Here is a 70078-nt window from a genome sequence, read left to right as displayed (position 1 = left end):
ACGCTTGGGATGAGAGTCAGGCAAGACAGAAGAGATAGGATTGGGATGAGAGTCAGGCAGGACAGGAGAGAGAGGCTTGGGACGAGAGTCAGGTAGGACAAGGTAGAGAGGCTTCTGACGAGAGTCAGGCAGGACAGGAGAGAGATGCTTGGGACGACGGTCAGGAGGGGTAGGAGAGAGAGGCTTGGGAAGAGAGTCAGACAGGACAAGAGAGAGAGGGTTAGGACGAGAGTCAGGCATGACAAGAGATAGAGGCCTGGGACGAGTGTCAGGCAGGACAGGAGAGAGAAGCTTCGGACGAGAGTCAGGCAGGACAGGAAAGAGAGGCTTGTGACGAGAGTCAGCCAGGACCGGAGGGAGAGTCTTGGGACGAGGGTCAGGCAGGACAGGAGAGAGAGGCTTGGGAAAAGAGTCAGGCAGGAGAGGAGAGAGAGGCTTGGGACGAGAGTCAAGCTCGACAGGAGAGATAGGCGTGGAACGAGAGTCTGGCAGGAGTGGAGAGACGTTTGAGATGACAGTCAGGCAGGACAGGAGACTTGGGACGAGAGTCAGGCTGTACAGGAGAGAGAGTCTGGTAACAAGAGTCAGGCAAGACGGGAGAGAGAGGCTTGGGACGAGAGTCAGGCAGGAGAGGAGAAAAAAGTTTGGAACGAGAATCAGTCAGGACAGGATAGATAGACTTGGGACGAGTGTCAGGCAGGAGAGGAGAGAGAGTCTAGGGACGAGACTCAGGCAGGACAAGAGAGAGAGGCATGGGAGGAGAGTCAGGCACGACAGGAGAGCGATTCTTGGGACGAGAATCAGGCAGGATAGGAGAGAGAGGCTTGGGACCGAGTCAGGCAGGATAGGAGAGAGAGGCTTGGGACGAGAATCAGGCAGTACAAGTGAGAGAGAGGCTTGGGACGAGAGTCAGGCAGTACAGGAGAGAGACGCTGGGGACGAGAGTCAGGCAGGACGGGAGAGAAAGGCTTTGGTCGAGAGTCAGGCAGGACAGGAGAGAGAGCCTTGGAACGAGAGTCATGCGGGACAGGAGAGACAGGACTGGGATTAAAGTCAGAAAGGACAGGAGAGAGAGGCTTGGGACGAGAGTCAGGCTCGACAGGAGAGAGTATTGGGACGAGAGTCAGGCAAGGTAGGAGAGAGGGGCTTGGGACGACATTCAGGCAGGACAGGAGAGAGAGGCTTTCGACGAGAATCATGCAGGGTATGAGAGCGATGCTTGGGACGAGAGTTAGGCAAGACAGGAGGGAGAGTCTTTCGAGGAGAGTCAGGCAGGACAGGAGAGAGAGGCTTAGTGTGAGAGTCAGATGGGACCGGAGAGAGAGTCTTCGGACGAGAGTCAGGCAGGACAGGAGATAGAGGCTGGGGACGAGAGTCATACAGGACAGGAGAGACAGGGATGAGGAGAGAGTCAAGCGGGACACGAGAGAGAGGCTTTAGACGACAGTCAGGCTGGGCAGGAGAGAGAGGCTTGGGACGAGAGTCAAGCAGGACAGCGGAGAGAGGCATGGGACGAGAGTCAGGCAGGACAGGAGAGAGAGGGTTGACGAGAGAGTCATGCAGGACAGGAGAGAGAGGCTTGGGACGACGGTCACGCAGGGAAGGAGAGAGAGGCTTGGGACGAGAGACAAGAAGGACAGGAGAGAGAGGCTCTGGATGTGAGTCAGGCAGGGCAGAAGAGAGAGGCTTGGGACGTGAGTCAGGAAAGACAGGAGAGAGAAGCTTGATGAGAGAGTCAGGCAGGACAGGAGAGAGAGGCTTAGGACGACGGTCTGGCAGGTTAGGAGAGAGAGGCTTGAGAAGAGAGTCAGACAGGACAGGAGAGAGAGGGTTAGGACGAGAGTCAGACAAGACAAGAGATAGAGGCTCGGGACGAGTGTCAGGCAGGACAGGAGAGGAAGCTTCGGACAAGAGTCAGGCAGGACAGGAAAGAGATGCTTGTGACGAGAGTCAGGCAGGACCGGAGAGAAAGCCTTGGGACGAGAGTCAGGCAGGACAGGAGAGAAAGGCTTGGGACAAGAGTCAAGCAGGACAGGAGAGAGATGCTTAGGACGAGAGTCAAGCAGGGCAGCGGAGAGATGCTTGGGACGAGAGTCAGGCAGGACAAGAGAGAGAGGCTTGACGAGAGAGTCATGCAGTACAGGCGAGAGAGGCTTGGGACGACGATCACGCAGGGAAGGAGAGAGAGGCTTGGGAAGAGAGTCAGGCAGGACAGGAGAGAGAGGTTTGGAAATAGAGTCAGGCAGTTTGAGAGAGAGAGGCTTGGGATGAGAGTTGGTCAAGACTGGAGAGAGAGCTTAGGACGAGAGTAAAAGTGAGTAGGAGAGAGGGGCTTGGGACGAAAGACAAGCAGGGCAGGAGAGAGCTGCTTGGGACCAGAGTCAGGCAAGACAGAACAGAGAGGCTTGCGACGAGATTCAGGCCGGACGGGAGAGAGAGGCATGGGACAAGAGAGACAGGCTTGGGAGGAGAGTCAGGCAGGACAGGAGAGAGAGGCTTGGGACGAGAGTCTGGCAGGAGTGGAGAGAGACGTTTGAGATGACAGTCAGGCAGGACAGGAGGCTTGGGACGAGAGTCAGGCTGGATAGGAGAGTCTGTTAATGAGAGTCAGGCAAGACAGGAGAGAGAGGCTTGGGACGAGAGTCAGGCAGGAGAGGAGAGAAAAGCTTGGAACGAGAATCAGGCAGGACAGGATAGATAGACTTGGGACAAGAGTCAGGCAGGACAGGAAAGAGAGGCTAGGGACGAGAGTTATTCAGGACAAAAGAGGGAGGCATGGGAGGAGAGTCAGGCAGGACAGGAGAGTGATGCTTGGGACGAGAATCAGGCAGGACAGGTGAGAGAGGCTTTGGACCGAGTCAGGCACGATAGGAGAGAGAGGCTTGGGACGAGAATCAGGCAGTACAAGTGAGAGAGAGGCTTGGGACGAGAGTCAGGCAGTACAGGAGAGAGACGCTGGGGACGAGAGTCAGGCAGGACAGGAGGGAAAGGCTTTGGTCGAGAGTCAGGCAGGACAGGAGAGAGAACCTTGGAACGAGAGTCATGCAGGACAGGAGAGAGAGGACTGGGATTAAAGTCAGAAAGGACAGGAGAGAGAGGCTTGGGACGAGAGTCAGGCTCGACAAGAGAGAGTATCTGGACGAGAGTCAGGTAGGGTAGGAGAGAGGGGCTTGGGACGACATTCAGACAGGAGAGGAGAGAGAGGCTTTGGACGAGAATCATGCAGGGTAGGAGAGAGAGGCTTGGGACGAGAGTCAGGCAAGACATGAGGGAGTGTTTTGGGAGGAGATACAGGCAGGACAGGATAGAGAGGCTTCGGATGAGAGTCAGGCGGGACAGGAGAGAGTCTTCGGACGAGAGTCAGGCAGGACAGGAGAGAGAGGCTGGGGACGAGAGTCAGGCAGGACAGGAGAGGGAGGCTTGACGAGAGAGTCATGTCGGACAGGAGAGAGAGGCTTGGGAAGAGAGTCAAGCTCGACAGGAGAGAGAGGCTTGGGGCGAGAGTCAGGCAGGACAAGAGAGAGAGGCTTGGGAGGAGAGTCAGGCAGGACAGGAGAGAGAGGCTTGGGACGAGAGTCTGTCAGGAGTGGAGAGAGACGTTTGAGATGACAGTCAGGCAGGACAGGAGGCTTGGGACGAGAGTCAGGCTGGACAGGAGAAAGAGTCTGGTAACGAGAGTCAGGCAAGACAGGAGAGAGAGGCTTGGGACGAGAGTCAGGCAGGACAAGAGAGAGAGGCTTGGGACGAGAGTCAGGCAGGACAGGAGAGAGAGGCTAGGGACGAGAGTCAAGCAGGACAAGAGAGAGAGGCATGGGAGGAGAGTCAGGCAGGACAGGAGAGTGATGCTTGGGACGAGAATCAGGGAGGACAGGAGAGAGAGGCTGGAGACGAGAGTCAGCCAGGACAAGAGTGGGAGGTTTGTGACGATAGTCAGGCAAGACAGGAGTGAGAAGCTTAGGACGACAGTCAGGCATGACAAGAGAGAGAGGCTTTGGTCGAGAGTCAGGCAGAACAGGAGAGAGAGGCATGGGACGAGAGTCAGGCAGGACAGGAGAGAGAGGCTTGGGACGAGAGTCAGGGAGGACATAAGATAGAGGCCTGGGACGAGTGTCAGGCAAGATAGGAGAGAAAAGCTTTGGACGAGAGTCAACCAGGACAGGAGAGAGAGGCTTGGGACGAGAGTCAGGTAGGACAGGAGAGAGAGGCTTGGGACGATATTCAGGCAGGACAGGAGAAAGAGACTTGGAACAAAAGTCAAGTAGGATAGGAGAGAGAGTCTTGAGGAGAGAGTCAGGCACGTCAGGAGAGAGAGGCTTGGGACGAGAGTCAGGCAAGAGAGGAGATAGACGCTTAGGACGAGAGTCAAGCAGGACAGGAGAGAGAGGCTTCGGACGACAGTCAGGCAGGACAGGAGAGAGAGGCTTTGGACGATAGTCAGGAGGGGTAAGAGAGAAGGGCTTGGAACGAGAGTCAGGCAATTAGGAGAAAGAGGTTTGGCACGAGAGTCAGTCAGGACAGGAGAGAGAGGACTGGGACGAGAGTCAGGCAGGAGAGAAGAGAGAGGCTTGGGACCAGAGTCAAGCTCGACAGGAGAGAGGCTTGGGACGAGAGTCAGGCAGGGTAGGAGAGAAGCGCTTGGGACGAGAGTAAGGCAGGACAGAAAAGAGGGGCTTAGGACGAGAATCATGCACGGTAGGAGACAGGGGCTTCGGACGATATTCAGGCAGTACAGGAGAGATTGACTTGGGACGAGAGTCAGGCAGTACAGGAGAGGGAGGCTTTGGACGAGAGTCAGGCAGGGTAGGAGAGAGAGGCTTTGGACGAGAGTCAGGCAGGACAGGAGAGAGGGGCTTAGGACGAGAGTCAGGCAAGACAGGAGAGAGAGGCTTGGGACGATAGTCAGGCAGGACAGGAGAGAGAGGCTTGTGATGAGAGTCAGGCAGTACGGGGGAGAGAGGCATGGGACGAGAGGCAGCCAGGACAGGAGAGAGAGGCTTGAGACGAGAGTCACGCAGAACAGGGGAGAGAGGCTTGGACGAGAGTCAGGCAGTGTGAGAGAGAGAGGCTTCGGATGAGAGTCAGACCGGACTGGAGAGAGATCTTAACGCGAGAGTTAGGCTGGATAGGTGAGAAGGGCTTGGGACGGAAGACAGGCAGAGCAGGAGAGAGAGGCTTGGGACGAGACTGATGCAGGACAGAACAGAGAGGCTTGGGACGAGAGTCAGGCAGGACGGGAGAGAGAGGCATGGAACGAGAGTCAGGGAGGACAGGAGAGAGAGGCTTGGGACGATAGTCAGGCAGGAGAGGAGAGAGAGGCTTGGGACGAGAGTCAGGCAGGACAGGAGAGAGAGGCTTGGGATGAGAGTCAGGCAAGACAGAAGAGAGAGGCATGGGATGAGAGTCAGGCAGGAAAGGAGAGAGAGGCTTGGGACGAGAGTCAGGTAGGCTAAGGTAGAGAGGCTTGGGACGAAAGTGAGGCAGGACAGGAGAGAGATTCTTGGGACGACGGTCAGGTAGGGTAGGAGAGAGAGGCTTGGGAAGTGAGTCAGACAGGACAGGAGAGAGAGGGTTAGGACGAGAGTCAGACAAGACAAGAGATAGAGGCTCTGGACGAGTGTCAGGCAGGACAGGAGAGGAAAGCTTCGGACAAGAGTCAAGCAGGACATGAAAGAGATGCTTGTGACGAGAGTCAGGCAGGACCGGAGAGAGAGGCTTGGGACGAGAGTCAGGCAGGACAGGAGAAATAGGCTTGGGACAACAGTCAAGCAGGACAGGAGAGAGATGCTTGGGACGAGAGTCAAGCAGGGCAGCGGAGAGATGCTTGGGACGAGAGTCAGGCAGGACAAGAGAGAGAGGCTTGACGAGAGAGTCATGCAGTTCAGGCGAGAGAGGCTTGGGACGACGATCACGCAGGGAAGGAGAGAGAGGCTTGGAACAGATGGAGAGAGAGGCTTAACGAAGTAATAGTAGGAGAGAGGGCTTGGGGATGAGATGTCAGGCAAGACAGAAAAGATAGGCATGGGATGAGAGTCAGGCAGGACAGGAGAGAGAAGCTTGGGACGATAGTCAGGCAGGACAGGAGAGAGAGGCTTGTGATGAGAGTCAGGCATTACGGGAGAGAGAGGCATGGCACGAGAGAGAGGCTTGAGACGAGAGTCACGCAGAACAGGGGAGAGAGGTTTGGGAAGAGAGTCAGGCAGTGTGAGAGAGAGAGGCTTCGGATGAGAGTCAGACAGGACTAGAGAGAGAGCTTAAGACGAGAGTAAGGCTGGGTAGGTGAGAAGGGGTTGGGACGGAAGGCAGGCAGAGCAGGAGGGAGAGGCTTGGGACGAGAGTCATTCAGGACAGGAGAGAGAGGCTTGGGACGATATTCAGGCAGGACATGAGAGAGAGGCTTGGGACGATATTTAGGCAGGACAGGAGAAAGAGACTTGTGACGAAAGTCAGGTAGGATAGGAGAGAGAGTCTTGAGGAGAGAGTCAGGCACGTCAGGAGAGAGAGGCTTGGGACGAGAGTCAGGCAGGACCGGAGAGAGAGACTTCGGACGAGAGTCAGGCAAGAGAGGAGATAGACGATTAGGACGAGAGTCAAGCAGGACAGGAGAGAGAGGCTTGGGACGATAGTCAGGAAGGGTAAGAGAGAAGGGCTTGGAACGAGAGTCAGGCAATTAGGAGAAAGAGGTTTGGCACGAGAGTCAGTCAGGACAGGAGAGAGAGGACTAGGACGAGAATCATGCAGGGTAGGAGAGAGAGGCTTGGGACGAGAGTCAAGCTCGACAGGAGAGAGGCTTGGGACGAGAGTCAGGCAGGGTAGGAGAGAGGCGCTTGGGACGAGAGTAAGGCAGGACAGAAAAGAGGGGATTAGGACAAGAATCGTGCAGGGTAGGAGAGAGGGGCTTCGGACGATATTCAGGCAGTACAGGAGAGATTAGCTTGGGACGAGAGTCAGGCAGTACAGGAGAGGGAGGCTTTGGACGAGAGTCAGGCAGGGTAGGAGAGAGAGGCTTTGGACGAGAGTCAGGCAGGACAGGAGAGAGGGGCTTAGGACGAGAGTCAGGCAAGTCAGGAGAGAGAGGCTTGGGACGATAGTCAGGCAGGACAGGAGAGAGAGGCTTGTGATGAGAGTCAGGCAGTACGGGAGAGAGAGGCATGGGACGAGAGGCAGCCAGGACAGGAGAGAGAGGCTTGAGACGAGAGTCACGCAGAACAGGGGAGAGACTTGGGACGAGAGTCACGCAGAACAGGGGAGAGACTTGGGACGAGAGTCAGGCCGTGTGAGAGAGAGAGGCTTCGGATGAGAGTCAGACCGGACTGGAGAGAGAGCTTAAGACGAGAGTAAGGATGGGTAGGTGAGAAGGGGTTGGGACGGAAGACAGGCAGAGCAGGAGAGAGAGGCTTGGGACGAGACTGATGCAGGACAGAACAGAGAGGCTTGGGACGAGAGTCAGGCAGGACGGGAGAGAGAGGCATGGGACGAGAGTCAGGCAGGGTGGGAGAGAGGCGCTTGGGACGATAGTCAGGCAGGAAAGGAGAGAGAGGCTTGGGACGAGACTGATGCAGGACAGAACAGAGAGGCTTGGGACGAGAGTCAGGCAGGACGGGAGAGAGAGGCATGGAACGAGAGTCAGGCAGGGTAGGAGAGAGGCGCTTGGGACGATAGTCAGGCAGGAAAGGAGAGAGAGGCTTGGGACGAGAGTGAGGCAGGACAGGAGAGAGAGGCTTGGGATGAGAGTCAGACAAGACAGAAGAGAGAGGCATGGGATGAGAGTCAGGCAGGACAGGAGAGAGAGGCTTAGGACGAGAGCCAGGTAGGCCAAGGTAGAGAGGCTTGGGACGAGAGTCAGGCAGGACAGGAGAGAGAGGGATAGGACGAGAGTCAGGCAGGACAAGAGATCGAGGCTTTGGACGAGTGTCAGGCAGGACAGGAGAGAGAAGCTTCGGATAAGAGTCAGGCAGGACAGGAAAGAGAGGCTTGTGACGAGAGTCAGCCAGGACCGGAGAGAGAGTCTTGGGACGAGGGTCAGGCAAGACAGGAGAGAGAGGCTTGGGACAAGATTCAGGCAGGAGAGGAGAGAGAAGCTTGTGACGAGAGTCAAGCTCGACAGGAGAGAGGTGCTTGGGACGAGAGTCAGGCAGGACAAGAGAGAGAGGCTTGGGAGGAGAGTCAGGCAGGACAGGAGAGAGAGGCTTGTGACGAGAGTCTGGCAGGAGTGGAGAGAGACGTTTGAGATGACAGTCAGGCAGGACAGGAGTCCTGGGACGAGAGTCAGGCTTGACAGGAGAGAGAGTCTGGTAACGAGAGTCAGGCAAGACAGGAGAGAGAGGCTTGGGACGAGAGTCAGGGAAGAGAGGAGAGAAAAGCTTGGAAGAAGAATCAGGCAGGACAGGATAGATAGACTTGGTACGAGAGTCAGGAAGGACAAGAGAGAGAGGCTAGGGACGAGAGTCAGACAGGACAAGAGAGAGAGGCAAGGGAGAAGAGTCAGGCAGGACGAGAATCAGGCAGGACAGGAGAGAGAGGCTTGGGACCGAGTCAGGCACGATAGGAGAGAGAGGCTTGGGACGAGAATCAGGCAGTACAAGTGAGAGAGAGGCTTGGGATGAGAGTCAGGCAGTACAAGAGAGAGACGCTGGGGACGAGAGTCAGGCAGGACGGGAGAGAAAGGCTTTGGTCGAGAGTCAGGCAGGACAGGAGAAAGAGCCTTGTAATGAGAGTCATGCAGGACAGGAGAGAGAGGACTGGGATTAAAGTCAGAAATGACAGGAGAGAGAGGCTTGGGACGAGAGTCAGGCTCGACAGGAGAGAGTATCTGGACGAGAGTCAGGCAGGGTAGGAGAGAGGGGCTTGGGGCGACATGCAGACAGGACAGGAGAGAGAGGCTTTGGACGAGAATCATGCAGGGTAGGAGAGAGAGGCTTGGGACGAGAGTCAGGCAAGACATGAGGGAGAGTCTTGGGAGGAGAGTCAGGCAGGACAGGAGAGAGAGGCTCCGGTTGAGAATCAGGCGGGACCGGAGAGAGAGTCATCGGACGAGAGTCAGGCAGGACAGGATAGAGAGGCTGGGGACGAGAGTCAGGCAGGACAGAGCAGAGAGGCTTGGGACGAGAGTCAGGCCGGACAGGAGAGAGAGGCATGGGACGAGAGTCAGGCAGGAGAGGAGAGAGAGCCTTGGGACGAGAGTCAAGCTCGACAGGAGAGAGGCGCTTGGGACGAGGGTCAGGCAGGACAGGAGAGAGAGGATTGGGACAAGAGTCAGGCAGGAGAGAAGAGAGAGGCTTGGGACGAGAGTCAGGCAGGACAAGAGAGAGAGGCTTGGGAGGATAGACAGGCAGGACAGGAAAGAGAGGCTAGGGACGAGAGTCAGGCAGGACAAGAGAGAGAGAGGCATGGGAGGAGGCAGGCAGGACAGGAGAGTGATGCTTGGGACGAGGATCAGGCAGGACAGGAGAAAGAGCCTGGGGACGAGAGTCAGCCAGGACAAGAGAGGGAGATTTGTGACGAGAGTCAGGCAAGACAGGAGTGAGAAGCTTGGGACGAGAGTCAGGCAGGACAAGAGAGAGAGGTTTGGGAGGAGAGTCAGGTAGAACAGGAGAGAGAGGCATGGGAAGAGAGTCAGGCAGGACAGGAGAGAGAGGCTTGGGAAGAGAGTAAGGGAGGACAGGAAATAGAGTCCTGGGACGAGTGTCAGGCAAGATAGGAGAGAAAAGCTTGGGACGAGAGTCAATCAGGACAGGAGAGAGAGGCTTGGGACGAGAGTCAGGCAGGACAGGAGAGAGAGGCTTGGGACGATATTTAGGCAGGACAGGAGAAAGAGACTTGGGACGAAAGTCAGGTAGGATAGGAGAGAGAGTCTTGAGGAGAGAGTCAGGCACGTCAGGAGAGAGAGGCTTGGGCCGAGAGTCAGGCAGGACCGGAGAGAGACACTTGGGACGAGAGTCAGGCAAGAGAGGAGATAGACGCTTAGGACGAGAGTCAAGCAGGACAGGAGAGAGAGGCTTCGGACGACAGTCAGGCAGGACAGGAGAGAGAGGCTTGGGATGAGAGTCAGGAAGGTTAGGAGAGAAGGGCTTGGAACGAGAGTCAAGCAATTAGGAGAAAGAGTCTTGGGACGAGAGTCAGTCAGGACAGGAGACAGAGGACTGGGACGAGAGTCAGTCAGGAGAGAAGAGAGAGGCTTGGGACGAGAGTCATGCTCGACAGGCGAGAGGCTTGGGACAAGAGTCAGGCAGGGTAGGAGAGAGGCGCTTGGGACGAGAGTAAGGCAGGACAAAAAAGAGGGGATTAGGACGAAAATCATGCAGGGTAGGAGAGAGGGGCTTCGAACGATATTCAGGCAGTACAGGAGAGATTTACTTGGGACGAGAGTCAGGCAGTACAGGAGAGGGAGGCTTGGGACGAGAGTCAGGCAGGGTAGGAGAGAGAGGCTGTGGACGAGAGTCAGGCAGGACAGGAGAGAGGGGCTTAGGACGAGAGTCAGGCAAGACAGGAGACAGAGGGTTGGGACGATAGTCAGGCAGGACAGGAGAGAGAGGCTTGTGATGAGAGTCAGGCAGTACGGGAGAGAGAGGCATGGGACGAGAGGCAGCCAGGACAGGAGAGAGAGGCTTGAGATGAGAGTCACGCAGAACAGGGGAGAGAGGCTTGGGACGAGAGTCAGGCAGTGTGAGAGAGAGAGGCTTCGGATGAGAGTCAGACCGGACTGGAGAGAGAGCTTAAGACGAGAGTAAGGCTGGGTAGGTGAGAAGGGCTTGGGACGGAAGACAGGTAGGGCAGGAGAGAGAGGCTTGGGACGAGAGTCATGCAGGACAGAACAGAGAGGCTTGGGACGAGAGTCAGGCAGGACGGGAGAGAGAGGCATGGGTCGAGAGTCAGGGAAGACAGGAGAGAGAGGCTTGGTACGATAGTCAGGAGGGAAAGGAGAGAGAGGCTTGGGACGAGAGACAGGCAAGACAGGAGAGAGAGGCTCTGGATGTGAGTCAGGCAGGACAGAAGAGAGAGGCTTGGGACGAGAGTCAGGAAAGACAAGAGAGAGAAGGTTGACGAGAGAGTCAGGCAGGAGAGGAGAGAGAGGCTTGGGACGACGGTCAGGCAGGTTAGGAGAGAGAGGCAGAGAAGAGAGTCAGACAGGACAGGAGAGAGAGGGGGTTAGGACGAGAGTCAGGCAAGACAAGAGATAGAGGCTCGGGACGAGTGTCAGGCAGGACAGAAGAGGAAAGCTTCGGACGAGAGTTAGGCAGGACAGGAAAGAGATACTTGTGACGAGAGTCAGGCAGGACCGGAGAGAGAGGCTTGGGACGAGAGTCAGGCAGGACAGGAGAGAGAGACTTGGGAGAAGAGTCAAGCAGGACAGGAGAGAGATGCTTGGGACAAGAGTCAAGCAGGACAGTGGAGAGAGGCTTGGGGACAAGAGTCAAGCAGGACAGGAGAGAGATTCTTGGGACGAGAGTCAAACAGGACAGCGGAGAGAGGCTTGGGACGAGAGTCAGGCAGGACAAGAGAGAGAGGCTTGAGGAGAGAGTCATGTAGGGCAGGAGAGAGAGGCTATTGATGAAGGTCACGCAGGGAAGGAGAGAGAGGTTTGGGAAGAGAGTCGGGCAGGACAGGAGAGAGAGGGTTAGGACGAGAGACAGGCAGGACAGGAGATAGAGGCCTGGGAAGAGTGTCAGGAGGGACAGGAGAGAGAAACTTGGGACGAGAGTTAGGGAAGACAGGAAAGAGAGGCTTGTGACGAGAGTCAGGCAGCACCGGAGAGAGAGGCTTGGGAAAAGAGTCTGGCGGGACAGGAGAGAGAGGCTTGGGACGGCAAGTAGGACGGACATGAGAGAGGGGCTTTTGATAAGAGTCAGGCATGACAGGAGAGAGAAGCATAGGACGAGAGTCAGGAAGGACAGGAGAGAGATGCTTAGGACGAGAGTCAGGCAGGACAGGAGAGAGAGGGTTGGGACTAGAGTCAGGCAGTTTGAGAGAGAGAGGCTTGGGATGAGAGTCAGACAAGACTGGAGAGAGAGCTTAGGACGAGAGTAAAGGTAGTGTAGGATAGAGGGGCTTGGGACGAAAGACAAGCAGGGCAGGAGATAGAGGCTTGGGAACAGAGTCAGGCAGGACAGAACAGAGAGGCTTGCGACGAGAGTCAGGCCGGACGGGAGAGAGAGGCATGGGACGGGAGTCAGGGAGGACAGGAGAGAGAGGCTTGGGACGATAGTCAGGTATGACAGGAGAGAGAGCCTTGGAACGAGAGTCATGCAGGACAGGAGAGAGAGGACTGGGATTAAAGTCAGAAAGGACAGGAGTATTGGGACGAGAGTCAGGCATGGTAGGAGAGAGGGGCTTGGGATGACATTCAGGCAGGACAGGAAAGAGAGGCTTTGGACGAGAATCATGCAGGGTATGAGAGAGAGGCTTCGGACGAGAGTCAGGCAAGACAGGAGGGAGAATCTTGGGAGGAGAGTCAGGCAGGACAGGAGAGAGAGGCTTCGGATGAGAGTCAGGCGTGACCGGAGAGTCTTCGGACGAGAGTGAGGCAGGACAGGAGAGAGAGGCTTGTGACGAGAGTCAGGCAGGATAGGAGAGAGAGGGATGAGGAGAGAGTCAAGCGGGAGAGGAGAGAGAGGCTTTTGACGACAGTCAGGCAGGACAGGAGAGAGGCTTGGGACGAGAGTCAAGCATGACAGCCGAGAGAGGCATGGGACGAGAGTCAGGCAGGACAGGAGAGAGAGGATTGACGAGAGAGTCATGCAGGACAGGAGAGAGAGGCTTGGGACGGAGTCAGGCAGGATAGGAGAGAGATCCTTGACGAAAGAGATATGCAGGACAGGAGAGAGAATCTTGGGACGCCAGTCACGTAGGGAAGGAGAGAGAGGCTTGGTACGAGAGACAAGCAGGACAGGAGAGAGAGGCTTGGTACGATAGTCAGGCAGGAAAGGAGAGAGAGGCTTGGGACGAGAGACAGGTAGGACAGGAGAGATAGAGGCTCTGGATGTGAGTCAGGCAGGACAGAAGAGAGAGGCTTGGGACGAGAGTTAGGAAAGACAGGAGAGAGAAGCTTTACGAGAGAGTCAGGCAGGACAGGAGATAGAGGCTTGGGACGAGAGTCAGGCAGGACAGGAGAGAGAGGCTTGGGATGAGAGTCAGGCAAGACAGAAGAGAGAGTCATGGGATTAGAGTCAGGCAGGACAGGAGAGAGAGGCTTGGGACGAGAGTCAGGTAGGACAAGGTAGAGAGGCTCGGGACGAGAGTCAGGCAGGACAGGAGAGAGATGCTTGGGACGACGGTCAGGCAGGGTAGGAGAGAGAGACTTGGGAAGAGAGTCAGACTGGACATGAGAGAGAGGGTTAGGACGAGAGTCAGGCAGGGAAAGAGAGAGAGGGTTAGGACGAGTGTCAGGCAGGACAGGAGAGAGAAGCTTCGGACGAGAGTCAGGCAGGACAGGAAAGAGAGGCTTGTGACGAGAGTCAGCCAGGACCGGAGAGAGAGTCTTGGGAAGAGGGTCAGGCAGGACAGGAGAGATAGGCTTGGGACAAGATTCAGGCAGGAGAGGAGAGAGAAGCTTGGGACGAGAGTCAGCCAGGACCGTAGAGAGTCTTGGGACGAGAGTCAGGCAGGACAGGAGAGAGAGGCTTGGGACAAGAGTCAGGCAGGACAGGAGAGAGAGGCTTGGGATGAGAGACAAGCTCGACAGGAGAGAGAGGCTTGGGACGAGAGGCAGGCAGGACAAGAGTGAGAGCACTGGAGGAGAGTCAGTCAGGACAGGAGAGTGATGCTTGGGACGAGAATCAGGCAAGACAAGAGAGAGAGGCTTAGGACCGAGTCAGGCACGATAGGAGAGAGAAGCTTGGGACGAGAATCAGGCAGTACAAGTGCGAGAGAGGCTTGGGACGAGAGTCAGGCAGTACAGGAGAGAGACGCTGGGGACGAGAGTCAGGCAGGACGGGAGAGAAAGGCTTTGGTCGAGAGTCAGGCAGGACAGGAGAGAGAGCCTTGGAACGAGAGTCATGCAGGACAGGAGAGAGAGGACTGTGATTACAGTCAGAAAGGACAGGAGAGAGTATTGGGACGAGAGTCAGGTAGGGTAGGAGAGAGGGGCTTGGGACGACATTCAGGCAGGACAGGAAAGAGAGGCTTTGGACGAGAATCATGCAGGGTATGAGAGAGAGGCTTCGGACGAGAGTCAGGCAAGACAGGAGGGAGAGTCTTGGGAGGAGAGTCAGGCAGGACAGGAGAGTCAGGCAGGACAGGAGAGAGAGGCTTCGGATGAGAGTCAGGCGGGACCGGAGAGAGAGTCTTCGGACGAGAGTGAGGCAGGACAGGAGAGAGAGGCTTGTGACGAGAGTCAGGCAGGATAGGAGAGAGAGGGATGAGGAGAGAGTCAAGCGGGAGAGGAGAGAGAGGCTTTTGACGACAGTCAGGCAGGACAGGAGAGAGAGGCTTGGTACGAGATTCAAGCAGGACAGCCGAGAGAGGCATGGGGCGAGAGTCAGGCAGGACAGGAGAGAGAGGCTTGACGAGAGAGTCATGCAGGACAGGAGAGAGAGGCTTGGGACGGAGTCAGGCAGGATAGGAGAGAGATCCTTGACGAGAGAGTCATGCAGGACAGGAGAGAGAAAATTTGGACGACGGTCACGCAGGGAAGGAGAGAGAGGCTTGGGATGAGAGACAAGCAGGACAGGAGAGAGAGGCTTGGTACGATAGTCAGGCAGGACAGAAGAGAAAGGCTTGGGACGAGAGTTAGGAAAGACAGGAGAGAGAAGCTTGACGAGAGAGTCAGGCAGGACAGGAGAGAGAGGCTTGGAACGAGTCAGGCAGGACAAGAGAGAGAGTCTTGGGAGGAGAGTCAGGCAGGGCAGGAAAGAGAGGCTTGGGACGAGAGTCTGGCAGGAGTGGAGAGAGACGTTTGAGATGACAGTCAGGCGGGACAGGAGGCTTGGGACGAGAGTCAGCCTGGACAGGAGAGAGAGGCTTGAGACGAGAGTCAGGAAGGAGAGGAGAGAAAAACTTGGAACGAGAATCAGGTAGGACAGGATAGATACATTTGGGACGAGAGTCAGGCAGGACAGGAGAGAGAGGCTAGGGACGAGAGTCAGCCGGGCCAAGAGAGAGAGGCATAGGAGGAGAGTCAGGCAGGAAAGGAGAGTGATACTTGGGACGAGAATCAGGCAGGACAGGAGCGAGAGGCTTGGGACCGAGTCAGGCACGTTAGGAGAGAGAGGCTTGAGAAGAGAGAGGCTTGGGACGAGAGTCAGGCAGTACAGGAGAGAGAGGCTTGGGACAAGAGTCAGGCAGGAAAGGAGAGAGAGGCTTGGGACGAGAGTCAAGCTCGACAGGAGAGAGAGGCTTGGGACGAGAGTCAGGCAGGACAAGAGAGAGAGGCTTGGTAGGAGAGGCAGGCAGGACAGGAGAGAGAGGCTTGGGACGAGAGTCTGGCAGGAGTGGAGAGAGACGTTTGAGATGACAATCAGTCAGGACAGGAGGCTTGGGACGATAGTCAGGCTGGACAGGAGAGAGAGTCTGGTAACGAGAGTCAGGCAAGACAGGAGAGAGAGGCTTGGGACAAGAGTCAGGCAGGACAGGAGAGTGATGCTTGGAACGAGAATCAGGCAGGACAGGATAGATAGACTTGTGACGAGAGTCAGGCAGGACAGGAGAGAGAGGCTAGGGACGAGAGTCAGGCAGGACAAGAGAGAGAGGCATTGGAGGAGAGTCAGGCAGGACAGGAGAGTGATGCTTGGGACGAGAATCAGGCAGGACAGGAGAGAGAAGCTCGAGAGTGAGTCAGGCACGATAGGAGAGAAGCTTGGGACGAGAATCAGGCAGTACAAGTGAGAGAGAGGCTTGGGACGAGAGTCAGGCAGGACAGGAGAGAGACGCTGTGGACGAGAGTCAGGCAGGACGTGAGAGAAAGGCTTTGGGCGAGAGTTAGGCATGACAGGAGAGAGAGCCTTGGAACGACTCATGCAGGACAGGAGAGAGAAGACTGGGATAAAAGTCAGAAAGGAAAGGAGAGAGAGATGCTTGGGACGAGAGTCTGGCTCGACAGGAGAGAGTATTGGGACGAGAGTCAGGCATGGTAGGAGAGAGGGGCTTGGGATGACATTCAGGCAGGACAGGAAAGAGAGGCTTTGGACGAGAATCATGCAGGGTATGAGAGAGAGGCTTCGGACGAGAGTCAGGCAAGACAGGAGGGAGAGTCTTGGGAGGAGAGTTAGGCAGGACAGGAGAGAGAGGCTTCGGACGAGAGTGAGGCAGGACAGGAGAGAGAGGCTGGGGACGAGAGTCAGGCAGGATAGGAGAGAGAGGGATGAGGAGAGAGTCAAGCGGGAGAGGAGAGAGAGGCTTTTGACGACAGTCAGGCAGGACAGGAAAGAGAGGCTTGGGACGAGAGTCAAGCATGACAGCCGAGAGAGGCATGGGACGAGAGTCAGGCAGGACAGGAGAGAGAGGCTTGACGAGAGAGTCATGCAGGACAGGAGAGAGAGGTTTGGGACGGAGTCAGGCAGGATAGGAGAGAGATCCTTGACGAGAGAGACATGCAGGACAGGAGAGAGAATCTTGGGGCGCCAGTCACGTAGGGAAGGAGAGAGAGGCTTGGTACGAGAGACAAGCAGGACAGGAGAGAGAGGCTTGGTACGATAGTCAGGCAGGAAAGGAGAGAGAGGCTTGGGACGAGAGACAGGTAGGACAGGAGAGATAGAGGCTCTGGATGTGAGTCAGGCAGGACAGAAGAGAGAGGCTTGGGACGAGAGTTAGGAAAGACAGGAGAGAGAAGCTTTACGAGAGAGTCAGGCAGGACAGGAGAGAGAGGCTTGGGACGAGAGTCAGGCAGGACAGGAGAGAGAGGTTTGGGATGAGAGTCAGGCAAGACAGAAGAGAGAAGCATGGGATGAGAGTCAGGCAGGACAGGAGAGAGAGGCTTGGGACGAGAGTCAGGTAGGACAAGGTAGAGAGGCTCGGGACGAGAGTCAGGCAGGACAGGAGAGAGATGCTTGGGACGACGGTCAGGCAGGGTAGGAGAGAGAGACTTGGGAAGAGAGTCAGACTGGACATGAGAGAGAGGGTTAGGACGAGAGTCAGGCAGGAGAAGAGATAGAGGCCTTGGACGAGTGTCAGGCAGGACAGGAGAGAGAAGCTTCGGACTAGAGTCAGGCAGGACAGGAAAGAGAGGCTTGTGACGAGAGTCAGCCAGGACCGGAGAGAGAGTCTTGGGACGAGGGTCAGGCAGGAGAGGAGAGAGAGGCTTGGGACAAGATTCAGGCAGGAGAGGAGAGAGAGGCTTGGGACGAGAGTCAGCCAGGACCGGAGAGAGAGTCTTGGGACGAGGGTCAGGCAGGACAGGAGAGAGAGGCTTGGGACAAGAGTCAGGCAGGACAGGAGAGAGAGGCTTGGGATGAGAGACAAGCTCGACAGGAGAGAGAGGCTTGGGACGAGAGGCAGGCAGGACAAGAGTGAGAGCACTGGAGGAGAGTCAGTCAGGACAGGAGAGTGATGCTTGGGACGAGAATCAGGCAAGACAAGAGAGAGAGGCTTAGGACCGAGTCAGGCACGATAGGAGAGAGAAGCTTGGGACGAGAATCAGGCAGTACAAGTGCGAGAGAGGCTTGGGACGAGAGTCAGGCAGTACAGGAGAGAGACGCTGGGGACGAGAGTCAGGCAGGACGGGAGAGAAAGGCTTTGGTCGAGAGTCAGGCAGGACAGGAGAGAGAGCCTTGGAACGAGAGTCATGCAGGACAGGAGAGAGAGGACTGTGATTACAGTCAGAAAGGACAGGAGAGAGTATTGGGACGAGAGTCAGGTAGGGTAGGAGAGAGGGGCTTGGGACGACATTCAGGCAGGACAGGAAAGAGAGGCTTTGGACGAGAATCATGCAGGGTATGAGAGAGAGGCTTCGGACGAGAGTCAGGCAAGACAGGAGGGAGAGTCTTGGGAGGAGAGTCAGGCAGGACTGGAGGGAGAGGCTTCGGATGAGAGTCAGGCGGGACCGGAGAGAGAGTCTTCGGACGAGAGTGAGGCAGGACAGGAGAGAGAGGCTTGTGACGAGAGTCAGGCAGGATAGGAGAGAGAGGGATGAGGAGAGAGTCAAGCGGGAGAGGAGAGAGAGGCTTTTGACGACAGTCAGGCAGGACAGGAGAGAGAGGCTTGGTACGAAATTCAAGCAGGACAGCCGAGAGAGGCATGGGACGAGAGTCAGGCAGGACAGGAGAGAGAGGCTTGACGAGAGAGTCATGCAGGACAGGAGAGAGAGGCTTGGGACGGAGTCAGGCAGGATAGGAGAGAGATCCTTGACGAGAGAGTCATGCAGGACAGGAGAGAGAAAATTTGGACGACGGTCACGCAGGGAAGGAGAGAGAGGCTTGGGATGAGAGACAAGCAGGACAGGAGAGAGAGGCTTGGTACGATAGTCAGGCAGGACAGAAGAGAAAGGCTTGGGACGAGAGTTAGGAAAGACAGGAGAGAGAAGCTTGACGAGAGAGTCAGGCAGGACAGGAGAGAGAGGCTTGGAACGAGTCAGGCAGGACAAGAGAGAGAGTCTTGGGAGGAGAGTCAGGCAGGGCAGGAAAGAGAGGCTTGGGACGAGAGTCTGGCAGGAGTGGAGAGAGACGTTTGAGATGACAGTCAGGCGGGACAGGAGGCTTGGGACGAGAGTCAGCCTGGACAGGAGAGAGAGTCTTGTAACTAGAGTCAGGCAAGACAGGAGAGAGAGGCTTGAGACGAGAGTCAGGAAGGAGAGGAGAGAAAAACTTGGAACGAGAATCAGGTAGGACAGGATAGATACACTTGGGACGAGAGTCAGGCAGGACAGGAGAGAGAGGCTAGGGACGAGAGTCAGCCGGGCCAAGAGAGAGAGGCATAGGAGGAGAGTCAGGCAGGAAAGGAGAGTGATGCTTGGGACGAGAATCAGGCAGGACAGGAGCGAGAGGCTTGGGACCGAGTCAGGCACGTTAGGAGAGAGAGGCTTGAGAAGAGAGAGGCTTGGGACGAGAGTCAGGCAGTACAGGAGAGAGACGCTGTGGACGAGAGTCAGTCAGGACGGGAGAGAAAGTCTTTGGTCGAGAGTCAAGTAGGGCAGGAGAGAGAGCCTTGGAACGAGAGTCAAGCAGGACAGGAGAGAGAGGACTGGGATTAAAGTCAGAAAGGACAGGAGAGAGAGGCTTGGGACGAGAGTCAGGCTCGACAGGAGAGAGTATTGGGACGAGAGTCCGGCAGGGTAAGAGAGAGGGGCTTTGCACGATATTCAGGCAGGACAGGAGAGAGAGGCTTTGGACGAGTATCATGCAGGGTATGAGAGAGAGGCTTCGGACGAGAGTCAGGCAAGACATGAGGGAGAGTCTTGGGAGGAGGGTCAGGCAGGGCAGGAGAGAGAGGCTTCGGATGAGAGTCAGGTGGTACCGGAGAGAGAGTCTTCGGACGAGAGTCAGTCAGGACAGGAGGGAGAGGCTGGGGACGAGAGTCAGGCAGGACAGGAGAGGGAGGCTTGACGAGAGAGTCATGCAGGACAGGAGAGAAGGCTTGGGACGACGGTTAGGCAGGGTAGGAGAGAGGGGCTTGGGATGACATTCAGGCAGGACAGGAGAGAGAGGCTTCGGACGAGAATCATGCAGGGTAGGTGAGGAGGCTTCGGACGAGAGTCAGGCAAGACATGAGGGAGAGTCTTGGTAGGAGAATCAGGCAGGACAGGAGAGAGAGGCTTCGGATGAGAGTGAGGCGGGACCGGAGAGAGAGCCTTCGGACGAGAGTCAGGCAGGACAGGAGAGAGAGGCTGTGGACGAGAGTCAGGCAGGACAGAGCAGAGAGCCTAGGGACGAGAGTCAGGCCGGACGGGAGATAGAGGCATGGGACGAGAGTCAGGCAGGAGAGGAGAGAGAGGCTTGGGACGAGAGTGAAGCTCGACAGGAGAGAGATGTTTGGGACGAGAGTCAATCAGGACAGCGGAGAGAGGCTTGGGACGAGAGTCAGGCAGGACAAGAGAGAGAGGCTTGACGAGAGAGTCAGGTAGGACAGGAGAGAGAGGCTTGGGACGACGATCACGCAGGGAAGGAGAGAGAGGTTTGGGATGAGAGTCAGGCAGGACAGGAGAGAGAAAGAGTTAGGACCAGAGACAGACAGGTTAGGAGATAGAGATCTGGGAAGAGTGTCAGGCGGGACAGGAGATAGAAACTTGGGACGAGAGTCAGACAGGACAGGAGAGAGAGGCTTAGGCCGAGAGTCAGGCAGGACAGGAGAGAGAGGGTTAGGACTAGAGTCAGGCAGTTTGAGAGAGAGAGGATTGGGATGAGAGTCAGACAAGACTGGAGAGAGAGCTTAGGCCGAGAGTAAAGGTGAGTAGGAGAGAGGGGCTTGGGACGAAAGACAAGCAGGGCAGGAGAGAGAGGCTTGGGACCAGAGTCAGGCAGGACTGAACAGAGAGGCTTGTGACGAGATTCAGGCAGGACAGGAGAGAGAGGCATGGGACGAGAGTTAGGCAGGACAGGAGAGAGAGGCTTGGGACGATAGTCAGGTAGGACAGGAGAGAGAGGCTTGGGACGAGAGTCAGGCAGGACAGGAGAGAGAGGCTTGGGACGAGAGTCAGGCAGGACAAGAGAGAGAGGCTTGGGAGGAGAGTCAGCCAGGACAGGAGAGAGAGGCTTGGGCCGAGAGTCTGGCAGGAGTGGAGAGAGACGTTTGAGATGACAGTCAGGCAGGACAGGAGGCTTGGGAGGAGAGTCAGGCTGGACAGGAGAGAGAGTCTGATAACGAGAGTCAGGCAAGGCATGAGAGAGAGGATTGGGACGAGAGTCAGGCCTGAGAGGAGAGAAAAGCTTGGAACGAGAATCAGGCAGGACGGGATAGACAGACTTGGGAATGAGAGTCAGGCAGGACAGGAGATAGAGGCTAGGGTCGAGAGTCAGGCAGGAGAAAAGAGAGAGGCATTGGAGGAGAGTCATGCAGGACAGGAGAGTGATGTTTGGGACGAGAATCAGGCAGGACAGGAGCGAGAGGCTTGGGACCGAGTCAGGCACGATAGCAGAGAGAGGCCTGGGACGAGAATCAGGCAGTACAAGTGAGAGAGAGGCTTGGGACGAGAGTCAGGCAGTACAGGAGAGAGACGCTGTGGACGAGAGTCAGGCAGGACAGGATAGAAAGGCTTTGGTCGAGAGTCAGGCAGGACAGGAGAGAGAGCCTTGGAACGAGAGTCATGCAGGACAGGAGAGAGAGGACTGGGATTAAAGTCAGAAAGGACAGGAGAGAGAGGCTTGGGACGAGAGTCAGGCTCGACAGGAGAGAGTATTGGGACGAGAGTCAGGCAGGGTAGGAGAGAGGGGCTTGGGACGACATTCAGACAGGACAGAAGAGAGAGGCTTTGGACGAGAATCATGTAGGGTATGAGAGAGAGGCTTCGGACGAGAGTCAGGCAAGACATGAGTGAGTGTCTTGGGAGGAGAGTCAGGCAGGACAGGAGAGAGAGGCTTGGGACGAGAGTCAGGCAGGACAGGAGAGAGATGTTTGGGACGACGGTCAGGTAGGGTAGGAGAGAGAGGCTTGGGAAGAGCAGGCAGGACAGGAGAGAGAAGCTTCATACGAGAGTCAGGCAGGACAGGAAAGAGAGGCTTGTGACGAGAGTCAGCCAGGACCGGAGAGAGAGTCTTGGGACGAGAGTCAGGCAGGACAGGAAGAGAGGCTTGGGACGAGAGTCAGGCAGGACAAGAGAGAGAGGCTTGGGAGGAGAGTCAGCCAGGACAGGAGAGAGAGGCTTGGGCCGAGAGTCTGGCAGGAGTGGAGAGAGACGTTTGAGATGACAGTCAGGCAGGACAGGAGGCTTGGGAGGAGAGTCAGGCTGGACAGGAGAGAGAGTCTGATAACGAGAGTCAGGCAAGACAGGAGAGAGAGGATTGGGACGAGAGTCAGGCCTGAGAGGAGAGAAAAGCTTGGAACGAGAATCAGGCAGGACAGGGATAGACAGACTTGGGAATGAGAGTCAGGCAGGACAGGAGATAGAGGCTAGGGTCGAGAGTCAGGCAGGAGAAAAGAGAGAGGCATTGGAGGAGAGTCATGCAGGACAGGAGAGTGATGTTTGGGACGAGAATCAGGCAGGACAGGAGCGAGAGGCTTGGGACCGAGTCAGGCACGATAGCAGAGAGAGGCCTGGGACGAGAATCAGGCAGTACAAGTGAGAGAGAGGCTTGGGACGAGAGTCAGGCAGTACAGGAGAGAGACGCTGTGGACGAGAGTCAGGCAGGACAGGATAGAAAGGCTTTGGTCGAGAGTCAGGCAGGACAGGAGAGAGAGCCTTGGAACGAGAGTCATGCAGGACAGGAGAGAGAGGACTGGGATTAAAGTCAGAAAGGACAGGAGAGAGAGGCTTGGGACGAGAGTCAGGCTCGACAGGAGAGAGTATTGGGACGAGAGTCAGGCAGGGTAGGAGAGAGGGGCTTGGGACGACATTCAGACAGGACAGAAGAGAGAGGCTTTGGACGAGAATCATGTAGGGTATGAGAGAGAGGCTTCGGACGAGAGTCAGGCAAGACATGAGTGAGTGTCTTGGGAGGAGAGTCAGGCAGGACAGGAGAGAGAGGCTTGGGACGAGAGTCAGGCAGGACAGGAGAGAGATGTTTGGGACGACGGTCAGGTAGGGTAGGAGAGAGAGGCTTGGGAAGAGCAGGCAGGACAGGAGAGAGAAGCTTCATACGAGAGTCAGGCAGGACAGGAAAGAGAGGCTTGTGACGAGAGTCAGCCAGGACCGGAGAGAGAGTCTTGGGACGAGAGTCAGGCAGGACAGGAGAGAGAGGCTTGGGACGAGAGTCAGGCAGGACAAGAGAGAGAGGCTTGGGAGGAGAGTCAGCCAGGACAGGAGAGAGAGGCTTGGGCCGAGAGTCTGGCAGGAGTGGAGAGAGACGTTTGAGATGACAGTCAGGCAGGACAGGAGGCTTGGGAGGAGAGTCAGGCTGGACAGGAGAGAGAGTCTGATAACGAGAGTCAGGCAAGACAGGAGAGAGAGGATTGGGACGAGAGTCAGGCCTGAGAGGAGAGAAAAGTTTGGAACGAGAATCAGGCAGGACAGGATAGACAGACTTGGGAAAGAGAGTCAGGCAGGACAGGAGATAGAGGCTAGGGACGAGAGTCAGGCAGGAGAAAAGAGAGAGGAATTCGAGGAGAGTCATGCAGGACAGGAGAGTGATGTTTGGGACGAGAATCAGGCAGGACAGGAGCGAGAGGCTTGGGACCGAGTCAGGCACGATAGCAGAGAGAGGCTTGGGACGAGAATCAGGCAGTACAAGTGAGAGAGAGGCTTGGGACGAGAGTCAGGCAGTACAGGAGAGAGACGCTGTGGACGAGAGTCAGGCAGGACAGGATAGAAAGGCTTTGGTCGAGAGTCAGGCAGGACAGGAGAGAGAGCCTTGGAACAAGTCATGCAGGACAGGAGAGAGAGGACTGGGATTAAAGTCAGAAAGGACAGGAGAGAGAGGCTTGGGACGAGAGTCAGGCTCGACAGGAGAGAGTATTGGGACGAGGGTCAGGCAGGGTAGGAGAGAGGGGCTTGGGACGACATTCAGACAGGACAGGAGAGAAAGGCTTTGGACGAGAATCATGTAGGGTATGAGAGAGAGGCTTCGGACGAGAGTCAGGCAAGACATGAGTGAGTGTCTTGGGAGGAGAGTCAGGCAGGACAGGAGAGAGAGGCATGGGATGAGAGTCAGGCGGGACCGGAGAGAGAGTCCTCGGACGAGAGTCAGTCAGGACAGGAGAGAGAGGCTTGACGAGAGAGTCATGCAGGACAGGAGAGAAGGCTTGGGACGACGGTTAGGCAGGGTAGGAGAGAGGGGCTTGGGATGACATTCAGGCAGGACAGGAGAGAGAGGCTTCGGACGAGAATCATGCAGGGTAGGTGAGGAGGCTTCGGACGAGAGTCAGGCAAGACATGAGGGAGAGTCTTGGTAGGAGAATCAGGCAGGACAGGAGAGAGAGGCTTCGGATGAGAGTGAGGCGGGACCGGAGAGAGAGCCTTCGGACGAGAGTCAGGCAGGACAGGAGAGAGAGGCTGTGGACGAGAGTCAGGCAGGACAGAGCAGAGAGCCTAGGGACGAGAGTCAGGCCGGACGGGAGATAGAGGCATGGGACGAGAGTCAGGCAGGAGAGGAGAGAGAGGCTTGGGACGAGAGTGAAGCTCGACAGGAGAGAGATGTTTGGGACGAGAGTCAATCAGGACAGCGGAGAGAGGCTTGGGACGAGAGTCAGGCAGGACAAGAGAGAGAGGCTTGACGAGAGAGTCAGGTAGGACAGGAGAGAGAGGCTTGGGACGACGATCACGCAGGGAAGGAGAGAGAGGTTTGGGATGAGAGTCAGGCAGGACAGGAGAGAGAAAGAGTTAGGACCAGAGACAGACAGGTTAGGAGATAGAGATCTGGGAAGAGTGTCAGGCGGGACAGGAGATAGAAACTTGGGACGAGAGTCAGGTAAGACAGGAAAGAGATGCTTGTAACGAGAGTCAGGCAGGACCGGAGAGAGAGGCTTGGGAAGAGAGTCAGGCAGGACAGGAGAGAGAGGCTTGGGACGGCAGTTAGGACGGACAGGAGAGAGGGGCTTTTGATAAGAGTCAGTCATGACAGGAGAGAGAGGCATGGGACGAGAGTCAGACAGGACAGGAGAGAGAGGCTTAGGCCGAGAGTCAGGCAGGACAGGAGAGAGAGGGTTAGGACTAGAGTCAGGCAGTTTGAGAGAGAGAGGCTTGGGATGAGAGTCAGACAAGACTGGAGAGAGAGCTTAGGCCGAGAGTAAAGGTGAGTAGGAGAGAGGGGCTTGGGACGAAAGACAAGCAGGGCAGGAGAGAGAGGCTTGGGACCAGAGTCAGGCAGGACTGAACAGAGAGGCTTGTGACGAGATTCAGGCAGGACAGGAGAGAGAGGCATGGGACGAGAGTTAGGCAGGACAGGAGAGAGAGGCTTGGGACGATAGTCAGGTAGGACAGGAGAGAGAGGCTTGGGACGAGAGTCAGGCAGGACAGGAGAGAGAGGCTTGGGACGAGAGTCAGGCAGGACAAGAGAGAGAGGCTTGGGAGGAGAGTCAGCCAGGACAGGAGAGAGAGGCTTGGGCCGAGAGTCTGGCAGGAGTGGAGAGAGACGTTTGAGATGACAGTCAGGCAGGACAGGAGGCTTGGGAGGAGAGTCAGGCTGGACAGGAGAGAGAGTCTGATAACGAGAGTCAGGCAAGACATGAGAGAGAGGATTGGGACGAGAGTCAGGCCTGAGAGGAGAGAAAAGCTTGGAACGAGAATCAGGCAGGACAGGATAGACAGACTTGGGAATGAGAGTCAGGCAGGACAGGAGATAGAGGCTAGGGTCGAGAGTCAGGCAGGAGAAAAGAGAGAGGCATTGGAGGAGAGTCATGCAGGACAGGAGAGTGATGTTTGGGACGAGAATCAGGCAGGACAGGAGCGAGAGGCTTGGGACCGAGTCAGGCACGATAGCAGAGAGAGGCCTGGGACGAGAATCAGGCAGTACAAGTGAGAGAGAGGCTTGGGACGAGAGTCAGGCAGTACAGGAGAGAGACGCTGTGGACGAGAGTCAGGCAGGACAGGATAGAAAGGCTTTGGTCGAGAGTCAGGCAGGACAGGAGAGAGAGCCTTGGAACGAGAGTCATGCAGGACAGGAGAGAGAGGACTGGGATTAAAGTCAGAAAGGACAGGAGAGAGAGGCTTGGGACGAGAGTCAGGCTCGACAGGAGAGAGTATTGGGACGAGAGTCAGGCAGGGTAGGAGAGAGGGGCTTGGGACGACATTCAGACAGGACAGAAGAGAGAGGCTTTGGACGAGAATCATGTAGGGTATGAGAGAGAGGCTTCGGACGAGAGTCAGGCAAGACATGAGTGAGTGTCTTGGGAGGAGAGTCAGGCAGGACAGGAGAGAGAGGCTTGGGACGAGAGTCAGGCAGGACAGGAGAGAGATGTTTGGGACGACGGTCAGGTAGGGTAGGAGAGAGAGGCTTGGGAAGAGCAGGCAGGACAGGAGAGAGAAGCTTCATACGAGAGTCAGGCAGGACAGGAAAGAGAGGCTTGTGACGAGAGTCAGCCAGGACCGGAGAGAGAGTCTTGGGACGAGAGTCAGGCAGGACAGGAGAGAGAGGCTTGGGACGAGAGTCAGGCAGGACAAGAGAGAGAGGCTTGGGAGGAGAGTCAGCCAGGACAGGAGAGAGAGGCTTGGGCCGAGAGTCTGGCAGGAGTGGAGAGAGACGTTTGAGATGACAGTCAGGCAGGACAGGAGGCTTGGGAGGAGAGTCAGGCTGGACAGGAGAGAGAGTCTGATAACGAGAGTCAGGCAAGACAGGAGAGAGAGGATTGGGACGAGAGTCAGGCCTGAGAGGAGAGAAAAGTTTGGAACGAGAATCAGGCAGGACAGGATAGACAGACTTGGGAAAGAGAGTCAGGCAGGACAGGAGATAGAGGCTAGGGACGAGAGTCAGGCAGGAGAAAAGAGAGAGGAATTCGAGGAGAGTCATGCAGGACAGGAGAGTGATGTTTGGGACGAGAATCAGGCAGGACAGGAGCGAGAGGCTTGGGACCGAGTCAGGCACGATAGCAGAGAGAGGCTTGGGACGAGAATCAGGCAGTACAAGTGAGAGAGAGGCTTGGGACGAGAGTCAGGCAGTACAGGAGAGAGACGCTGTGGACGAGAGTCAGGCAGGACAGGATAGAAAGGCTTTGGTCGAGAGTCAGGCAGGACAGGAGAGAGAGCCTTGGAACAAGTCATGCAGGACAGGAGAGAGAGGACTGGGATTAAAGTCAGAAAGGACAGGAGAGAGAGGCTTGGGACGAGAGTCAGGCTCGACAGGAGAGAGTATTGGGACGAGAGTCAGGCAGGGTAGGAGAGAGGGGCTTGGGACGACATTCAGACAGGACAGGAGAGAAAGGCTTTGGACGAGAATCATGTAGGGTATGAGAGAGAGGCTTCGGACGAGAGTCAGGCAAGACATGAGTGAGTGTCTTGGGAGGAGAGTCAGGCAGGACAGGAGAGAGAGGCATGGGATGAGAGTCAGGCGGGACCGGAGAGAGAGTCCTCGGACGAGAGTCAGTCAGGACAGGAGAGAGAGGCTTGACGAGAGAGTCATGCAGGACAGGAGAGAAGGCTTGGGACGACGGTTAGGCAGGGTAGGAGAGAGGGGCTTGGGATGACATTCAGGCAGGACAGGAGAGAGAGGCTTCGGACGAGAATCATGCAGGGTAGGTGAGGAGGCTTCGGACGAGAGTCAGGCAAGACATGAGGGAGAGTCTTGGTAGGAGAATCAGGCAGGACAGGAGAGAGAGGCTTCGGATGAGAGTGAGGCGGGACCGGAGAGAGAGCCTTCGGACGAGAGTCAGGCAGGACAGGAGAGAGAGGCTGTGGACGAGAGTCAGGCAGGACAGAGCAGAGAGCCTAGGGACGAGAGTCAGGCCGGACGGGAGATAGAGGCATGGGACGAGAGTCAGGCAGGAGAGGAGAGAGAGGCTTGGGACGAGAGTGAAGCTCGACAGGAGAGAGATGTTTGGGACGAGAGTCAATCAGGACAGCGGAGAGAGGCTTGGGACGAGAGTCAGGCAGGACAAGAGAGAGAGGCTTGACGAGAGAGTCAGGTAGGACAGGAGAGAGAGGCTTGGGACGACGATCACGCAGGGAAGGAGAGAGAGGTTTGGGATGAGAGTCAGGCAGGACAGGAGAGAGAAAGAGTTAGGACCAGAGACAGACAGGTTAGGAGATAGAGATCTGGGAAGAGTGTCAGGCGGGACAGGAGATAGAAACTTGGGACGAGAGTCAGGTAAGACAGGAAAGAGATGCTTGTAACGAGAGTCAGGCAGGACCGGAGAGAGAGGCTTGGGAAGAGAGTCAGGCAGGACAGGAGAGAGAGGCTTGGGACGGCAGTTAGGACGGACAGGAGAGAGGGGCTTTTGATAAGAGTCAGTCATGACAGGAGAGAGAGGCATGGGACGAGAGTCAGACAGGACAGGAGAGAGAGGCTTAGGCCGAGAGTCAGGCAGGACAGGAGAGAGAGGGTTAGGACTAGAGTCAGGCAGTTTGAGAGAGAGAGGCTTGGGATGAGAGTCAGACAAGACTGGAGAGAGAGCTTAGGCCGAGAGTAAAGGTGAGTAGGAGAGAGGGGCTTGGGACGAAAGACAAGCAGGGCAGGAGAGAGAGGCTTGGGACCAGAGTCAGGCAGGACTGAACAGAGAGGCTTGTGACGAGATTCAGGCAGGACAGGAGAGAGAGGCATGGGACGAGAGTTAGGCAGGACAGGAGAGAGAGGCTTGGGACGATAGTCAGGTAGGACAGGAGAGAGAGGCTTGGGACGAGAGTCAGGCAGGACAGGAGAGAGAGGCTTGGGACGAGAGTCAGGCAGGACAAGAGAGAGAGGCTTGGGAGGAGAGTCAGCCAGGACAGGAGAGAGAGGCTTGGGCCGAGAGTCTGGCAGGAGTGGAGAGAGACGTTTGAGATGACAGTCAGGCAGGACAGGAGGCTTGGGAGGAGAGTCAGGCTGGACAGGAGAGAGAGTCTGATAACGAGAGTCAGGCAAGACATGAGAGAGAGGATTGGGACGAGAGTCAGGCCTGAGAGGAGAGAAAAGCTTGGAACGAGAATCAGGCAGGACAGGATAGACAGACTTGGGAAAGAGAGTCAGGCAGGACAGGAGATAGAGGCTAGGGTCGAGAGTCAGGCAGGAGAAAAGAGAGAGGCATTGGAGGAGAGTCATGCAGGACAGGAGAGTGATGTTTGGGACGAGAATCAGGCAGGACAGGAGCGAGAGGCTTGGGACCGAGTCAGGCACGATAGCAGAGAGAGGCCTGGGACGAGAATCAGGCAGTACAAGTGAGAGAGAGGCTTGGGACGAGAGTCAGGCAGTACAGGAGAGAGACGCTGTGGACGAGAGTCAGGCAGGACAGGATAGAAAGGCTTTGGTCGAGAGTCAGGCAGGACAGGAGAGAGAGCCTTGGAACGAGAGTCATGCAGGGTAGGAGAGAGAGGACTGGGATTAAAGTCAGAAAGGACAGGAGAGAGAGGCTTGGGACGAGAGTCAGGCTCGACAGGAGAGAGTATTGGGACGAGAGTCAGGCAGGGTAGGAGAGAGGGGCTTGGGACGACATTCAGACAGGACAGAAGAGAGAGGCTTTGGACGAGAATCATGTAGGGTATGAGAGAGAGGCTTCGGACGAGAGTCAGGCAAGACATGAGTGAGTGTCTTGGGAGGAGAGTCAGGCAGGACAGGAGAGAGAGGCTTGGGACGAGAGTCAGGCAGGACAGGAGAGAGATGTTTGGGACGACGGTCAGGTAGGGTAGGAGAGAGAGGCTTGGGAAGAGCAGGCAGGACAGGAGAGAGAAGCTTCATACGAGAGTCAGGCAGGACAGGAAAGAGAGGCTTGTGACGAGAGTCAGCCAGGACCGGAGAGAGAGTCTTGGGACGAGAGTCAGGCAGGACAGGAGAGAGAGGCTTGGGACGAGAGTCAGGCAGGACAAGAGAGAGAGGCTTGGGAGGAGAGTCAGCCAGGACAGGAGAGAGAGGCTTGGGCCGAGAGTCTGGCAGGAGTGGAGAGAGACGTTTGAGATGACAGTCAGGCAGGACAGGAGGCTTGGGAGGAGAGTCAGGCTGGACAGGAGAGAGAGTCTGATAACGAGAGTCAGGCAAGACAGGAGAGAGAGGATTGGGACGAGAGTCAGGCCTGAGAGGAGAGAAAAGTTTGGAACGAGAATCAGGCAGGACAGGATTGACAGACTTGGGAAAGAGAGTCAGGCAGGACAGGAGATAGAGGCTAGGGACGAGAGTCAGGCAGGAGAAAAGAGAGAGGAATTCGAGGAGAGTCATGCAGGACAGGAGAGTGATGTTTGGGACGAGAATCAGGCAGGACAGGAGCGAGAGGCTTGGGACCGAGTCAGGCACGATAGCAGAGAGAGGCTTGGGACGAGAATCAGGCAGTACAAGTGAGAGAGAGGCTTGGGACGAGAGTCAGGCAGTACAGGAGAGAGACGCTGTGGACGAGAGTCAGGCAGGACAGGATAGAAAGGCTTTGGTCGAGAGTCAGGCAGGACAGGAGAGAGAGCCTTGGAACAAGTCATGCAGGACAGGAGAGAGAGGACTGGGATTAAAGTCAGAAAGGACAGGAGAGAGAGGCTTGGGACGAGAGTCAGGCTCGACAGGAGAGAGTATTGGGACGAGAGTCAGGCAGGGTAGGAGAGAGGGGCTTGGGACGACATTCAGACAGGACAGGAGAGAAAGGCTTTGGACGAGAATCATGTAGGGTATGAGAGAGAGGCTTCGGACGAGAGTCAGGCAAGACATGAGTGAGTGTCTTGGGAGGAGAGTCAGGCAGGACAGGAGAGAGAGGCATGGGATGAGAGTCAGGCGGGACCGGAGAGAGAGTCCTCGGACGAGAGTCAGTCAGGACAGGAGAGAGAGGCTTGACGAGAGAGTCATGCAGGACAGGAGAGAAGGCTTGGGACGACGGTTAGGCAGGGTAGGAGAGAGGGGCTTGGGATGACATTCAGGCAGGACAGGAGAGAGAGGCTTCGGACGAGAATCATGCAGGGTAGGTGAGGAGGCTTCGGACGAGAGTCAGGCAAGACATGAGGGAGAGTCTTGGTAGGAGAATCAGGCAGGACAGGAGAGAGAGGCTTCGGATGAGAGTGAGGCGGGACCGGAGAGAGAGCCTTCGGACGAGAGTCAGGCAGGACAGGAGAGAGAGGCTGTGGACGAGAGTCAGGCAGGACAGAGCAGAGAGCCTAGGGACGAGAGTCAGGCCGTACGGGAGATAGAGGCATGGGACGAGAGTCAGGCAGGAGAGGAGAGAGAGGCTTGGGACGAGAGTGAAGCTCGACAGGAGAGAGATGTTTGGGACGAGAGTCAATCAGGACAGCGGAGAGAGGCTTGGGACGAGAGTCAGGCAGGACAAGAGAGAGAGGCTTGACGAGAGAGTCAGGTAGGACAGGAGAGAGAGGCTTGGGACGACGATCACGCAGGGAAGGAGAGAGAGGTTTGGGATGAGAGTCAGGCAGGACAGGAGAGAGAAAGAGTTAGGACCAGAGACAGACAGGTTAGGAGATAGAGATCTGGGAAGAGTGTCAGGCGGGACAGGAGATAGAAACTTGGGACGAGAGTCAGGTAAGACAGGAAAGAGATGCTTGTAACGAGAGTCAGGCAGGACCGGAGAGAGAGGCTTGGGAAGAGAGTCAGGCAGGACAGGAGAGAGAGGCTTGGGACGGCAGTTAGGACGGACAGGAGAGAGGGGCTTTTGATAAGAGTCAGTCATGACAGGAGAGAGAGGCATGGGACGAGAGTCAGACAGGACAGGAGAGAGAGGCTTAGGCCGAGAGTCAGGCAGGACAGGAGAGAGAGGGTTAGGACTAGAGTCAGGCAGTTTGAGAGAGAGAGGCTTGGGATGAGAGTCAGACAAGACTGGAGAGAGAGCTTAGGCCGAGAGTAAAGGTGAGTAGGAGAGAGGGGCTTGGGACGAAAGACAAGCAGGGCAGGAGAGAGAGGCTTGGGACCAGAGTCAGGCAGGACTGAACAGAGAGGCTTGTGACGAGATTCAGGCAGGACAGGAGAGAGAGGCATGGGACGAGAGTTAGGCAGGACAGGAGAGAGAGGCTTGGGACGATAGTCAGGTAGGACAGGAGAGAGAGGCTTGGGACGAGAGTCAGGCAGGACAGGAGAGAGAGGCTTGGGACGAGAGTCAGGCAGGACAAGAGAGAGAGGCTTGGGAGGAGAGTCAGCCAGGACAGGAGAGAGAGGCTTGGGCCGAGAGTCTGGCAGGAGTGGAGAGAGACGTTTGAGATGACAGTCAGGCAGGACAGGAGGCTTGGGAGGAGAGTCAGGCTGGACAGGAGAGAGATTCTGATAACGAGAGTCAGGCAAGACATGAGAGAGAGGATTGGGACGAGAGTCAGGCCTGAGAGGAGAGAAAAGCTTGGAACGAGAATCAGGCAGGACAGGATAGACAGACTTGGGAATGAGAGTCAGGCAGGACAGGAGATAGAGGCTAGGGTCGAGAGTCAGGCAGGAGAAAAGAGAGAGGCATTGGAGGAGAGTCATGCAGGACAGGAGAGTGATGTTTGGGACGAGAATCAGGCAGGACAGGAGCGAGAGGCTTGGGACCGAGTCAGGCACGATAGCAGAGAGAGGCCTGGGACGAGAATCAGGCAGTACAAGTGAGAGAGAGGCTTGGGACGAGAGTCAGGCAGTACAGGAGAGAGACGCTGTGGACGAGAGTCAGGCAGGACAGGATAGAAAGGCTTTGGTCGAGAGTCAGGCAGGACAGGAGAGAGAGCCTTGGAACGAGAGTCATGCAGGGACAGGAGAGAGAGGACTGGGATTAAAGTCAGAAAGGACAGGAGAGAGAGGCTTGGGACGAGAGTCAGGCTCGACAGGAGAGAGTATTGGGACGAGAGTCAGGCAGGGTAGGAGAGAGGGGCTTGGGACGACATTCAGACAGGACAGAAGAGAGAGGCTTTGGACGAGAATCATGTAGGGTATGAGAGAGAGGCTTCGGACGAGAGTCAGGCAAGACATGAGTGAGTGTCTTGGGAGGAGAGTCAGGCAGGACAGGAGAGAGAGGCTTGGGACGAGAGTCAGGCAGGACAGGAGAGAGATGTTTGGGACGACGGTCAGGTAGGGTAGGAGAGAGAGGCTTGGGAAGAGCAGGCAGGACAGGAGAGAGAAGCTTCATACGAGAGTCAGGCAGGACAGGAAAGAGAGGCTTGTGACGAGAGTCAGCCAGGACCGGAGAGAGAGTCTTGGGACGAGAGTCAGGCAGGACAGGAGAGAGAGGCTTGGGACGAGAGTCAGGCAGGACAAGAGAGAGAGGCTTGGGAGGAGAGTCAGCCAGGACAGGAGAGAGAGGCTTGGGCCGAGAGTCTGGCAGGAGTGGAGAGAGACGTTTGAGATGACAGTCAGGCAGGACAGGAGGCTTGGGAGGAGAGTCAGGCTGGACAGGAGAGAGAGTCTGATAACGAGAGTCAGGCAAGACAGGAGAGAGAGGATTGGGACGAGAGTCAGGCCTGAGAGGAGAGAAAAGTTTGGAACGAGAATCAGGCAGGACAGGATAGACAGACTTGGGAAAGAGAGTCAGGCAGGACAGGAGATAGAGGCTAGGGACGAGAGTCAGGCAGGAGAAAAGAGAGAGGAATTCAAGGAGAGTCATGCAGGACAGGAGAGTGATGTTTGGGACGAGAATCAGGCAGGACAGGAGCGAGAGGCTTGGGACCGAGTCAGGCACGATAGCAGAGAGAGGCTTGGGACGAGAATCAGGTAGTACAAGTGAGAGAGAGGCTTGGGACGAGAGTCAGGCAGTACAGGAGAGAGACGCTGTGGACGAGAGTCAGGCAGGACAGGATAGAAAGGCTTTGGTCGAGAGTCAGGCAGGACAGGAGAGAGAGCCTTGGAACAAGTCATGCAGGACAGGAGAGAGAGGACTGGGATTAAAGTCAGAAAGGACAGGAGAGAGAGGCTTGGGACGAGAGTCAGGCTCGACAGGAGAGAGTATTGGGACGAGAGTCAGGCAGGGTAGGAGAGAGGGGCTTGGGACGACATTCAGACAGGACAGGAGAGAGAGGCTTTGGACGAGAATCATGTAGGGTATGAGAGAGAGGCTTCGGACGAGAGTCAGGCAAGACATGAGTGAGTGTCTTGGGATGAGAGTCAGGCAGGACAGGAGAGAGAGGCATGGGATGAGAGTCAGGCGGGACCGGAGAGAGAGTCCTCGGACGAGAGTCAGTCAGGACAGGAGAGAGAGGCTTGACGAGAGAGTCATGCAGGACAGGAGAGAAGGCTTGGGACGACGGTTAGGCAGGGTAGGAGAGAGGGGCTTGGGATGACATTCAGGCAGGACAGGAGAGAGAGGCTTCGGACGAGAATCATGCAGGGTAGGTGAGGAGGCTTCGGACGAGAGTCAGGCAAGACATGAGGGAGAGTCTTGGTAGGAGAATCAGGCAGGACAGGAGAGAGAGGCTTCGGATGAGAGTGAGGCGGGACCGGAGAGAGAGCCTTCGGACGAGAGTCAGGCAGGACAGGAGAGAGAGGCTGTGGACGAGAGTCAGGCAGGACAGAGCAGAGAGCCTAGGGACGAGAGTCAGGCCGGACGGGAGATAGAGGCATGGGACGAGAGTCAGGCAGGAGAGGAGAGAGAGGCTTGGGACGAGAGTGAAGCTCGACAGGAGAGAGATGTTTGGGACGAGAGTCAATCAGGACAGCGGAGAGAGGCTTGGGACGAGAGTCAGGCAGGACAAGAGAGAGAGGCTTGACGAGAGAGTCAGGTAGGACAGGAGAGAGAGGCTTGGGACGACGATCACGCAGGGAAGGAGAGAGAGGTTTGGGATGAGAGTCAGGCAGGACAGGAGAGAGAAAGAGTTAGGACCAGAGACAGACAGGTTAGGAGATAGAGATCTGGGAAGAGTGTCAGGCGGGACAGGAGATAGAAACTTGGGACGAGAGTCAGGTAAGACAGGAAAGAGATGCTTGTAACGAGAGTCAGGCAGGACCGGAGAGAGAGGCTTGGGAAGAGAGTCAGGCAGGACAGGAGAGAGAGGCTTGGGACGGCAGTTAGGACGGACAGGAGAGAGGGGCTTTTGATAAGAGTCAGTCATGACAGGAGAGAGAGGCATGGGACGAGAGTCAGACAGGACAGGAGAGAGAGGCTTAGGCCGAGAGTCAGGCAGGACAGGAGAGAGAGGGTTAGGACTAGAGTCAGGCAGTTTGAGAGAGAGAGGCTTGGGATGAGAGTCAGACAAGACTGGAGAGAGAGCTTAGGCCGAGAGTAAAGGTGAGTAGGAGAGAGGGGCTTGGGACGAAAGACAAGCAGGGCAGGAGAGAGAGGCTTGGGACCAGAGTCAGGCAGGACTGAACAGAGAGGCTTGTGACGAGATTCAGGCAGGACAGGAGAGAGAGGAATGGGACGAGAGTTAGGCAGGACAGGAGAGAGAGGCTTGGGACGATAGTCAGGTAGGACAGGAGAGAGAGGCTTGGGACGAGAGTCAGGCAGGACAGGAGAGAGAGGCTTGGGACGAGAGTCAGGCAGGACAAGAGAGAGAGGCTTGGGAGGAGAGTCAGCCAGGACAGGAGAGAGAGGCTTGGGCCGAGAGTCTGGCAGGAGTGGAGAGAGACGTTTGAGATGACAGTCAGGCAGGACAGGAGGCTTGGGAGGAGAGTCAGGCTGGACAGGAGAGAGAGTCTGATAACGAGAGTCAGGCAAGGCATGAGAGAGAGGATTGGGACGAGAGTCAGGCCTGAGAGGAGAGAAAAGCTTGGAACGAGAATCAGGCAGGACAGGATAGACAGACTTGGGAAAGAGAGTCAGGCAGGACAGGAGATAGAGGCTAGGGTCGAGAGTCAGGCAGGAGAAAAGAGAGAGGCATTGGAGGAGAGTCATGCAGGACAGAAGAGTGATGTTTGGGACGAGAATCAGGCAGGACAGGAGCGAGAGGCTTGGGACCGAGTCAGGCACGATAGCAGAGAGAGGCCTGGGACGAGAATCAGGCAGTACAAGTGAGAGAGAGGCTTGGGACGAGAGTCAGGCAGTACAGGAGAGAGACGCTGTGGACGAGAGTCAGGCAGGACAGGATAGAAAGGCTTTGGTCGAGAGTCAGGCAGGACAGGAGAGAGAGCCTTGGAACGAGAGTCATGCAGGACAGGAGAGAGAGGACTGGGATTAAAGTCAGAAAGGACAGGAGAGAGAGGCTTGGGACGAGAGTCAGGCTCGACAGGAGAGAGTATTGTGACGAGAGTCAGGCAGGGTAGGAGAGAGGGGCTTGGGACGACATTCAGACAGGACAGGAGAGAGAGGCTTTGAACGAGAATCATGTAGGGTATGAGAGAGAGGCTTCGGACGAGAGTCAGGCAAGACATGAGTGAGTGTCTTGGGAGGAGAGTCAGGCAGGACAGGAGAGAGAGGCATGGGATGAGAGTCAGGCGGGACCGGAGAGAGAGTCCTCGGACGAGAGTCAGTCAGGACAGGAGAGAGAGGCTGGGGACGAGAGTCAGGCAGGACAGGAGAGAGAGGCTTGACGAGAGAGTCATGCCGGACAGGAGAGAGAGGCTTGGGACGACGGTCAGGCAGGACAGGAGAGAGAGGCTTGGGATGACATTCATGCAGGACAGGAGAGAGAGGCTTTGGACGAGAATCATGCAGGGTAGGAGAGAGAGGCTTCGGACGAGAGTCAGGCAAGACATGAGGGAGAGTCTTGGGAGGAGAGTCAGGCAGGACAGGAGAGAGGCTTCGGATTAGAGTCAGGCGGGACCGGAGAGAGAGTCTTCGGACGAGAGTCAGGCAGGACAAGAGAGAGAGGCTGGGGACGAGAGTCAGGCAGGACAGAGCAGAGAGGCTTGGGACGAGAGTCAGGCTGGACGGGAGAGAGAGGCATGGGACGAGAGTCAGGCAGGAGAGGAGAGAGAGGTTTGGGACGAGAGTCAAGCTCGACAGGAGAGAGAGAGTCTTGGGAAGAGGGTCAGGCAGGACAGGAGAGAGAGGAATGGGACAAGAGTCAAGCAGGAGAGGAGAGAGAGGCTTGGGAAGAGAGTGAAGCTCGACAGGAGAGAGAGGCTTTGGACGAGAGTCAGGCAGGACAAGAGAGAGAGGCTTGGGAGGAGAGTCAGGCAGGACAGGAGAGAGAGGCTTGGGACGAGAGTCTGGCAGGAGTGGAGAGAGACGTTTAAGATGACAATCAGACAGGACAGGAGGCTTAGGACGAGAGTCAGGCCGGACTGGAGAGAGAGTCTGGTAACGAGAGTCAGGCAAGACAGGAGAGAGAGGCTTCGGACGAGAGTCAGTCAGGACAAGAGAGAGAGTCTTTGGACGAGAGTCAGGCAGGTCAGGAGAGAGAGGCTAGGGAAGAGAGTCAGGCAGGAGAAGAGAGAGGCATGGGAGGAGAGTCAGGGGAAGGAAGTGATGCTTGGGACGAGAATCAGAGGAAGGAAGAGAGGCTGGGACGAGAGTCGCAGGACAAGAGAGGAGGTTGTGAGAGAGTAGGAGACGGAGAGAAGCTTGGGACAGTCAGGCAGGACAAGAGAGAGAGGCTTGGGAGGGAGTCAGGCGAACAGGAGAGAGAGGCATGGGACGAAGTCAGGCAGGACAGGAGAGAGAGGCTGGGCGAGATAGGAGGACAGAGTAAGCTGGGACGAGTGTCAGGCAAGATAGGAAGAAAACTTGGACGGGTCAGCAGGAGGAGAGGAGGCTTGGAGAAGTAGCAGGACAGAGAGAGGTTGGAGAGATCAGCAGGAAGGAGGAGAGGCTTGGGCCGAGTCGGAGATGGAAGGTTGAGAGTGAGTCAGGGAAGAGGCTTGGGGAGAGCAGGCGGACAGGAGAGAGTCTGTACGAGAGTCAGGCAGCGGAGAGAAATGGCGAGAGTCAGCAGGAGAGGGGAAGCTAGGAAGAGAAGGCGGAAGAAGAAGATTGGGACGAGAGTCAGGCGACAGAGAGTTTGACGAGAATCAGGCAGAGGAGGAGGGCTTGGACGATCAGGACAGAGAGAGAGGCTTGCGAGAATCAGGGTATGAGAGAGAGGCTTGAGAAGTCAGGCAGCAGGAGAGAACGGACGGGAGTAGGCAGGAGGAGAGAAGTTCCGAGAGTCAGCAGACAGGAGAGAGACTGGGACGAGATCAGCAGGAGGAGAGAGAGCTGGAGAGAGTCAGCGGAAGGAGAGAAGGCTTGGACGAGTAGCAGGAGAGAGGTGGAATAGGCAGGAGAAGGCAAGAGGAGGAGGGAGTTGACGAGATCAGGCAGAAGAGGAGAGCTTGGAGATCAGCAGGAGGAAGAGAGGCTTGGAGAGTAGGCGGAGATGCAGTAGGCGGAGGGGTGAAAGCGGGAGGAGGGGCGTGGGGGGGAGAGAGGCTAGAGAGTCAGGGAGGGGGCTGGGCAGATAGAAGGCTGGAGGTCGGCGAAGAGGGGAGCAGAGAAGAGTGGAGAGAGCATTGGAGGGTCAGGGACAGGAGAGAGGGATGGACAGAGCAAGCAGGAGGAGAGGCTTGGGAAAGGAGGCAGGAGAGAGAGCTGACGAGATCAGCAGGACAGAGAGAGCTTGGAGGAGGTCAGGCGAGAAGAGGCTTGGACGAATCGGCGGAGAGAGAGACTTAGAAATCACAGGAAGAGCTTGGACAGAGTCAGGCGACGAGAGAGAGCTGGAGAATCAGCAGACAGGAGAGAGAGGCTTGGAGAGAGTCAGTCGACAGGAGAGAGTTGGACGGATCAGGAGTCAGAGAGGAGGCTGGAGACGGCAGGAGAAGAAGAGGTGAGAGAGTCACCGGAAGGAGAGTGTTGGGACGAGAATCAGAGGAAGGAAGGAGGTGGACAGAGTCAGCGCAGAGAGGAGTTGGAGAGAGTCAGCAGACGGAGGAGATTGGAAAGTCAGCAGACAGAAGAGAGGCTGGAGAAGTCAGGCGACAGGAGAGAGGTGGACGAGATCGGAGGAAGAGAGAGAGCTGGAGAGATAGAGGACAGAAAGAGGGGGAAGTCAGGTAGAAGAACTGAGAGCAGGCAAGAAGAAACTGGAGGGGTCAGACAGGAATTTGGGACGAGAATCAGGCAGGACAGGAGCGAGAGCTTGGGACCGAGTCAGGCACGATAGCAGAGAGAGGCTTGGACGAGAATCAGGCAGTACAAGTGAGAGAGAGGCTTCGGACGAGAGTCAGGCAGTACAGGAGAGAGACGCTGGGGACGAGAGTCAGGCAGGACAGGAGAGATAGTCTTTGGTCGAGAGTCAGGCAGGACAGGAGAGAGAGCCTTGGAACGAGAGTCATGCAGGACAGGAGAGAGAGGACTGGGATTAAAGTCAGAAAGGACAGTAGAGAGAGGCTTGGGACGAGAGTCAGGCTCGACAGGAGAGAGTATTGGGACGAGAGTCAGGCAGGGTAGGAGAGAGGGGCTTGGCACGACATTCAGACAGGACAGGAGAGAGAGGCTTTGGAACGAGAATCATGTAGGGTATGAGAGAGAGGCTTCGGACGAGAGTCAGGCAAGACATGAGTGAGTGTCTTGGGAGGAGAGTCAGGCAGGACAGGAGAGAGAGGCATCGGATGAGAGTCAGGCGGGACCGGAGAGAGAGTCTTCGGACGAGAGTCAGTCAGGACAGGAGAGAGAGGCTGGGGACGAGAGTCAGGCAGGACAGGAGAGGGAGGCTTGACGAGAGAGTCATGCCGGACAGGAGAGAGAGGCTTGGGACGACGGTCAGGCAGGACAGGAGATAGAGGCTTGGGATGACATTCATGCAGGACAGGAGAGAGAGGCTTTAGACGAGAATCATACAGGGTAGGAGAGAGAGGCTTCGGACGAGAGTCAGGCAAGACATGAGGGAGAGTCTTGGGAGGAGAGTCAGGCAGGACAGGAGAGAGAGGCTTCGGATGAGAGTCAGGCGGGACCGGAGAGAGAGTCTTCGGACGAGAGTCAGGCAGGACAGGAGAGAGAGGCTGGGGACGAGAGTCAGGCAGGACAGAGCAGAGAGGCTTGGGACGAGAGTCAGGCTGGACGGGAGAGAGAGGCATGGGACGAGAGTCAGGCAGGAGAGGAGAGAGAGGCTTGGGACGAGAGTCAAGCTCGACAGGAGAGAGAGAGTCTTGGGAAGAGGGTCAGGCAGGACAGGAGAGAGAGGAATGGGACAAGAGTCAAGCAGGAGAGGAGAGAGGGTCTTGGGATGAGAGTCACGCTCGACAGGAGAGAGAGGCGTTGGACGAGAGTCAGGCAGGACAAGAGAGAGAGGCTTGGGAGGAGAGTCAGGCAGGACAGGAGAGAGAGGCTTGGGACGAGAGTCTGGCAGGAGTGGAGAGAGACGTTTAAGATGACAATCAGACAGGACAGGAGGCTTAGGACGAGAGTCAGGCCGGACAGGAGAGAGAGTCTGGTAATGAGAGTCAGGCAAGACAGGAGAGAGAGGCTTCGGACGAGAGTCAGTCAGGACAGAACAGAGAGGCTTGTGACGAGATTCAGGCAGGACGGGAGAGAGAGGCATGGGACGAGAGTCAGGCAGGACAGGAGAGAGAGTCTTGGGACGATAGTCAGGTAGGATAGGAGAGAGAGGCTTGGGACGAGAGTCAGGTAGGACAGGAGGGAGAGGCTTGGGACGAGAGTCAGGTAGGACAATGTAGAGAGGCTTGGGACGAGAGTCAGGCAGGACAGGAGAGAGATGCTTTGGACGACGGTCAGGTAGGGTAGGAGAGAGAGGCTTGGGAAGAGAGTCAGACAGGACAGGAGAGAGAGGGTTAGGACGAGAGTCAGGCAGGACAAGAGATAGACGCCTGGGACGAGTGTCAGGTAGGACAGGAGAGAGAAGCTTCATACGAGAGTCAGGCAGGACAGGAAAGAGAGGCTTGTGACGAGAGTCAGCCAGGACCGGAGAGAGAGTCTTGGGACGAGAGTCAGGCAGGAGAAAGAGAGAGAGGCTTGGGACGAGAGTCAGCCAGGACAGGAGAGAGAGGCTTGGGCCGAGAGTCTGGCAGGAGTGGAGAGAGACGTTTGAGATGACAGTCAGGCAGGACAGGAGGCTTGGGAGGAGAGTCAGGCTGGACAGGAGAGAGAGTCTGATAACGAGAGTCAGGCAAGACAGGAGAGAGAGGATTCGGACGAGAGTCAGGCAGGAGAGGAGAGAAAAGCTTGGAACGAGAATCAGGCAGGACAGGATAGACAGACTTGGGACGAGAGTCAGGCAGGACAGGAGAGAGAGGCTAGGGACGAGAGTGAGGCAGGAGAAAAGAGAGATTCATTGGAGGAGAGTCAGGCAGGACAGGAGAGTGATATTTTGGACGAGAATCAGGCAAGACAGGAGCGAGAGGCTTGGGACCGAGTCAGGCACGATAGCAGAGAGAGGCTTGGGACGAGAATCAGGCAGTACAAGTGAGAGAGAGGCTTGGGACGAGAGTCAGGCAGTACAGGAGAGAGACGCTGTGGACGGGAGTCAGGCAGGATAGGAGAGAAAGGCTTTTCTCGAGAGTCAGGCAGGACAGGAGAGAGAGCCTTGGAACGAGAGTCATGCAGGACAGGAGAGAGAGGACTGGGATTAAAGTCAGAAAGGACAGGAGAGAGAGGCTTGGGGCGAGAGTCAGGCTCGACAGGAGAGAGTATTGTGTAGCCTGTGTAACCTGTAGCCAATGCGCGGAAACTGGTCATGGTTACCGTGAATGCAAGGTTCAGACAGCGAAGTGCGTCAACTGCAAAGGCAATCACGTTGCTGTATCTGGACTGTGCCCAAGCAAAAAGAAGCAACTTCGTGCAGTGCGTCAAGCACAAAAATCCGACTCACCTCCTTCCACAAACCCTCACCTCTACGCTACAGTGGCTGCTGCTGCTGCTCCTCCCCCTGCCACCCAAGCCTCTCCTACCCCATCCACGAACTCCTCAGACCTCCTCACCCTACAAGGCAGGATGCACGCGTGCTACCTTAAGGCATTATTCCTGAGCGGGGAAGACAAGTCGGAGTTTATTCGAATTTTCGACAACTTACCAAATGTACAAACTCCACCTGAACTCCTCAGCTCCACTTCCAACAACCATCCCTCTCCGACCCCTGTCTTGTCAGCCACCCTGACCCCTAACGAAACCGTATCCCCTAGCAACACTCCCAACTCTCCCCCAACAACTCAACCTGTCACCCTCCCAACTTCCAATACCCCCTCCGTCCCCCCTAACACAACTCCATCCACAACCCCCCAACCCAACACCAACAATCCTACTGCCCCCCCTGAACCCTCCACCCACCCCCTCCCTACCTACGCCTAACCCTCCCAGAGTTGCCCCAAAACCTAACCTTGCCAACATACCTGACAACCCTCCTCTGGTCGAACCCGATATTCAAATAGTCGACGTACACCCTCTCCCCCCCCTCCTCTCACCTCCCCTCCCTCCTCCCCTCTCTCCTCTCCTTTCACCCCCCCCTCAACCCTCACCAGAGAACTCCCGACTCGTTACCAGAAGCATGCTCAATGTTAGACACCTCAACGGTGGGACAACGACCCTCGACACAAAACTTAGAAGGCCGCCGAACTTCCAAAAATCGTAAATGCTTAAGATCTTACAATTTAACGTGCGTAGCTATCGCAGTAACCGTTACCTGATTGCCACACTTCTCGAAGAGAAGAGACCCGATGTTGTGATACTTAACAGCACATGTATCACCAACGGGTACAAGATTAGACATCACGGGTACACATCACGACAGTCTCCAGACAGTAGACACGAGGGAGTCGCCATCCTCACACGCAACACCATCGAACAAGAATACCTCGCCACCTCATGGCAATACGAACACTTTCTAGCAGTCAAGATAAACACAATACATGGCTTGATTATCTTCTGCACCACATACTCTCGACCCAACACTACCATTCTACTTCATGATCTCTACACAGTCTTCAATCACACACATATCCCAGTTTACCTTCTAGCTGACCTCAACGCCCAACACAGAACCTTCCACCACAACAGAAACAATTCTCATGGTGATGACTTATTCACTCTATACTCTTACAAACGTCTTAACTTCCTTGGACCCTACTTCCACACTGTCTTCACTGGCCAAGGAGGAAAAGGCAGACCTGATCTTGTCTTCTCCAACAGAGCCAGCAATTATCTTCATAATTACTTATCTCCAGGACCACTGTGTGGTTCCGACCACATCCCTATCCTTCTTCATCTCTCGTCTAACCCTATCCCCGTCCCATCACCCTCACACTACAACTACAAAAGAGCGGACTGGGAGAGCTTCAAAGACACTCTCTCCAACTGCACGTACACCACAAATTACGAAAACCACCCAATAACACTAATAGACACAGAAATAGAACATATACATGGAACAATCACACAGGCAGCTAACAACTCTATCCCCAAATCTTCATACACTTCAAGATATTCCTTCTTTCCCTCTCCAAAAACAAAAAGACTTCTGTAGTGCTACCGTCGACGCTTTGAACAAAACAGACGTCGATTGGGCCTAGCACAATGGGACCTCACATCCCTACGAAACCACACACTCAACAGCCTTCTAGAAGACCACAATAGACACTGGAAATCTCTTATCACCACAACAGAACTACACCGGATCAAATCTCCTCGAGAATTTTGGAACAGAATCCGAAAACTCAAAGGAGCACCGATAACAAACTTTGATGGGCTAAAAGACAACAACACTCTACACCATAACCCACAAGACATTGCCAACATTTTTCAAAAACACTGGGAAGGTATCTTTCACCCGCACCCCCCTCACCCTCTGGAGTACGAAAACACTCAAATTGTCACACAACACATACAAAACAGACCCACTCACTTCTACCCAGAACAGATCGTACATCTCCAATCGCTTTCACACGACCACCTACTCACAACTCCCATAAGATCGATCGAGGTCAAATTCCTCCTCCTCAAATCACCCAAAGTAGCCCCAGGTAACTCAGGCATTGGTTACCAACTACTCACACATCTCCCCAACAACACAATTAGAGCCATCACCTCCCTCTTCAACGCGGCACTAGCCTCTGGCTATTTTCCCGCGGCTTTTAAAACAGCAACAACCATAATGATTCCCAAACCCAACAAAACCAACAGAGACCCCATGAACTACAGACCCATCAGCCTACTGGAGTCCATTGGGAAGACATTTGAAAGAATCATAAACAACAGACTTAGACAACACCTCACAAACAACAACCTACTCTCACACAAACAGTTTGACTTTCACCACATCGCTCCACACAAGATGAACTCAACAACATTACGAACTACATAAGAAACAACAACCGGCCACGCAAAATGACCGCGCTAACCACAAAAGATGTTGAAAAAGCCTGTGACACCGTGTGGCACGATGGATTGAGGTACAAACTAAGCACCCAATTCCAACTCCCACGCCCCACCATTAAGCTTCTCTCTAACTATCTTAGCAACAGAAAAACCCGAATCAAATACAGAAACACTTACTCAAACTACTTCTTCCTTAATGCCGGTGTACCCCAAGGCTCCGTGCTGGCCCCCACTCTCTACACACACTACTCAAATGATCTTCCCAATCCGATACACCCGGACTCCATCACTCTCCAGTATGCAGATGATGTCACACAGCTAATCAGAGCCAGAATCCTCACTCACTTAATCAATAGAGCCCAACAGGAAATTGACCACGTTTCGCTCTGGGAGTTAAATGGAGGATTAAAACAAATCCTGCAAAATCCAACATATCCTACTTTAATGTACGTCAGAGATACAACATAACTAATGTCTACCTACACTCCCAAATACACCGTCAGGCACCCATTCCTATCTCAAACACCAACATTGTCCTGGGCCTAAACTATGATGTACACCTGAGAATGAACCACCATCTACAATCCAGGGCGGCTATCGCGAGAGCGGAGCTCGCGAAATTGTATAGATTCAGAGAGGCGCAATTCAAAATCAAATTGCACCTCTACAAGGCATTAATACGACCTCTTATCACATACGCCCCATCAGCTCTCGAACTCGGAGCCAAATCCAACATCCGTGCACTCCAAGTCATCCAGAGCAAAGCTCTACGTTGGATTTTTAACATCAAATGGCACGAGTTCGTCAGGAACACAGAACTTCACGAGAGAGCACGAATCCCTCCTCTAAACATCTACTGGAGGGAACTGTTTGAAAGACAAGTAGAGCGATTTCTAATTCATCACACGCACTGGATTGACTACTTCAACAATCTCCTGGGAATAGACTACCCAGGTAACATGTTCAATATACAACCTGGACAACATCCAGTGCCAATATATTAACGAACTAAAAACCTCTATAGATCTTACTGCTAAGTCCGTGGAGGGAGAGTCTTGGTAACATCAGTGGCCATCAGTCAGAGATTTGATCCATCTCCTCGAATTTAAAAACAAAAAAAAAAAAGCTGGGAACGTCTTGGTAACATCAGTGGCCATCAGTCAGACATCTGATCCATCTCCCAAAAAAAAAAAAAAAAAAAAAGAAAAACTTGGCCTCCGCTCTCATCAGCACATTTCTTCCAATGCAAGCTGGGTTGAGTCCTGGCCCTTTTCCTCCCACTAAAATTCACTTCATCTAACAATTTCTTGCTCTTTCTCCCCTCTCTTTTCCCGCCCCTCCTCGGAAGGGACTTTTCTATCATCATTCATTCATTCATTCATTCAGGCTTGGGACGAGAGTCAGGCAGGACAGGAGAGAGAGGCTTAGGACGATATTCAGGCAGGACAGGAGAAAGAGACTTGAGACGAAAGTCAGGTAGGATAGGAGAGACAGTCTTGAGGATAGAGTCAGGCACGTCAGGAGAGAGAGGCTTGGGACGAGAGTCAGGCAGGACCGGAGAGAGAGACTTGGGACGAGAGTCAGGCAAGAGAGGAGATAGACGCTTAGGACGAGAGTTAAGCAGGACAAGAGAGAGAGGCTTCGGACGACAGTCAGGCAGGACAGGAGAGAGAGGCTTGGGACGAGAGTCAGGAAGGGTAGGAGAAAAGGGCTTGGAACGAGAGTCAGGCAATTAGGAGAAAGAGGCTTCGGACGATAGTCAGTCAGGACAGGAGAGAGAGGACTGGGACGAGAGTCAGGCAGGAGAGAAGAGAGAGGCTTGGGACGAGAGTCAAGCTCGACAGGAGAGAGGCTTGGGACGAGAGTCAGGCAGGGTAGGAGAGAGGCGCTTGGGACGAGAGTAAGGCAGGACAGAAAAGAGGGGCTTAGGACGAGAATCATGCAGGGTAGGAGAGAGGGGCTTCGGGACGATATTCAGGCAGTACAGGAGAGATTGGCTTGGACGAGAGTCAGGCAGTACAGGAGAGGGAGGCTTTGGACGAGAGTCAGGCAGGACAGGAGAGAGAGGCTTGTGATGAGATTCAGGCAGTACGGAGAGAGAGGCTTGGACGAGAGTCAGGTAGGAGAGGTAGAGAGGCTTGGGACGAGAGTCAGGCAGGACAGGAGAGAGATGCTTGGGACGACGATCAGGTAGGGTATGAGAGAGAGGCTTGGGAAGAGAGTCAGACAGGACAGGAGAGAGAGGGTTAGGTCGAGAGTCAGCAGGAGAAGAGATAGAGGCCTTGGAAGAGTGTCAGGCAGGACAGGAGAGAGAAGCTTCGGACGAGAGTCAGGTAGGACAGGAGAGAGAGGCTTGTGACGAGAGTCAGCCAGTACCGGAGAGAGAGTCTTGGGACGAGGTCAGGCAGGACAGGAGAGAGAGGCTTGGGACAAGAGTCAGGCAGGAGAGGAGAGTGAGGCTTGGACGAGAGTCAAGCTCGACAAGAGAGAGATGCTTGGACGAGAGTCAGGCAGGACAAGAGAGAGAGGCTTTGGAGGAGAGTCAGCAGGACAGGAGAGAGAGGCTTGTGACGAGAGTCGGCAGGAGTGGAGAGAGACGTTTGAGATGATAGTCAGGCAGGACAGGAGGCTTGGGAGGAGAGTCAGGCTGGACAGGAGAGAGAGTCTGGTAACGAGGGTCAGGCAAGACAGGAGAAAGAGGCTTGGGACGAGAGTCAGCAGAAGAGGAGAGAAAAACTTGGAACGAGAATCAGGCAGGAGATGATAGATAGACTGGGACGAGAGTCAGGCAGGACAGGACAGAGAGGCTAGGCACGAGAGTCAGGTAGGACAAGAGAGAGAGGCATGGGAGGAGAGTCAGGCAGGACAGGTGAGTGATGCTTGGGACGAGAATCAGCAGGACAAGAGAGAGAGGCTTGGGACCGAGTCAGGCACGATAGGAAGAGAGGCTTGGGACGAGAATCAGGCAGTACAAGTGAGAGAGAAGCTTGGACGAGAGTCAGGCAGTACAGGAGAGAGACGCTGGGACGAGAGTCAGGCAGGACAGGAGAGAAGGCTTTGGTCGAGAGTCAGGCAGGAGAGGAGAGAGAGCCTTGGACGAGAGTCATGCAGGACAGGAGAGAGAGGACTGTGATTAAAGTCAGAAAGGACAGTAGAGAGAGGCTTGGGACGAGAGTCAGCACGACAGGAGAGAGTATTGGGACGAGAGTCAGGCAGGGTAGGAAGAGAGGCTTGGGACGATATTCAGACAGGACAGGAGAGAGAGGCTTGGACGAGAATCATGCAGGGTAGGAGAGAGAGGCTTGGGACGAGAGTCAGGAAGGAGAGGAGAGAAAAGCTTGGAACGAGAATCAGGTAGGACAGGATAGATAGACTTGGACGAGAGTCAGGCAGGACAGGAGAGAGAGGCTTGGGACGAGAGTCAGGCGGGACAAGAGAGAGAGGCATAGAGGAGAGTCAGGCAGGAAAGGAGAGTGATGCTTGGGACGAGAATCAGGCAGGACAGGAGAGAGAGGCTTGGGACCGAGTCAGGCACGATAAGAGAGAGAGGCTTGGGAGAGAATCAGGCAGTACAAGTGAGAGAGAGGCTTGGGACGAGAGTCAGGCAGCACAGGAGAGAGACGCTGGGGACAAGAGTCAGGCAGGACGGGAGAAGGCTTTGGTCGAGAGTCAAGCAGGATAGGAGAAGCCTTGGAACGAGAGTCAAGCAGGACAGGAGAGAGAGGACTGGGATTAAAGTCAGAAAGGACAGGAGAGAGAGGCTTGGGACGAGAGTCAGCCTCGACAGGAGAGAGTATTGGGACGAGAGTCCAGGCAGGGTAGGGGAGAGGGCTTGGCAACGACATCAGGCAGGACAGGAGAGAGAGGCTTTGGACGAGAATCATGCAGGGTATGAGAGAGAGGCTTCGGACGAGAGTCAGGCAAGACATGAGGGAGAGTCTTGGGAGGAGGGTCAGGCACGGCAGGAGAGAGAGGCTTCAGATGAGAGTCAGGCGGTATCGGAGAGAGAGTCTTCGGACGAGAGTCAGTCAGGACAGGAGGGAGAGGCTGTGGACGAGAGTCAGGCAGGACAGGAGAGGGAGGCTTGACGAGAGAGTCATGCCGGACAGGAGAGAAGGCTTGGGACGACGGTGAGGCAGGGTAGGAGATAGAGGCTTGGGATGACATTCAGGCAGGACAGGACGAGAATCATGCAGGGGGTAGGAGAGAGAGGCTTCGGACGAGAGTCAGGCAAGACATGAGGGAGAATCTTGGTAGGAGAATCAGGCAGGACAGGAGAGAGAGGCTTCGGATGAGAGTCAGGCGGGACCGGAGAGAGAGTCTTCGGACGAGAGTCAGGCAGGACAGGAGAGAGAGGCTTGGGACGAGAGTGAAGCTCGACAGGAGAGAGATGCTTGGGACGAGAGTCAGGCTCGACAGGAGAGAGTATTGTGTAGCCTGTGTAACCTGTAGCCAATGCGCGGAAACTGGTCATGGTTACCGTGAATGCAAGGTTCAGACAGCGAAGTGCGTCAACTGCAAAGGCAATCACGTTGCTGTATCTGGACTGTGCCCAAGCAAAAAGAAGCAACTTCGTGCAGTGCGTCAAGCACAAAAATCCGACTCACCTCCTTCCACACACCCTCACCTCTACGCTACAGTGGCTGCTGCTGCTGCTCCTCCCCCTGCCACCCAAGCCTCTCCTACCCATCCACGAACTCTCAGACCTCCTCACCCTACAAGGCAGGATGCACGCGTGCTACCTTAAGGCATTATTCCTGAGCGGGGAAGACAAGTCGGAGTTTTATTCGAATTTTCGACAACTTACCAAATGTACAAACTCCACCTGAACTCCTCAGCTCCACTTCCAACAACCATCCTCTCCGACCCTGTCTTGTCAGCCACCCTGACCCCTAACGAAACCGTATCCCTAGCAACACTCCCAACTCTCCCCCAACAACTCAACCTGTCACCCTCCCAACTTCCAATACCCCCTCCGTCCCCCCTAACACAACTCCATCCACAACCCCCCAACCCAACACCAACAATCCTACTGCCCCCCTGAACCCTCCACCCACCCCCTCCCTACCTACGCCTAACCCTCCCAGAGTTGCCCCAAAAACCTAACCTTGCCAACATACCTGACAACCCTCCTATGGTCGAACCCGATATTCAAATAGTCGACGTACACCCTCTCCCCCCCTCCTCTCACCTCCCCTCCCTCCTCCCCTCTTCTCTCCTTCACCCCCCCCTCAACCCTCACCAGAGAACTCCCGACTCGTTACCAGAAGCATGCTCAATGTTAGACACCTCAACGGTGGGACAACGACCCTCGACACAAAACTTAGAAGGCCGCCGAACTTCCAAAAATCGTAAATGCTTAAGATCTTACAATTTTAACGTGCGTAGCTATCGCAGTAACCGTTACCTGATTGCCACACTTCTCGAAGAGAAGAGACCCGATGTTGTGATACTTAACAGCACATGTATCACCAACGGGTACAAGATTAGACATCACGGGTACACATCACGACAGTCTCCAGACAGTAAACACGAGGGAGTCGCCATCCTCACACGCAACACCATCGAACAGAATACCTCGCCACCTCATGGCAATACGAACACTTTCTAGCAGTCAAGATAAACACAATACATGGCTTGATTATCTTCTGCACCACATACTCTCGACCCAACACTACCATTCTACTTCATGATCTCTACACAGTCTTCAATCACACACATATCCCAGTTTACCTTCTAGCTGACCTCAACGCCCAACACAGAACCTTCCACCACAACAGAAACAATTCTCATGGTGATGACTTATTCACTCTATACTCTTACAAACGTCTTAACTTCCTTGGACCCTACTTCCACACTGTCTTCACTGGCCAAGGAGGAAAAGGCAGACCTGATCTTGTCTTCTCCAACAGAGCCAGCAATTATCTTCATAATTACTTATCTCCAGGACCACTGTGTGGTTCCGACCACATCCCTATCCTTCTTCATCTCTCGTCTAACCCTATCCCCGTCCCATCACCCTCACACTACAACTACAAAAGAGCGGACTGGGAGAGCTTCAAAGACACTCTCTCCAACTGCACGTACACCACAAATTACGAAAACCACCCAATAACACTAATAGACACAGAAATAGAACATATACATGGAACAATCACACAGGCAGCTAACAACTCTATCCCCAAATCTTCATACACTTCAAGATATCCCTTCTTTCCCTCTCCAAAAACAAAAAGACTTCTGTAGTGCTACCGTCGACGCTTTGAACAAAACAGACGTCGATTGGGCCTAGCACAATGGGACCTCACATCCCTACGAAACCACACACTCAACAGCCTTCTAGAAGACCACAATAGACACTGGAAATCTCTTATCACCACAACAGAACTACACCGGATCAAATCTCCTCGAGAATTTTGGAACAGAATCCGAAAACTCAAAGGAGCACCGATAACAAACTTTGATGGGCTAAAAGACAACAACACTCTACACCATAACCCACAAGACATTGCCAACATTTTTCAAAAACACTGGGAAGGTATCTTTCACCCGCACCCCCCTCACCCTCTGGAGTACGAAAACACTCAAATTGTCACACAACACATACAAAACAGACCCACTCACTTCTACCCAGAACAGATCGTACATCTCCAATCGCTTTCACACGACCACCTACTCACAACTCCCATAAGATCGATCGAGGTCAAATTCCTCCTCCTCAAATCACCCAAAGTAGCCCCAGGTAACTCAGGCATTGGTTACCAACTACTCACACATCTCCCCAACAACACAATTAGAGCCATCACCTCCCTCTTCAACGCGGCACTAGCCTCTGGCTATTTTCCCGCGGCTTTTAAAACAGCAACAACCATAATGATTCCCAAACCCAACAAAACCAACAGAGACCCCATGAACTACAGACCCATCAGCCTACTGGAGTCCATTGGGAAGACATTTGAAAGAATCATAAACAACAGACTTAGACAACACCTCACAAACAACAACCTACTCTCACACAAACAGTTTGACTTTCACCACATCGCTCCACACAAGATGAACTCAACATCATTACGAACTACATAAGAAACAACAACCGGCCACGCAAAATGACCGCGCTAACCACAAAAGATGTTGAAAAAGCCTGTGACACCGTGTGGCACGATGGATTGAGGTACAAACTAAGCACCCAATTCCAACTCCCACGCCCCACCATTAAGCTTCTCTCTAACTATCTTAGCAACAGAAAAACCCGAATCAAATACAGAAACACTTACTCAAACTACTTCTTCCTTAATGCCGGTGTACCCCAAGGCTCCGTGCTGGCCCCCACTCTCTACACACTCTACTCAAATGATCTTCCCAATCCGATACACCCGGACTCCATCACTCTCCAGTATGCAGATGATGTCACACAGCTAATCAGAGCCAGAATCCTCACTCACTTAATCAATAGAGCCCAACAGGAAATTGACCACGTTTCGCTCTGGGAGTTAAAATGGAGGATTAAAACAAATCCTGCAAAATCCAACATATCCTACTTTAATGTACGTCAGAGATACAACATAACTAATGTCTACCTACACTCCCAAATACACCGTCAGGAACCCATTCCTATCTCAAACACCAACATTGTCCTGGGCCTAAACTATGATGTACACCTGAGAATGAACCACCATCTACAATCCAGGGCGGCTATCGCGAGAGCGGAGCTCGCGAAATTGTATAGATTCAGAGAGGCGCAATTCAAAATCAAATTGCACCTCTACAAGGCATTAATACGACCTCTTATCACATACGCCCCATCAGCTCTCGAACTCGGAGCCAAATCCAACATCCGTGCACTCCAAGTCATCCAGAGCAAAGCTCTACGTTGGATTTTTAACATCAAATGGCACGAGTTCGTCAGGAACACAGAACTTCACGAGAGAGCACGAATCCCTCCTCTAAACATCTACTGGAGGGAACTGTTTGAAAGACAAGTAGAGCGATTTCTAATTCATCACACGCACTGGATTGACTACTTCAACAATCTCCTGGGAATAGACTACCCAGGTAACATGTTCAATATACAACCTGGACAACATCCAGTGCCAATATATTAACGAACTAAAAACCTCTATAGATCTTACTGCTAAGTCCGTGGAGGGAGAGTCTTGGTAACATCAGTGGCCATCAGTCAGAGATTTGATCCATCTCCTCGAATTTAAAAACAAAAAAAAAAAGCTGGGAACGTCTTGGTAACATCAGTGGCCATCAGTCAGACATCTGATCCATCTCCCAAAAAAAAAAAAAAAAAAAAAAGAAAAACTTGGCCTCCGCTCTCATCAGCACATTTCTTCCAATGCAAGCTGGGTTGAGTCCTGGCCCTTTTCCTCCCACTAAAATTCACTTCATCTAACAATTTCTTGCTCTTTCTCCCCTCTCTTTTCCCGCCCCTCCTCGGAAGGGACTTTTCTATCATCATTCATTCATTCATTCATTCAGGCTTGGGACGAGAGTCAGGCAGGACAGGAGAGAGAGGCTTAGGACGATATTCAGGCAGGACAGGAGAAAGAGACTTGAGACGAAAGTCAGGTAGGATAGGAGAGACAGTCTTGAGGATAGAGTCAGGCACGTCAGGAGAGAGAGGCTTGGGACGAGAGTCAGGCAGGACCGGAGAGAGAGACTTGGGACGAGAGTCAGGCAAGAGAGGAGATAGACGCTTAGGACGAGAGTCAAGCAGGACAGGAGAGAGAGGCTTCGGACGACAGTCAGGCAGGACAGGAGAGAGAGGCTTGGGACGAGAGTCAGGAAGGGTAGGAGAAAAGGGCTTGGAACGAGAGTCAGGCAATTAGGAGAAAGAGGCTTCGGACGATAGTCAGTCAGGACAGGAGAGAGAGGACTGGGACGAGAGTCAGGCAGGAGAGAAGAGAGAGGCTTGGGACGAGAGTCAAGCTCGACAGGAGAGAGGCTTGGGACGAGAGTCAGGCAGGGTAGGAGAGAGGCGCTTGGGACGAGAGTAAGGCAGGACAGAAAAGAGGGGCTTAGGACGAGAATCATGCAGGGTAGGAGAGAGGGGCTTCGGACGATATTCAGGCAGTACAGGAGAGATTGGCTTGGGACGAGAGTCAGGCAGTACAGGAGAGGGAGGCTTTGGACGAGAGTCAGGCAGGACAGGAGAGAGAGGCTTGTGATGAGATTCAGGCAGTACGGGAGAGAGAGGCATGGGACGAGAGGCAGCCAGGACAGGAGAGAGAGGCTTGAGACGAGAGTCACGCAGAACAGGGGAGAGAGGCTTGGGACGAGAGTCAGGCAGTGTGAGAGAGAGAGGCTTCGGATGAGAGTCAGACAGGACTCTCTCAGAGAGAGAGCTTAAGACGAGAGTAAGGCTGGGTAGGTGAGAAGGGCTTGGGACGGAAGAAAGGCAAGGCAGGAGAGACAGGCTTGGGACGAGAGTCATGCAGGACAGAACAGAGAGGCTTGGGACGAGAGTCAGGCAGGACGGGAGAGAAAGGCATGAGATGAGAGTCAGGGAGGACAGGAGAGAGAAGCTTGGGACGATAGTCAGGCAGGAAAGGAGAGAGAGGCTTGGGACGAGAGTCAGGTAGGACAGGAGAGAGACGCTCTGGATGAGAGCCAGGCAAGACAGAAGAGAGAGGGATGGGATGAGAGTCAGGCAGGACAGGAGAGAGAGGCTTGGGACGAGAGTCAGGTAGGGCAAGGTAGAGAGGCTTGGGACGAGAGTCAGGCAGGACAGGAGAGAGATTCTTGGGACGACGGTCAGGTAGGGTAGGAGAGAGAGGCTTGGGAAGAGAGTCAGACAGGACAGGAGAGAGAGGGTTAGGACGAGAGTCAGGAAGGACAAGAGATAGAGGCCTTGGACGAGTCTCAGGCAGGACAGGAGAGAGAAGCTTCGGACGAGAGTCAGGCAGGATAGGAAAGAGAGGCTTGTGACGAGAGTCAGCCAAGACCGGAGAGATAGGCTTGGGACGAGAGTCAGGCAGAAAAGTAGAGAGAGGCTTGGGACGAGAGTCAGGCAGGACAGGAGAGAGAGGCTTGGGATGTGAGTCAGGCAGGACAGAAGAGAGAGGCATGGGATGAGAGTCAGGCAGGACAGGAGAGAGAGGCTTGGGACGAGAGTCAGGTAGGAGAAGGTAGAGAGGCTTGGGACGAGAGTCAGGCAGGACAGGAGAGAGATGCTTGGGACGACGATCAGGTAGGGTATGAGAGAGAGGCTTGGGAAGAGAGTCAGACAGGACAGGAGAGAGAGGGTTAGGTCGAGAGTCAGGCAGGAGAAGAGATAGAGGCCTTGGAAGAGTGTCAGGCAGGACAGGAGAGAGAAGCTTCGGACGAGAGTCAGGTAGGACAGGAGAGAGAGGCTTGTGACGAGAGTCAGCCAGTACCGGAGAGAGAGTCTTGGGACGAGGGTCAGGCAGGACAGGAGAGAGAGGCTTGGGACAAGAGTCAGGCAGGAGAGGAGAGTGAGGCTTGGGACGAGAGTCAAGCTCGACAAGAGAGAGATGCTTGGGACGAGAGTCAGGCAGGACAAGAGAGAGAGGCTTTGGAGGAGAGTCAGGCAGGACAGGAGAGAGAGGCTTGTGACGAGAGTCCGGCAGGAGTGGAGAGAGACGTTTGAGATGATAGTCAGGCAGGACAGGAGGCTTGGGAGGAGAGTCAGGCTGGACAGGAGAGAGAGTCTGGTAACGAGGGTCAGGCAAGACAGGAGAAAGAGGCTTGGGACGAGAGTCAGGCAGAAGAGGAGAGAAAAACTTGGAACGAGAATCAGGCAGGAGATGATAGATAGACTTGGGACGAGAGTCAGGCAGGACAGGACAGAGAGGCTAGGCACGAGAGTCAGGTAGGACAAGAGAGAGAGGCATGGGAGGAGAGTCAGGCAGGACAGGTGAGTGATGCTTGGGACGAGAATCAGGCAGGACAAGAGAGAGAGGCTTGGGACCGAGTCAGGCACGATAGGAGAGAGAGGCTTGGGACGAGAATCAGGCAGTACAAGTGAGAGAGAAGCTTGGGACGAGAGTCAGGCAGTACAGGAGAGAGACGCTGGGGACGAGAGTCAGGCAGGACAGGAGAGAAAGGCTTTGGTCGAGAGTCAGGCAGGAGAGGAGAGAGAGCCTTGGACGAGAGTCATGCAGGACAGGAGAGAGAGGACTGTGATTAAAGTCAGAAAGGACAGTAGAGAGAGGCTTGGGACGAGAGTCAGGCACGACAGGAGAGAGTATTGGGACGAGAGTCAGGCAGGGTAGGAGAGAGAGGCTTGGGACGATATTCAGACAGGACAGGAGAGAGAGGCTTTGGACGAGAATCATGCAGGGTAGGAGAGAGAGGCTTGGGACGAGAGTCAGGAAGGAGAGGAGAGAAAAGCTTGGAACGAGAATCAGGTAGGACAGGATAGATAGACTTGGGACGAGAGTCAGGCAGGACAGGAGAGAGAGGCTTGGGACGAGAGTCAGGCGGGACAAGAGAGAGAGGCATAGGAGGAGAGTCAGGCAGGAAAGGAGAGTGATGCTTGGGACGAGAATCAGGCAGGACAGGAGAGAGAGGCTTGGGACCGAGTCAGGCACGATAAGAGAGAGAGGCTTGGGAAGAGAATCAGGCAGTACAAGTGAGAGAGAGGCTTGGGACGAGAGTCAGGCAGCACAGGAGAGAGACGCTGGGGACAAGAGTCAGGCAGGACGGGAGAGAAAGGCTTTGGTCGAGAGTCAAGCAGGATAGGAGAGCCTTGGAACGAGAGTCAAGCAGGACAGGAGAGAGAGGACTGGGATTAAAGTCAGAAAGGACAGGAGAGAGAGGCTTGGGACGAGAGTCAGCCTCGACAGGAGAGAGTATTGGGACGAGAGTCCGGCAGGGTAGGAGAGATGGGCTTGGCACGACATTCAGGCAGGACAGGAGAGAGAGGATTTGGACTAGAATCATGCAGGTATGAGAGAGAGGCTTCGGACGAGAGTCAGGCAAGACATGAGGGAGAGTCTTGGGAGGAGGGTCAGGCAGGGCAGGAGAGAGAGGCTTCGGATGAGAGTCAGGCGGTACCGGAGAGAGGTTCTTCGGACGAGAGTCAGTCAGGACAGGAGGGAGAGGCTGGGGACGAGAGTCAGGCAGGACAGGAGAGGGAGGCTTGACGAGAGAGTCATGCAGGACAGGAGAGAGAGGCTTGGGACGAATGTCAGGCAGGGTAGGAGAGAGAGGCTTGGGATGACATTCAGGCAGGACAGGAGAGAGAGGCTTTGGACGAGAATCATGCAGGGTAGGAGAGAGAGGCTTCGGACGAGAGTCAGGCAAGACATGAGGGAGAGTCTTGGGAGGAGAATCAGGCAGGACAGGAGAGAGAGGCTTCGGATGAGAGTCAGGCGGGACCGGAGAGAGAGTCTTCGGACGAGAGTCAGGCAGGACAGGAGAGAGAGGCTGTGGACGAGAGTCAGGCAGGACAGAGCAGAGAGGCTAGGGACGAGAGTCAGGCCGGACGGGAGATAGAGGCATGGGACGAGAGTCAGGCAGGAGAGGAGAGAGAGGCTTGGGACGAGAGTGAAGCTCGACAGGAGAGAGATGCTTGGGACGAGAGTCAAGCAGGACAGCGGAGAGAGGCTTGGGACGAGAGTCAGGCAGGACAAGAGAGAGAGGCTTGGGAAGAGAGTCAGGTAGGACAGGAGAGAGAGGCTTGGGACGACGATCACGCAGGGAAGGAGAGAGAGGTTTGGGATGAGATTCAGGCAGGACAGGAGAGAGAAAGAGTTAGGACCAGAGACAGACAGGTCAGGAGATAGAGGTCTGGGAAGAGTGTCAGGTGAGACAGGAGATAGAAACTTGGGACGAGAGTCAGGCAAGACAGGAAAGAGAGGCTTGTGACGAGAGTCAGGAAGGACCGAAGAGAGAAGCTTGGGAGAGATTCAGGCAGGACAGGAATGAGAGGCTTGGACGGCAGTTAGGACGACAGGAGAGAGGTGCTTTTTGATAGAGTCAGTCATGACAGGATAGAGAGGCATGGGACGAGAGTCAGACATGACAGGAAGAGCGAGGCTTAGGACGAGACAGACAGGCAGGACAGAGAGAGAGGCGTTAGACTAGAGTCAGGCAGTTAGAGAAGAGAGCTTGGATGAGAGGACGAAGAGTTCAGTGAGGACAGTAGGAGAGAGGGCTTGGGACGAGAGTCAAGCAGGCAGGAGAGAGAGAGGGAGATTTGTGACGAGATCAGGCAGAACGGAGATGAGAGAGCATGGACGAGAGTCAGGCAGGACAGGAGAAGAGGCTTGGGACGAGAGTCAGGCAGACAGGAGAGAGAGCTTGGGACGAGTCAGGCAGGACAGGTGAGTGATGCTTGGGACGAGAATCAGGCAGGACAAGAGAGAGAGGCTTGGGACCGAGTCAGGCACGATAGGAGAGAGAGGCTTGGGACGAGAATCAGGCAGTACAAGTGAGAGAGAGGCTTGGGACGAGAGTCAGGCAGTACAGGAGAGAGACGCTGGGGACGAGAGTCAGGCAGGACAGGAGAGAAAGGCTTTGGTCGAGAGTCAGGCAGGAGAGGAGAGAGAGCCTTGGACGAGAGTCATGCAGGACAGGAGAGAGAGGACTGTGATTAAAGTCAGAAAGGACAGTAGAGAGAGGCTTGGGACGAGAGTCAGGCACGACAGGAGAGAGTATTGGGACGAGAGTCAGGCAGGGTAGGAGAGAGAGGCTTGGGACGATATTCAGACAGGACAGGAGAGAGAGGCTTTGGACGAGAATCATGCAGGGTAGGAGAGAGAGGCTTGGGACGAGAGTCAGGAAGGAGAGGAGAGAAAAGCTTGGAACGAGAATCAGGTAGGACAGGATAGATAGACTTGGGACGAGAGTCAGGCAGGACAGGAGAGAGAGGCTTGGGACGAGAGTCAGGCGGGACAAGAGAGAGAGGCATAGGAGGAGAGTCAGGCAGGAAAGGAGAGTGATGCTTGGGACGAGAATCAGGCAGGACAGGAGAGAGAGGCTTGGGACCGAGTCAGGCACGATAAGAGAGAGAGGCTTGGGAAGAGAATCAGGCAGTACAAGTGAGAGAGACGCTTGGGACGAGAGTCAGGCAGCACAGGAGAGAGACGCTGGGGACAAGAGTCAGGCAGGACGGGAGAGAAAGGCTTTGGTCGAGAGTCAAGCAGGATAGGAGAGCCTTGGAACGAGAGTCAAGCAGGACAGGAGAGAGAGGACTGGGATTAAAGTCAGAAAGGACAGGAGAGAGAGGCTTGGGACGAGAGTCAGCCTCGACAGGAGAGAGTATTGGGACGAGAGTCCGGCAGGGTAGGAGAGATGGGCTTGGCACGACATTCAGGCAGGACAGGAGAGAGAGGATTTGGACTAGAATCATGCAGGGTATGAGAGAGAGGCTTCGGACGGGAGTCAGGCAAGACATGAGGGAGAGTCTTGGGAGGAGGATCAGGCAGGGCAGGAGAGAGAGGCATGGGATGAGAGTCAGGCGGTACCGGGGAGAGATTCTTCGGACGAGAGTCAGTCAGGACAGGAGGGAGAGGCTGGGGACGAGAGTCAGGCAGGACAGGAGAGGGAGGCTTGACGAGAGAGTCATGCAGGACAGGAGAGAGAGGCTTGGGACGAATGTCAGGCAGGGTAGGAGAGAGAGGCTTGGGATGACATTCAGGCAGGACAGGAGAGAGAGGCTTTGGACGAGAATCATGCAGGGTAGGAGAGAGAGGCTTCGGACGAGAGTCAGGCAAGACATGAGGGAGAGTCTTGGGAGGAGAATCAGGCAGGACAGGAGAGAGAGGCTTCGGATGAGAGTCAGGCGGGACCGGAGAGAGAGTCTTCGGACGAGAGTCAGGCAGGACAGGAGAGAGAGGCTGTGGACGAGAGTCAGGCAGGACAGAGCAGAGAGGCTAGGGACGAGAGTCAGGCCGGACGGGAGATAGAGGCATGGGACGAGAGTCAGGCAGGAGAGGAGAGAGAGGCTTGGGACGAGAGTGAAGCTCGACAGGAGAGAGATGCTTGGGACGAGAGTCAAGCAGGACAGCGGAGAGAGGCTTGGGACGAGAGTCAGGCAGGACAAGAGAGAGAGGCTTGGGAAGAGAGTCAGGTAGGACAGGAGAGAGAGGCTTGGGACGACGATCACGCAGGGAAGGAGAGAGAGGTTTGGGATGAGATTCAGGCAGGACAGGAGAGAGAAAGAGTTAGGACCAGAGACAGACAGGTCAGGAGATAGAGGTCTGGGAAGAGTGTCAGGTGAGACAGGAGATAGAAACTTGGGACGAGAGTCAGGCAAGACAGGAAAGAGAGGCTTGTGACGAGAGTCAGGCAGGACCGGAGAGAGAAGCTTGGGAAGAGAGTCAGGCAGGACAGGAGAGAGAGGCTTGGGACGGCAGTTAGGACGGACAGGAGAGAGGGGCTTTTGATAAGAGTCAGTCATGACAGGAGAGAGAGGCATGGGACGAGAGTCAGACAGGACAGGAGAGAGAGGCTTAGGACGAGAGTCAGGCAGGACAGGAGAGAGAGGGTTAGGACTAGAGTCAGGCAGTTTGAGAGAGAGAGGCTTGGGATGAGAGTCAGACAAGACTGGTGAGAGAGCTTAGGCCGAGAGTAAAGGTGAGTAGGAGAGAGGGGCTTGGGACGAAAGACAAGCAGGGCAGGAGAGAGAGGCTTGGCACCAGGGTCAGGCAGGACAGAACAGAGAGGCTTGTGACGAGATTCAGGCAGGACGGGAGAGAGAGGCATGGGACGAGAGTCAGGCAGGACAGGAGAGAGAGGCTTGGGACGAGAGTCAGGTAGGACAGGAGAGAGAGGCTTGGGACGAGAGTCAGGTAGGACAAGGTAGAGAGGCTTGGGACGAGAGTCAGGCAGGACAGGAGAGAGATGCTTTGGACGACGGTCAGGTAGGGTAGGAGAGAGAGGCTTGGGAAGAGAGTCAGACAGGACAGGTGAGAGAGGGTTAGGACGAGAGTCAGGCAGGAGAAGAGATAGAGGCCTGGGACGAGTGTCAGGCAGGACAGGAGAGAGAAGCTTCATACGAGAGTCAGGCAGGACAGGAAAGAGAGGCTTGTGACGAGAGTCAGCCAGGACCGGAGAGAGAGTCTTGGGACGAGAGTCAGGCAGGACAGGAGAGAGAGGCTTGGGACGAGAGTCAGGCAGGACAAGAGAGAGAGGCTTGGGAGGACAGTCAGCCAGGACAGGAGAGAGAGGCTTGGGCCGAGAGTCTGGCAGGAGTGGAGAGAGACGTTTGAGATGACAGTCAGGCAGGACAGGAGTCTTGGGAGGAGAGTCAGGCTGGACAGGAGAGAGAGTCTGATAACGAGAGTCAGGCAAGACAGGAGAGAGAGGATTGGGACGAGAGTCAGGCAGGAGAGGAGAGAAAAGCTTGGAACGAGAATCAGGCAGGACAGGATAGACAGACTTGGGACGAGAGTCAGGCAGGACAGGAGAGAGAGACTAGGGACGAGAGTCAGGCAGGAGAAAAGAGAGAGGCATTGGAGGAGAGTCAGGCAGGACAGGATAGTGATGTTTGGGACGAGAATCAGGCAGGAAAGGAGCGAGAGGCTTGAGACCGAGTCAGGCACGATAGGAGAGAGAGGCTTGGGACGAGAATCAGGCAGTACAAGTGAGAGAGAGGCTTGGGACGAGAGTCAGGGTGTACAGGAGAGGGAGGCTTGAGGAGAGAGTCATGCCGGACAGGAGAGAGAGGCTTGGGACGACGGTCAGGCAGGACAGGAGAGAGATTCTTGGGATGACATTCATGCAGGACAGGAGAGAGTGACTTTGGACGAGAATCATGCAGGGTAGGAGAGAGAGGCTTCGGACGAGAGTCAGGCAAGACATGAGGGAGAGTCTTGGGAGGAGAGTCAGGCAGGACAGGAGAGAGAGGCTCCGGATGAGAGTCAGGCGGGACCGGAGAGAGTCTTCGGACGAGAGTCAGGCAGGACAGGAGATAGAGGCTGGGAACGAGAGTCAGGCAGGACAGAGCAGAGAGGCTTGGGACGAGAGTCAGGCCGGACGGGAGATAGAGGCATGGGACGAGAGTCAGGCAGGAGAGGAGAGAGAGGCTTGGGACGAGAGTGAAGCTCGACAGGAGAGAGAGTCTTGGGAGGAGGGTCAGGCAGGACAGGAGAGAGAGGCTTGGGACAAGAGTCAGGCAGGAGAGGAGAGAGAGGCTTGGGACGAGAGTCAAGCTCGACAGGAGAGAGAGGCTTGGGACGAGAGTCAGGCAGGACAAGAGAGAGAGGCTTGGGAGGAGAGTCAGGCAGGACAGGAGAGAGAGAGGCTTAGAACGAGAGTCTGGCAGGAGTGGAGTGAGACGTTTAAGATGACAGTCAGACAGGACAGGAGGCTTGTGACGAGAGTCAGGCTGGACAGGAGAGAGAGTCTGGTAACGAGAGTCAGGCAAGACAGGAGAGAGAGGCTTGGGACGAGTCAGGCAGGACAAGAGAGAGAGGCTTGGAACGAGAGTCAGGCAGGACAGGTTAGAGAGGCTAGGGACGAGAGTCACGCAGGACAAGAGAGAGAGGCATGGGAGGAGAGTCAGGCAGGAGAGGAGAGTGATGCTTGGGACGAGAGTCATGCAGGACAGTAGAGAGAGGCTGGGGACGAGAGTCAGCCAGGAGAAGAGAGGGAGATTTGTGACGAGAGTCAGGCAATACAGGAGTGAGAAGCTTGAGACGAGAATCAGGGAGGACAGGAGATATAGGCCTGGGACGAGTGTCAGGCAAGATAGGAGAGAAAAGCTTGGGACGAGTCAGGCAGGACAGGTGAGTGATGCTTGAGACGAGAGTCAGGCAGGACAGGAGAGAGAGGCTTGGGACGATATTCAGGCAGGACAGGAGAAAGAGACTTGAAACGAAAGTCAGATAGGATAGGAGAGAGAGTCTTGAGGAGAGAGTCAGCACGTCAGTAGAGAGATTCTTGGGACGAGAGTCAGGCAGGACCTGAGAGAGAGACGTGGGACGAGAGTCAGGCAAGAGATGAGATAGACGCTTAGGACGAGATTCAAGCAGGATAGGGGAGAGAGGCTTCGGACGACAGTCAGGCAGGACAGGAGAGAGAGGCTTGGGACGAGAGTCAGGAAGGGTAGGAGAGAAGGGCTTGGAACGAGAGTCAGGCATATTAGGAGAAAGAGGCTTGGGACGAGAGTCAGTCAGGACAGGAGAGAGAGGACTGGGACGAGAGTCAGGCAGGAGAGAAGAGAGAGGCTTGGGACGAGAGTCAAGCTCGACCTGAGAGAGGCTTGGGACGAGAGTCAGGCAGGGTAGGAGAGAGGCGCTTGGGACGAGAGTAAGACAGGACAGAAAAGAGGGGCTTAGGACGAGAATCATGCAGGGTAGGAGAGAGGGGCTTCGGACGACATTCAGGCAGTACAGGAGAGATTGGCTTGGGACGAGAGTCAGGCAGTAGAGGAGAGGGAGGCTTTGGACGAAAGTCAGGCAGGGTAGGAGAGAGAGGCTTTGGACGAGAGTCAGGCAGGACAGGAGAGAGGGGCTTGGGACGAGAGTTAGGGAAGACAGGAGAGAGAGGCTTGGGACGAGTCAGGCAGGACAAGAGAGAGAGGCTTGGAACGAGAGTCAGGCAGGACAGGTTAGAGAGGCTAGGGACGAGAGTCACGCAGGACAAGAGAGAGAGGCATGGGAGGAGAGTCAGGCAGGAGAGGAGAGTGATGCTTGGGACGAGAGTCATGCAGGACAGTAGAGAGAGGCTGGGGACGAGAGTCAGCCAGGAGAAGAGAGGGAGATTTGTGACGAGAGTCAGGCAATACAGGAGTGAGAAGCTTGAGACGAGAATCAGGGAGGACAGGAGATATAGGCCTGGGACGAGTGTCAGGCAAGATAGGAGAGAAAAGCTTGGGACGAGTCAGGCAGGACAGGTGAGTGATGCTTGAGACGAGAGTCAGGCAGGACAGGAGAGAGAGGCTTGGGACGATATTCAGGCAGGACAGGAGAAAGAGACTTGAAACGAAAGTCAGATAGGATAGGAGAGAGAGTCTTGAGGAGAGAGTCAGCACGTCAGTAGAGAGATTCTTGGGACGAGAGTCAGGCAGGACCTGAGAGAGAGACGTGGGACGAGAGTCAGGCAAGAGATGAGATAGACGCTTAGGACGAGATTCAAGCAGGACAGGGGAGAGAGGCTTCGGACGACAGTCAGGCAGGACAGGAGAGAGAGGCTTGGGACGAGAGTCAGGAAGGGTAGGAGAGAAGGGCTTGGAACGAGAGTCAGGCATATTAGGAGAAAGAGGCTTGGGACGAGAGTCAGTCAGGACAGGAGAGAGAGGACTGGGACGAGAGTCAGGCAGGAGAGAAAAGAGAGGCTTGGGACGAGAGTCAAGCTCGACCTGAGAGAGGCTTGGGACGAGAGTCAGGCAGGGTAGGAGAGAGGCGCTTGGGACGAGAGTAAGACAGGACAGAAAAGAGGGGCTTAGGACGAGAATCATGCAGGGTAGGAGAGAGGGGCTTCGGACGACATTCAGGCAGTACAGGAGAGATTGGCTTGGGACGAGAGTCAGGCAGTAGAGGAGAGGGAGGCTTTGGACGAAAGTCAGGCAGGGTAGGAGAGAGAGGCTTTGGACGAGAGTCAGGCAGGACAGGAGAGAGGGGCTTGGGACGAGAGTTAGGGAAGACAGGAGAGAGAGGCTTGGGACAATAGTCAGGCAGGACAGGAGAGAGAGGCCTGTGATGAGAGTCAGGCAGTACGGGAGAGAGAGGCATGGGACGAGAGGCAGCTAGGACAGGAGAGAGAGGCTTGAGAGGAGAGTCACGCAGAACAGGGGAGAGAGGCTTGGGACGAGAGTCAGGCAGTGTGAGAGAGAGAGGCTTCGGATGAGAGTCAGACAGGACTGGAGAGAGAGCTTAAGGCGAGAGTAAGGCTGGGTAGGCGAGAAGGGCTTGGGACGGAAGACAGGTAGGGCAGGAGAGAGAGGCTTGGGACGAGAGTCATGCAGGACAGAACAGATAGGGTTGGGACGAGAGTCAGGCAGGACGGGAGAGAGAGGCATGGGACGAGAGTCAGGGAGGACAGGAGAGAGAAGCTTGGGACGATAGTCAGGCAGGAAAGGAGAGAGAGGCTTGGGACGAGAGTCAGGCAGGACAGGAGAGAGACGCTCTGGATGAGAGTCAGGCAAGACAGAAGAGAGAGGCATGGGATGAGAGTCAGGCAGGAAAGGAGAGAGATGCTTGGGACGAGAGTCAGGTCGGACAAGGTAGAGAGGCTTGGGACGAGAGTCAGGCAGGACAGGAGAGAGATGCTTGGGACGAAGGTCAGGTAGGGTAGGAGAGAGAGGCTTGGGAAGAGAGTCAGACAAGACAGGAGAGAGAGGGTTAGGACAAGAGTCAGGCAGGACAAGAGATAGAGGCCTTGGACGAGTGTCAGGTAGGACAGGAGAGAGAAGCTTCGGACGTGAATCAGGCAGGACAGGAAAGAGAGGCTTGTGACGAGAGTCAGCAAAGAGATAGGCTTGGGACGATAGTCAGGCAGGAAAGGAGAGAGAGGCTTGGGACGAGATTCAGGCAGGACAGGAGAGAGAGGCTTGGGATGAGAGTCAGGCAGGACAGAAGAGAGAGGCATGGGATGAGAGTCAGGCAGGACTGGAGAGAGAGGCTTGGGACGAGAGTCAGGTAGGACAAGGCAGAGAGGCTTGGGACGAGAGTCAGGCAGGACAGGAGAGAGAGGCTTGGGAAGAGAGTCAGACAGGACAGGAGAGAGAGGGGTAGGTCGAGAGTTAGGCAGGAGAAGAGATAGAGGCCTTGGACGAGTGTCAGGCAGGACAGGAGAGAGAAGCTTCGGACGAGAGTCAGGCAGGACAGGAGAGAGAGGCTTGGGACAAGAGTCAGGCAGGAGAGGAGAGTGAGGCTTGGGACGAGACTCAAGCTGGACAAGAGAGAGATGCTTGGGACGAGAGTCAGGCAGGACAATAGAGAGAGGCTTTGGAGGAGAGTCAGGCAGGACAGGAGAGAGAGGCTTGTGACGAGAGTCCGGCTGGAGTGGAGAGAGACGTTTGAGATGATAGTCAGGCAGGACAGGAGGCTTGGGAGAAGAGTCAGGCTGGACAGGAGAGAGAGTCTGGTAACGAGGGTCAGGCAAGACAGGAGAAAGAGGATTGGAACGAGAGTCAGGCAGGAGAGGAGAGAAAAACAGGAGAGAGAGTCTGGTAACGAGAATCAGGCAGGACAGGATAGATAGACTTGGGACGAGAGTCAGGCAGGACAGGAGAGAGAGGCTAGGGACGAGAGTCAGGCAGGACAAGAGAGAGAGGCATGGGAGGAGAGTAAGGCAGGACAGGTGACTGATTCTTGGGACGAGAATCAAGCAGGACAAGAGAGCGAGGCTTGGGACCGAGTCAGGCACGATAGGAGAGATAGGGTTGGGAGGAGAATCAGGCAGTACAAGTGAGAGAGAGGCTTGGGACGAGAGTCAGGCAGTACGGGAGAGAGACGCTGGGGACGAGAGTCAGGCAGGACAGGAGAGAAAGGCTTTGGTCGAGAGTCAGGCAGGACAGGAGAGAGAGGACTGGGATTGAAGTCAGAGAAAACAGTAGAGAGAGGCTTGGGACGAGAGTCAGGATCGACAGGAGAGAGTATTGGGACGAGAGTCCGGCAGGGTAGGAGAGAGAGGCTTGGGACGATATTCAGACAGGATAGGAGAGAGTCTTTGGACGAGAATCATGCAGGGTAGGAGAGAGAGGCTTCGGACGAGAGTCAGGCAAAACATGAGGGAGTGTCTTGGGAGGAGAGTCAGGCAGGACAGGAAAGAGCGGCTTGTGACGAGAGTCACCCAGGACTGGAGAGAGAGTTTTGGGACGAGAATCAGGCAGGACAGGAGAGAGAGGCTTGGGACAAGAGTCAGGGATGAGAGGAGAGAGAGGCTTGGGACGAGAGTCAAGCTCGACAGGAGAGAGAGGCTTGGGACGAGTCAGGCAGGGTAGGAGAGAGAGGCTTGGGAGGAGAGTCATGCAAGACAGGAGATAGAGGATTGGGACGAGAGTCCGGCAGGAGTGGAGAGAGACGTTTGAGATGACAGTCAGGCAGGACAGGAGGCTTTGGACGAGAGTCAGGCTGGACAGGAGAGAGAGTCTGGTAACGAGAGTCAGGCAAGACAGGAGAGAGAGGCTTGGGACGAAAGTTAGGCAGGAGAGGAGAGAAAAGCTTGGAACGAGAATCAGGCAGGACAGGATAGATAGACTTGGGACGAGAGTCAGGCAGGACAGGAGAGAGAGGCTAGGGACGAGAGTCAGGTAGGACAAGAGAGACAGGCATGGTAGGAGAGTCAGGCAGGACAGGAGAGTGATGCTTGGGACGAGAATCAGGCAGGACAAGAGAGCGAGGCTTGGGACCGAGTCAGGCACGATAGGAGAGTCTTGGGACGAGAATCAGGCAGCACAAGTGAGAGAGAGGCTTCGGACGAGAGTCAGGCAGTACAGGAAAGAGACGCCTTGGATGAGAGTCAGGCAAGACAGGAGATAAAGGCTTTGGTCGAGAGTCAGGCAGGACAGGAGAGAGAGCCCTGGAACGAGAGTCATGCAGGACAGGAGAGAGAGGACTGGGATTAAAGTCAGAAAGGACAGGAGAGAGAGGACTGGGATTAAAGTCAGAAAGGACAGGAGAGAGAGGCTTGGGACGAGAGTCAGCCTCGACAGGAGAGAGTATTGGGACGAGAGTCAGGCAGGGTAGGAGAGAGGGGCTTGAGACGACATTCAGACAGGACAGGAGAGAGAGGCTTTGGACGAGAATCATGCAGGGTAGGAGAGAGAGGCTTCGGAGGAAGTTCAGGCAAGACATGAGGGAGGGTCTTGGGAGGAGAGTCAGGCAGGACAGGAGAGAGAGGCTTCGGATGAGAGTCAGGCGGGACGGGAGAGAGAGTCTTCGGACGAGAGTCACTCAAGACAGAAGAGAGAGGCTGGGGACGAGAGTCAGGCATGACAGGAGAGGGAGGCTTGGGATGACATTCATGCAGGACAGGAGAGAGAGGCTTGGGACGAGAGTCAAGCTCGACAGGAGAGAGAGGCTTGGGACGAGTCAGGCAGGGTAGGAGAGAGAGGCTTGGGAGGAGAGTCATGCAAGACAGGAGATAGAGGATTGGGACGAGAGTCCGGCAGGAGTGGAGAGAGACGTTTGAGATGACAGTCAGGCAGGACAGGAGGCTTTGGACGAGAGTCAGGCTGGACAGGAGAGAGAGTCTGGTAACGAGAGTCAGGCAAGACAGGAGAGAGAGGCTTGGGACGAAAGTTAGGCAGGAGAGGAGAGAAAAGCTTGGAACGAGAATCAGGCAGGACAGGATAGATAGACTTGGGACGAGAGTCAGGCAGGACAGGAGAGAGAGGCTAGGGACGAGAGTCAGGTAGGACAAGAGAGACAGGCATGGTAGGAGAGTCAGGCAGGACAGGAGAGTGATGCTTGGGACGAGAATCAGGCAGGACAAGAGAGCGAGGCTTGGGACCGAGTCAGGCACGATAGGAGAGTCTTGGGACGAGAATCAGGCAGCACAAGTGAGAGAGAGGCTTCGGACGAGAGTCAGGCAAGACATGAGGGAGAGTCTTGGGAGGAGAGTCAGGCAGGACAGGAGAGAGAGGCTCCGGATGAGAGTCAGGCGGGGCCGGAGAGAGTCTTCGGACGAGAGTCAGGCAGGACAGGAGATAGAGGCTGTGGACGAGAGTCAGGCAGGACAGAGCAGAGAGGCTTGGGACGAGAGTCAGGCCGGACTTGAGAGAGAGGCATGGGACGAGAGTCAGGCAGGAGAGGAGAGAGAGGCTTGGGACGAGAGTCAAACTCGACAGGAGAGAGAGGCTTGGGACGAGGGTCAAGCAGGACAGGAGAGAGAGGCTTGGGACAAGAGTGAGGCAGGAGAGTAGAGAGAGGCTTGTGACGAGAGTCAAGCTCGAAAGGAAAGAGAGTCTTCGGACGAGAGTCACTCAGGACAAGAGAGAGAGGCTTGGGACGAGAGTCAGGCAGGACAGGAGAGAGAGGCTTCGGACGAGAGTCTGGCAGGAGTGGAGTGAGACGTTTAAGATGACAGTCAGGCAGGACAGGAGGCTTGTGACGAGAGTCAGGCTGGACAGGAGAGAGAGTCTGGTAACGAGAGTCAGGCAAGACAGGAGAGAGAGGCTTGGGACGAGTTAGGCAGGACAAGAGAGAGAGGCTTGGAACGAGAGTCAGGCAGGACAGGTTAGAGAGGCTAGGGACGGGAGTCAGGCAGGACAAGAGAGAGAGGCATGGGAGGAGAGTCAGGCAGGAGAGGAGAGTGATGCTTGGGACGAGAGTCATGCAGGACAGTAGAGAGAGCCTGGGGACGAGAGTCAGCCAGGACAAGAGAGGGAGATTTGTGACGAGAGTCAGGCAATACAGGAGTGAGAAGCTTGGGCCAACAGTTAGGCAGGACAAGAGAGAGAATCTTGGGAGGAGAGTCAGGCAGAACAGGAGAGAGAGGCATGGGACGAGAGTCAGGCAGGACAGGAGAGAGAGGCTTGGGACGAGAGTCAGGAAGGACAGGATATAGAGGCCTGGGACGAGTGTCAGGCAAGATAGGAGAGAAAAGCTTGGGACGAGTCAGGCAGGACAGGAGAGAGAGGCTTGGGACGAGAGTCAGGCAGGACAGGAGAGAGAGGCTTGGGACGATATTCAGGCAGGACAGGAGAAAGAGACTTGAAACGAAAGTCAGGTAGGATAGGAGAGAGAGTCTTGAGGAGAGAGTGAGGCACGTCAGTAGAGAGAGGCTTGGGACGAGAGTCAGGCAGGACCTGAGAGAGAGACTTGGGACGAGAGTCAGGCAAGAGAGGAGATAGACGCTTAGGACGAGATTCAAGCAGGACAGGAGAGAGAGGCTTCGGCGACAGTCAGGCATTACAGGAGAGAGAGGCTTGGGACGAGAGTCAGGAAGGGTAGGAGAGAAGGGCTTGGAACGAGAGTCAGGCAATTAGGAGAAAGAGGCTTGGGACGAGAGTCAGTCAGGACAGGAGAGAGAGGACTGGGACGAGAGTCAGGCAGGAGAGAAGAGAGAGGCTTGGGACGAGAGTCAAGCTCGACCGGAGAGAGGCTTGTGACGAGAGTCAGGCAGGGTAGGAGAGAGGCGCTTGGGACGAGAGTAAGGCAGGACAGAAAAGAGGGGCTTAGGACGAGAATCATGCAGGGTAGGAGAGAGGGGCTTCGGACGACATTCAGGCAGTACAGGAGAGATTGGCTTAGGACGAGAGTCAGACAGTACAGGAGAGGGAGGCTTGGGACGAGAGTCAGGCAGGGTAGAAGAGAGAGGCTTTGGACGAGAGTCAGGCAGGACAGGAGAGAGGGGCTTAGGACGAGAGTCAGGCAAGACAGGAGAGAGAGGCTTGGGACGATAGTCAGGCAGGACAGGAGAGAGAGGCATGGGACGAGAGGCAGCTAGGACAGGAGAGAGAGGCTTGAAACGAGAGTCACGCAGAACAGGGGAGAGAGGCTTGGGACGAAAGTCAGGCAGTGTGAGAGAGAGAGAGAGGCTTCGGATGAGACTCAGACCGGACTGGAGAGAGAGCTTAAGGCGAGAGTAAGGCTGGGTAGGTGAGTAGGGCAGGAGAGAGAGGCTTGGGACGAGAGTCATGCAGGACAGAATAAAGAGGTTTGGTACGAGAGTCAGGCAGGACGGGAGAGAGAGGCATGGGACGAGAGTCAGGGAGGACAAGAGAGAGAGGCTTGGGACGATAGTCAGGCAGGAAAGGAGAGAGAGGCTTGGGACGAGAGTCAGGTAGGACAGGAGAGAGACGCTCTGGATGAGAGTCAGGCAAGACAGAAGAGAGAGGCATGGGATGAAAGTCAGGCAGGACAGGAGAGAGAGGCTTGGGACGAGAGTCAGGTCGGACAAGGTAGAGAGGCTTGGGACGAGAGTCAGGCATATCAGGACAGAGATGCTTGGCTCGACGGTCAGGTAGGGTAGGAGAGAGAGGCTTGGGAAAAGAGTCAGACAGGACAGGAGAGAGAGGGTTAGGACGACAGTCAGGCAGGACAAGAGATAGAGGCCTTGGACGAGTGTCAGGCAGGACAGGAGAGAGGAGCTTGGGACGAGAGTCAGGGAGGACAGGAAAGAGAGGCTTTAAACGAGAGTCAGCCAGGACCGGGGAGAGAGGCTTGGGACGATAGTCAGGCAGGAAAGGAGAGAGAGGCTTGGGACGAGAGTCAGGCAGGACAGGAGAGAGAGGCTTGGGATGAGAGTCAGGCAAGACAGAAGACAGAGGCATGGGATGAGAGTCAGGCAGGACAGGAGAGAGAGCCATGGGACGAGAGTCAGGTAGGACAAGGTAGAGAGGCTTGGGACGAGAGTCAGGCAGGACAGCAGAGAGATGCTTGGGACGACGGTCAGGTAGGGTAGGAGAGGGAGGCTTGGGAAGAGAGTCAGACAGGACAGGAGAGAGATGGCTAGGACGAGAGTCAGGCAGGACAAGAGATAGAGGCCTTGGACGAGTGTCAGGCAGGACAGGAGAGAG

Source organism: Panulirus ornatus, chromosome 13 (assembly GCF_036320965.1).
Source record: "Panulirus ornatus isolate Po-2019 chromosome 13, ASM3632096v1, whole genome shotgun sequence".
NCBI classification, from domain to species: Eukaryota; Metazoa; Arthropoda; class Malacostraca; order Decapoda; family Palinuridae; genus Panulirus; species Panulirus ornatus.
This window is presented reverse-complemented; position numbering follows the sequence as displayed.